The following is a 72,089-nucleotide window of genomic DNA, read 5'->3' on the forward strand; positions in this document are numbered from 1 at the left end:
AATTCAGTATTGCGATTATCCACCTTAATATTTCAATATTGATTTCAGTACTGAAATACAGCACCAAGATGGCCCGAATATGTTCTATATCACTCATTTCGGTACTAAAATTTAGTATTGCGACAATCCACTTTAATAGTTCAATACTGATTTCAGTACTGAAAAACAAAACGACGATCACCCGACTCACTTCTATATCACTAATTTTGGTATAAATTTTACTATTGCGATTATCCATGTTAGTATTTCAGTATAATTTGAGTACTCAAAAATAGCATGACTAACACCTGAGATTAACCACGTTAATATTTCAATACTGAAAAACAGCACCACGATGACCCGACTAAGTTGTATATTACAAATTTCGGTACTAAAATTCAATATTGTGATTATCCACCTTAATATTTCAATATTGATTTCAGAACTGAAATACAACACCAAGATGACCCGACTCTGTTCTATATCACTCATTTCGGCACTAAAATTCAGTATTGCGATTATCCACTTTAATACTTCAATACTGATTTCAGTACTAAAAAACAAAACGACGATCACCCGACTCACTTCTATATCAAAAATTTCGGTATAAATTTTACTATTTCGATTATCCATGTTTGTATTTCAGTATTAATTTGAGTAGTCAAAAGTAGCATGACTAACACCTGACTCGGTTCTATATCACTAATTTCAGTACTAAAACTTAGTATTGTGATTATCCAAGTTAATATTTAATATTGAAAAACCGCACCACGATGACCCGACTCGGTTGTATATCACTATTTTCGTTACTAAAATTAAGTGTTTATATTATCCACGTTAATATTTCAGTACTGATTTCAATACTGACTAGAGCATCAAGATGACCTGACTATGTTCCATATCACTCATTTCGGTACTGAAATTCAGTATTGCGATTATCCACCTTAATATTTCAATACTGATTTTACTACTGAAATACAAAACGAGATCACACGACTCACTTCTATATCACTAATTTTGGTAGTAAAATTCAGTATTTTGATTCTGCATGTTAATTTTTCAATACTGATTTCAATACTAAAAACAACACTAGGATTACCTGCCTCAGTTTTATATCACTAATTTCGGTATAAAATTCAGTTTTGCGATTATCTATGCTAATATTTCATTATTGATTTGAGTACTAAAAAATAGCACGACTAACACGTGACTCAGTTCTATATCACTAATTTTGGTATTAAAACTGAGTATTATGATTATACATGTTAACATTTCCGTACTGATTTCAATACTGAAGTACAACAACACGATGACCCGACTCGGTCGTGTATCAATAATTTCAGTACTAAAATTCAATATTGTGATTATCCAGATTAATATATCAATATTGATTTCAGTACTGAAATACAAAATGACGATCATCACACTCGGTTGTATATCACTAATTTTGGTATTAAAATTCAGTATTGCGATTATCCGCTTAATATTTCAATACCGATTTCAACACTTAAAAAACAAAACGATGATCACGAGACTTAGCTCTATATCACAAATTTGTTACTAATATTCGGTACTGCGATTATCCATGTAAATATTGCAGTATTGATTTCTGTCGTGAAAAACAGCTGGATGAACACATGACTCAATTCTATATCACTAATTTCGTTTTGGATTATGCATGTTAATATTACAGTACTGATTTCAATACTGAACTAGAGGACCAAGATGACCCGACTATGTTCTATATGACTCATTTCGGTACTGAAATTCAGTATTGCGATTATCCGCTTAATATTTCAATACCGATTTCAAGACTTAAAAAACAAAACGATGATCACGAGACTTAGCTCTATATCACAAATTTGTTACTAATATTCGCTACTGCGAATATCCATGAAACTATTACATTATTGATTTCAGTACTGAAAAACAGCTGGATGAACGCATGACTCAATTCTATATCACTAATTTCAGAACTAAAATATAGCATTGAGATTAACCACGTTAATATTTCAATACGGAAAAACAACACCACGATGACCAGACTGAGTTGTATATTACTAATATCGGTACTAAAATTCAGTATTGTGATTATCCACCTTAATATTTTAATATTGATTTCAGTACTGAAATACAGCACCAAGATCACCCGACTCTGTTCTATATCACTCATTTTGGTACTAAAATTCAGTATTGCGATTATCCACTTTTACGCCAATACTGATTCCAGTACTAAAAAACAAAACGACGATCACCCGACTCACTTCTATATCACTAATTTTGGTATATATTTTACTATTGCGATTATCCATGTTAGTATTTCAGTATAATTTGAGTATTCAAAAATAGCATGACTAACACCTAAGATTAACCACGTTAATATTTCAATACTGAAAAACAGCACCACGATGACCCGACTGAGTTGTATATTACAAATTTCGGTACTAAAATTCAGTATTGTGATTATCCACCTTAATATTTCAATATTGATTTCAGTACTGAAATACAGCACCAAGATGACCCGACTGTGTTCTATATCACTCATTTCGGTACTAAAATTCAGTATTGCGATTATCCACTTTAATACTTCGATACTGATTTCAGTACTAAAAAACAAAACGACGATCACCCGACTCACTTCTATATCACTAATTTCGGTATATATTTTACTATTGCGATTATCCATGTTTGTGTTTCAGTATTAATTTGAGTACTCAAAAGTAGCCTGACTAACACCTGACTCGGTTCTATATCACTAATTTCAGTACTAAAAATTAGTATTGTGATTATCCAAATTAATATTTAATATTGAAAAACCGCACCACGATGACCGACTCGGTTGTATATCACTTTTTTCGGTACTAAAATTCAGTGTTTTGATTATCCACGTTAATATTTCAGTACTGATTTCAATACTGAACTAGAGCATCAAGATGACCTGACTATGTTCCATATCACTCGTTTCGGTACTGAAATTCAGTATTGCGATTGTCCACCTTAATATTTCAATACTGATTTTACTACTGAAATACAAAACGAGATCACACGACTCACTTCTATATCACTAATTTTGGTAGTAAAATTCAGTATTTTGATTCTGCATGTTAATTTTTCAATACTGATTTCAATACTAAAAACAACACTAGGATTACCTGCCTCAGTTTTATATCACTAATTTCGGTATAAAATTCAGTTTTGCGATTATCTATGCTAATATTTCATTATTGATTTGAGTACTAAAAAATAGCACGACTAACACGTGACTCAGTTCTATATCACTAATTTTGGTATTAAAACTGAGTATTATGATTATACATGTCAACATTTCCGTACTGATTTCAATACTGAAATACAACAACACGATGACCCGACTCGGTCATGTATCAATAATTTCAGTACTAAAATTCAGTATTGTGATTGTCATGATTAATATATCAATATTGATTTTAGTACAGAAATACAAAATGATGATCATCACACTCGGTTGTATATTACTAATTTTGGTATTAAAATTGAGTATTGCGATTATCCACTTAATATTTCAATACCGATTTCAAGACTTAAAAAACAAAACGATGATTACGAGACTTAGCTCTATATCACAAATTTGTTACTAATATTCGGAACTGCAATTATCCATGTAAATATTGCAGTATTGATTTCTGTAGTGAAAAACAGCTGGATGAACACATGACTCAATTCTATATCACTAATTTCGGTTTTGATTATCCACGTTAATATTACAGTACTGATTTCAATACTGAACTAGAGGACCAAGATGACCCGACTATGTTCTATATCACTCATTTCGGTACTGAAATTCAGTATTGCGATTATCCACCTTAATATTTCAATACTGATTTTTGTACTGAAATACAAAACGAGATCACTCGACTCACTTGTATATCACTAATTTTGCTACTAAAATTCAGTATTGTGGTTCTTCACATTAATTTTTCAATACTAAAAACAACACTAGAATGACCTGACTCTATTTTATATCACTAATTTCGGTATAAAATTCTGTATTGGGATTATCTATGTTAATACTTCAGTATTGATTTGAGTACTAAAAAATAGCACGACTAACACCAGACGCAGTTCTATATCACTAATTTCGGTATTAAAACTCAGTATTATGATTATACATGTTAACATTTCCGTACTGATTTCAATACTGAAATACAGCACCACGATGACCCGACTCGGTAGTGTATCACTAATTTCAGTACTAAAATTTAGTATTGTGATTATCCACGTTAATATATCAATATTGATTTCAGTACTGAAATACAAAATGACGATCATCACACTCATATGTATATCACTAATTTTCGTATTAAAATTCGGTATTGCTATTATCCACTTAATATTTCAATACTGATTTCAAGACTTAAAAACAAAACGATGATCACGAGACTTAGCTGTAGATCACAAATTTGTTACTAATATTTGGTACTGCGATTATCCATGTAAATATTACAGTATTGATTTCATTACTGCAAAATAGATGGATGAACGCATGAGTCAATTCTATATCACTAATTTCGGTACTGAAATATGGCATTGAGATTAATCGCGTTGATATTTCAATACTAAAAAACAGCAGCACGATGACCCGACTGGGTTGTATATTACTAATTTCGGTACTAAAATTCAGTATTGTGATTATCCACCTTAATATATCAATATTGATTTCAGTACTGAAATACAGCACCAAGATGACCCGACTCTGTTCTATATCACTGATTTCGGTACTAAAATTCAGTATTGTGATTATCCACTTTAATACTTCAATACTCATTGCAGTACTGAAAAACAAAACGACGATCACCCGACTCACTTCTATATCACTAATTTCGGTATAAAGTTTTCTATTGCGATTATCCATGTTACTATTTCAGTATTAATTTGAGTACTCAAAAATAGCATGACTAACACCGGACTCGGTTCTATATCACTAATTTCAGTACTAAAACTTAGTATTGTGATTATCCACGTTAATATTTAATATTGAAAAATCGCACCACGATGACCCGACTCGGTTGTATATCACTAATTTCGGTACTAAAATTCAGTGTTTTGATTATCAATGTTAACTTCAGTATTGATTTCAATACTTAACTAGAGCACCAAGATGACCCGACTATGTTCTATATCACTCATTTCGGTACTGAAATTCAGTATTGCGATTATCCACCTCATTATTTCAATATTGATTTCAGTACTGAAATACAAAACGAGATCTCCCAACTCACTTGTATATCACTAATTTTGGTACTAAAATTCAGTATTGTGATTCTTCACGTTAATTTTTCAATACTAATTTCAATACTAAAAATAGCACTAGGATGACCTGACTCAGTTTTATATCACTAATTTCGGTATAAAAGTCAGTATTGCGATTATCTATCTTAATATTTCAGTATTAATTTGAGTACTCAAAAATAGCACGACTAACACCTCACTCAGTTCTATATCACTAATTTTGGAATCAAAACTCAGTATTATGATTATACATGTTAACATTTCCGTACTGATTTCAATACCGAAATACAACACCACGATGAGCCGACTCGGTCGTGTATCACTAATTTCAGTACTAAAATTCAGTATTGTGATTATCCACCTTAATATATCAATATTGATTTCAGTATTGAAATACAAAATGAAGATCATCACACTCAGTTCTATATCACTAAGTTTGGTATTAAAATTTAGTATTGCGATTATCCACTTAATATTTCAATACGGATTTGAAGACATAAAAACAAAACGATGATCACGAGACTTAGCTATATATCACAAATTTGTTACAAATATTCGGTATTGCGATTATCCATGTAAATATTGCAGTATTGATTTCAGTTGTGAAAAACAGCTGGATGAACGCATGACTCTATTCTATATCACTAATTTCGGTACTGAAATATAGCATTGAGATTAACCACGTTTATATTTCAATACTGAAAAACAGCACCACGATGACCCGACTGAGTTAGATATTACTAATTTCGGTACTAAAATTCAGTATTGTGATTATCCACCTTAATATTTCAATATTGATTTCAGTACTGAAATACAGCACCAAGATGACCCGGCTATGTTCTATATCGCTCATTTTGGTACTAAAATTCAGTATTGCGATAATCTACATTAATATTTCAATATTGATTTCACTACTGAAATACAAAACGAGATCACCCGACTCACTTGTATATCACTAATTTTGGTAGTAAAATTCAGTATTTTGATTCTCCACGTTAATTTTGCAACACTGATTTCAATACTAAAAACAACACTCGGATGACCTGACTCATTTTATATCACTAATTTCGGTATAAAATTCAGTATTGCGATTATCTATGTTAATATTTCAGTATTGATTTGAGTACTAAAAAATAGCACGACTAACACGTGACTCAGTTCTATATCACTAATTTTGGTATTAAAACTGAGTATTATGATTATACATGTTAACATTTCCGTACTGGTTTCAATACTGAAATATAGCAACACGATGACCCGACTCGGTCGTGTATCACTAATTTCAGTACTAAAATTCAGTATTGTGATTATCCACATTAATATATCAATATTGAGTTCAGTACTGTAAGACAAAATGACGATCATCACACTCAGTTGTAAATCACTAATTTTGGTATTAAAATTCAGTATTGCGACTATCCACTTAATATTTCAATACTGATTTCAAGACCTAAAACAAAACGATGATCACGAGACTTAGCTTTATATCACAAATTTGTTACTAATATTCGGTACTGCGATTATCCTTGAAAATATTACAGTATTGATTTCAGTACTGACAAACAGCTGGATGAACGCATGACTCAATTCTATATCACTAATTTCGGTACTAAAATATAGCATTGAGATTAACCATGTTAATATTTCAATACGGAAATACAGCACCACGATGACCCGACTGAGTTGTATAGTACTAATAGCGGTACTAAAATTCAGTATTGTGATTATCCACCTTAATATTTCAATATTGATTTCAGTACTGAAATACAACACCAAGATGACCCGAATATGTTCTATACCACTCATTTCGGTACTAAAATTTAGTATTGCGATAATCCACTTTAATAGTTCAATACTGATTTTAGTACTGAAAAGCAAAACGACGATCACCCGACTCACTTCTATATCACTAATTTTGGTATAAATTTTACTATTGCGATTATCCATGTTAGTATTTCAGTATAATTTGAGTAGTCAAAAATAGCATGACTAACACCTGAGATTAACCACGTTAATATTTCAATACTGAAAAACAGCACCACGATGACACGACTTAGTTGTATATTACTAATTTCGGTACTAAAATTCAGTATTGTGATTATCCACCTTAATATTTCAATATTGATTTCAGTACTGAAATACAGCACCAAGATGACCCGAATCTGTTCTATATCACTCATTTCGGTACTAAAATTCAGTATTGCGATTATCCACTTTAATACTTCAATACTGATTTCAGTACTGAAAAACAAAACGACGATCACCCGACTCACTTCTATATCACTAATTCCGGTATAAATTTTACTATTGTGATTATCCATGTTAGTATTTCAGTATTAATTTGAGTACTCAAAAGTAGCATGACTAACACCTGACTCGGTTCTATATCACTAATTTCAGTACTAAAACTTAGTATTGTGATTATCCAAGTTAATATTTAATATTAAAAAACCGCACCACGTTGATTCGACTCGGTTGTATATCACTCTTTTTGGTACTAAAATTCAATGTTTTGATTATCCACGCTAATATTTCAGTACTGATTTCAATACAGAACTAGAGCACCAACATGACCTGAGTATGTTCCATATCACTCATTTCGGTACTGAAATTCAGTATTGCGATTATCCACCTTAATATTTTAATAATTATTTCACTAATGAAATACAAAACGAGATCACCCGACTCACTTGGATATCACTAATTTTGGTAGTAAAATTCAGTATTTTGATTCTCCACGTTAATTTTGCAACATTGATTTCAATACTAAAAACAACACTAGGATGACCTGACTCATTTTATATCACTAATTTCGGTATAAAATTCAGTATTGCGATTATCTATGTTATTTCAGTATTGATTTGAGTACTAAAAAATAGCACGACTAACACGTGACTCAGTTCTATATCACTAAGTTTGGTATTAAAACTGAGTATTATGATTATACATGTTAACATTTCCGTACTGGTTTCAATACTGAAATACAGCAACACGATGACCCGACTCGGTCGGGTATCACTAATTTCAGTACTAAAATTCAGTATTGTGATTATCCAGATTAATACATCAATATTGATTTCAGTACTAAAATACAAAATGACGACCATCACACTCGGTTGTATATCACTAATTTTGGTATTAAAATTCAGTATTGCGATTATCCACTTAATATTTCAATACCGATTTCAAGACTTAAAAACAAAACGATGATCACGAGACTTAGCTCTATATCACAAATTTGTTACTAATATTCGGTACTGCGATTATCCATGTAAATATTGTAGTATTGATTTCAGTAGTGAAAAACAGCTGGATGAACACATGACTCAATTCTATATCACTAATTTCAGTACTGAAATATAGCATTGAGATTAACCACGTTTATATTTCAATACTGAAAAACAGCACCACCACGATGACTCGACTGAGTTGTATATTACTAATTTTTGTAGTAAAATTCAGTATTGTGATTATGCACCTTAATATTCCAATATTGATTTCAGTACAGAAATACAGCACCAAGATGACCCGACTCTGTTCTAATTCACTCATTTCGGTACTAAAATTCAGTATTGCGATTATCCACTTTAATACTTCAATACTGATTGCAGTACTGAAAAACAAAACTACGATCACCCGACTCACTTCTATATCACTAAGTTCGGTATAAAGTTTACGATTGCGATTATCCATGTTACTATTTCAGTATTAATTTGAGTACTCAAAAATAGCATGACTAACACCTGACTCGGTTCTATATCACTAATTTCAGTACTATAACTTAGTATTGTGATTATCCACGTTAATATTTAATATTGAAAAATCGCACCACGATGACCCGACTCGGTTGTATATCACTAATTTCGGTACTAAAATTCAGTGTTTTGATTATCAATGTTAATTTCAGTATTGATTTCAATACTGAACTAGAGCACCAAGATGACCCGACTATGTTCTATATCACTCATTTCGGTACTGAAATTCAGTAATGCGATTATCCACCTCATTATTTCAATACTGATTTCATTATTGAAATACAAAACGAGCTCACCCGACTCACTTGTATATCACTAATTTTGGTACTAAAATTCAGTATTGTGATTCTTCACGTTAATTTTTCAATACTAATTTCAATACTAAAAACAGCACTAGGATGACCTGACTCAGTTTTATATCACTAATTTCGGTATAAAAGTCAGTATTGCGATTATCTATCTTAATATTTCAGTATAAATTTGAGAACTCAAAAATAGCACGACTAACACCTCACTCAGTTCTATATCACTAATTTTGGAATCAAAACTCAGTATTATGATCAGGATACTTAGCTATATATCACAAATTTGTTACTAATATTCGGTACTGCGATTATCCATGTAAATATTGCAGTATTCATTTCAGTAGTGAAAAACAGCTGGATGAACGCATGACTCTACTCTATATCACTAATTTCGGTAATGAAATATAGCATTGAGATTAACCACGTTTATATTTCAATACTGAAAAACAGCACCACGATGAAACGACTGAGTTAGATATTACTAATTTTGGTACTAAAATTCAGTATTGTGATTATCCACCTTAATATTTCAATATTGATTTCATTACTGAAATACAGCACCCAGATGACCCGGCTATGTTCTATATCGCTCATTTTGGTACTAAAATTCAGTATTGCAATTATCTATGTTAATATTTCAGTATTGATTTGAGTACTCAAAAATAGCACGACTAACACCTGACTCAGTTCTATATCACTAATTTTGGTATTAAAACTGAGTATTATGATTATACATGTTAACATTTCCCTACTGGTTGCAATACTGAAATACAGCACCACGATGACCCGACTCGGTCGTGTATCACAAATTTTTGTACTAAAATTCCGTATTGTGATTATCCACCTTAATATTTCAATATTAATTTCAGTACTGAAATACAACACCAAGATGACCCGAATATGTTCTATCTCACTCATTTCGGTACTAAAATTTAGTATTGCGATAATCCACTTTAATAGTTCAATACTGATTTCAGTACTGAAAAATAAAATGATGATCACCCGACTCACTTCTATATCACTAATTTTGGTATAAATTTTACTATTGCGATTATCCATGTTAGTATTTCAGTATAATTTGAGTACTCAAAAATAGCATGACTAACACCTGAGATTAACCACGTTAATATTTAAATACTGAAAAACAGCACCACGATGACCCGACTTAGTTGTATATTACTAATTTCGGTACTAAAATTCAGTATCGTGATTATCCACCTTAATATTTCAATATTGATTTCAGTACTGAAATACAGCACCAAGATGACCCGACTCTGTTCTATATCACTGATTTCGGTACTAAAATTCAGTATTGCGATTATCCACTTTAATACTTCAATACTGATTGCAGTACTGAAAAGCAAAACGACGATCACCCGACTCACTTCTATATCACTAATTTTGGTATAAAGTTTACTATTGCGATTATCCATGTTACTATTTCAGTATTAATTTGAGTACTCAAAAATAGCATGACTAACACCTAACTCGGTTCTATATCACTAATTTCAGTACTAAAACTTAGTATTGTGATTATCCACGTTAATATTTAATATTGAAAAATCGCACCACGATGACCCGACTCGGTTGTATATCACTAATTTCGGTACTAAAATTCAGTGTTTTGATTATCAATGTTAATTTCAGTATTGATTTCAATACTGAACTAGAGCACCAAGATGACCCGACTATGTTCTATATCACTCATTTCGGTACTGAAATTCAGTATTGCGATTATCCACCTCATTATTTCAATACTGATTTCAGTACTGAAATACAAAACGAGATCACCCGACTCACTTGTATATCACTAATTTTGGTACTAAAATTCCGTATTGTGATTCTTCACGTTAATTTTTCAATACTAATTTCAATACTAAAAACAACACTAGGATGACCTAACTCAGTTTTATATCAGTAATTTCGGTATAAAAGTCAGTATTGCGATTATCTATCTTAATATTTCAGTATTAATTTGAATACTCAAAAATAGCACGACTAACACCTCACTCAGTTCCATATCACTAATTTTGGAATCAAAACTCAGTATTATGATTATACATGTTAACATTTCCGTACTGATTTCAATACTGAAATACAACACCACGATGAGCCGACTCGGTCGTGTATCACTAATTTCAGTACTAAAATTCAGTATTGTGATTATCCACATTAATATATCAATATTTATTTCAGCACTGAAATACAAAATGACGATCATCATACTCAGTTGTATATCACTAAGTTTGGCATTAAAATTTAGTATTGCGATTATCCACTTAATATTTCAATACCGATTTCAAGACTTAAAAACAAAACGATGATCACGAGACTTAGCTATATATCACAAATTTGTTACTAACATTCGGTACTGCGATTATCCATGTAAATATTGCAGTATTGATTTCAGTAGTGAAAAACAGCTGGATGAACGCATGACTCTATTCTATATCACTAATTTCGGTACTGAAATATAGCATTGAGATTAACCACGTTTATATTTCAATACTGAAAAACAGCACCACGATGACCCGACTGAGTTAGATATTACTAATTTCGGTACTAAAATTCAGTATTGTGATTAGCCACCTTAATATTTCAATATTGATTTCAGTACTGAAATACAACACCAAGATGACCCGAATATGTTCTATATCACTCATTTCGGTACTAAAATTTAGTATTGCGATAATCCACTTTAATAGTTCAATACTGATTTCAGTACTGAAAAACAAAACGACGATCACCCGACTCAGTTCTATATCACTAATTTTGGTATAAATTTTAGTGTTGCGACTATCCATGTTAGTATTTCAGTATAATTTGAGTACTCAAAAATAGCATGACTAACACCTGAGATTAATCACGTTAATATTTCAATACTGAAAAACAGCACCACGATGACCCGACTTAGTTGTAGATTACTAATTTTGGTACTAAAATTCAGTATTGTGATTATCCACCTTAATATTTCAATATTGATTTTAGTACTGAAATACAGCACCAAGATGACCCGACTATGTTCTATATCACTCATTTCAGTACTAAAATTTAGTATTGCAATTATCCACTTTAATACTTCAATACTGATTGCAGTACTGAAAAACAAAACGACGATCACCCGACTCACTTCTATATCACTAATTTCGGTATAAATTTTACTATTGTGATTATCCATGTTAGTATTTCAGTATTCATTTGAGTACTCAAAAGTAGCATGACTAACACCTGACTCGGTTCTATATCACTAATTTTAGTACTAAAACTTAGTATTGTGATTATCCAACTCAATATTTAATATTAAAAAACCGCACCACGATGATCCGACTCGGTTGTATATCACTATTTTCGGTACTAAAATTCAGTGTTTTGATTATCCACGCTAATATTTCAGTACTGATTTCAATACAGAACTAGAGCACCAACATGACCTGAGTATGTTCCACATCACTCATTTCGGTACTGAAATTCAGTATTGCGATTATCCACCTTAATATTTCAATACTGATTTCACTACTGAAATACAAAACGAGATCACCCGACTCACTTGTATATCACTAATTTTGGTAGTAAAATTCAGTATTTTGATTCTCCACGTTAATTTTTCAACACTGATTTCAATACTAAAAACAGCACTAGGATGAGCTGACTCAGTTTTATATCACTAGTTTCGGTATAAAATTCGGTATTGCGATTATCTATGTTAATATTTTAGTATTGATTTAAGTACTAAAATATAGCACGACTAACACGTGACTCAGTTCTATATCACTAATTTTGGTATTAAAACTGAGTATTATGATTATACATGTTAACATTTCCGTACTGGTTTCAATACTGAAATACAGCAACACGATGACCCGACTCGGTCGTGTATCACTAATTTCAGTACTAAAATTCAGTATTGTGATTATCCAGATTAATATATCAATATTGATTTCAGTACTGAAATACAAAATGACGACCATCACACTCGGTTGTATATCACTAATTTTGGTATTAAAATTCAGTATTGCGATTATCCACTTAATATTTCAATACCGATTTCAAGACTTAAAAACAAAACGATGATCACGAGACTTAGCTCTATATCACAAATTTGTTACTAATATTCGGTAGTGCGATTATCCATGTAAATATTGTACTATTGATTTCAGTAGTGAAACACAGATGGATGAACGCATGACTCAATTCTATATCACTAATTTCAGTATTGAAATATAGCATTGAGATTAGCCACGTTAATATTTCAATACTGAAAAACAGCACCACGATGACTCGACTGAGTTGTATATTACTAATTTCGGTACTAAAAATCAGTATTGTGATTATCCACCTTAATATTTCAATATTGATTTCAGTACTGAAATACAGCACCAAGATCACCCGACTCTGTTCTATATCACTCATTTTGGTACTAAAATTCAGTATTGCGATTATCCACTTTTACGCCAATACTGATTCCAGTACTAAAAAACAAAACGACGATCACCCGACTCACTTCTATATCACTAATTTTGGTATATATTTTACTATTGCGATTATCCATGTTAGTATTTCAGTATTAATTTGAGTACTCAAAAGTAGCATGACTAACACCTGACTCGGTTCTATATCACTAATTTCAGTACTAAAACTTACTATTGTGATTATCCAAGTTAATATTTAATATTGAAAAACCGCACCACGATGACCCGACTCGGTTGTATATCACTATTTTCGGTACTAAAATTTAGTGTTTTGATTATCCACGTTAATATTTCGGTACTGATTTCAATACTGAACTAGAGCACCAAGATGACCTGAGTATGTTCCATATCACTCATTTCGGAACTGAAATTCAGTATTGCGATTATCCACCTTAATATTTCAATACTAATTTCACTACTGAAATACAAAACGAGATCACCCGACTCACTTGTATATCACTAATTTGGGTACTAAAATTCAGTATTTTGATTCTCCATGTCAATTTTTCAATACGAAAAACAACAATAGGATTACCTGACTCAGTTTTATATCACTAATTTCGGTATAAAATTTAGTATTGCGATTATCTATGTTAATATTTCAGTATTGATTTGAGCACTAAAAAATAGCACGACTAACACATGACTCTGTTCTATATAACTAATTTTGCTATTAAAATTGAGTATTATGGTTATACATGTTAACATTTCCGTACTGTTTTGAATACTGAAATACAACAACACGATGACCCGACTCGGTCCTGTATCAATTGTTTCTGTACTAAAATTCAGTATCGTGATTATCCAGATTAATATATCAATATTGATTTCAGTACTGAAATACAAAATGACGATCATCACACTCGGTTGTATATCACTAATTTTGGTATTAAAATTCGGTATTGCGATTATCCACTTAATATTTCAATACGGATTTCAAGACTTAAAAACAAAACGATGATCGCGAGACTTAGCTCTATATCACAAATTTGTTACTAATATTCGGTATTGCGATTATCCATGTAAATATTGCAGTATATATTTCAGTAGTGAAAAACAGCTGGATGAACGCATGACTCAATTTTATATCACTAATTTCGGTACGAAAATATAGCATTGAGATTAACCACGTTTATATTTCAATACTGAAAAACAGCACCACGATGACCCGACTGAGTTGTATATTACTAATTTTAGTACTAAAATTCAGTATTGTGATTATCCACCTTAATATTTCAATATTGATTTCAGTACTGAAATACAGCACCAAGATGACCCGACTCTGTTCTATATCACTCATTTCGGTAGTAAAATTAAGTATTGCGATTATCCACTTTAATACTTCAATACTGATTTCAGTACTGAAAAACAAAACGACGATCACCCGACTCACTTCTATATCACTAATTCCGTTATAAATTTTACTATTGCGATTATCCATGTTAGTATTTCAGTATTAATTTGAGTACTCAAAAGTAGCATGACTAACACCTGACTCGGTTCTATATCACTAATTCCAGTACTAAAACTTAGTATTGTGATTATCCAAGTTAATATTTAATATTGAAAAACCGCACCACGATGACCCGACTCGGTTGTATATCACTATTTTCGGTACTAAAATTCAGTGTTTTGATTATCCACGCTAATATTTCAGTACTGATTTAATACTGAACTAGAGCTACTAGATGACCTGAGTATGTTCCATATCACTCATTTCAATACTGAAATTCAGTATTGCGATTATCCACCTTAATATTTCAATACTGATTTCACTACTGAAATACAAAACGAGACCACCACACTCACTTGTATATCACTAATTTTGGTAGTAAAATTCAGTATTTTGATTCTCCACGTTAATTTTTCAACACTGATTTCAATACTAAAAACAACACTAGGATGACCTGACTCAATTTTATATCACTAATTTCGGTATAAAATTCAGTACTGCGATTATCTATGTTAATATTTCAGTATTGATTTGAGTACTAAAAAATTGCACGACTAACACGTGACTCAGTTCTATATCACTAATTTTGGTATTAAAACTGAGTATTATGATTATACATGTTAACATTTCCGTACTGGTTTCAATACTGAAATACAGCAACACGATGACCCGACTCGGTCGTGTATCACTAATTTCAGTACTAAAATTGAGTATTGTGATTATCCAGATTAATATATCAATATTGATTTCAGTACTGAAATACAAAATGGCGATCATCACACTCGGTTGTATATCACTAATTTTGGTATTAAAATTCAGTATTGCGATTATCCACTTAATATTTCAATACGGATTTCAAGACTTAAAAACAAAACGATGATCGCGAGACTTAGCTCTATATCACAAATTTGTTACTAATATTCGGTATTGCGATTATCCATGTAAATATTGCAGTATTGATTTCAGTAGTGAAAAACAGCTGGATGAACGCATGACCCAATTTTATATCACTAATTTCGGTACTGAAATATAGCATTGAGATTAACCACGTTTATATTTCAATACTGAAAGACAGCACCACGATGACCCGACTGAGTAGTATATTACTAATTTTAGTACAAAAATTCAGTATTGTGATTATCCACCTTAATATTTCAATATTGATTTCAGTACTGAAATACAGCACCGAGATGACCCGACTCTGTTCTATATCACTCATTTCGGTACTAAAATTCAGTATTGCGATTATCCACTTTAATACTTCAATACTGATTTCAGTACTGAAAAACAAAACGACGATCACCCGACTCACTTCTATATCACTAATTCCGGTATAAATTTTACTATTGCGATTATCCATGTTTGTATTTCAGTATTAATTTGAGTACTCAAAAGTAGCATGACTAACACCTGACTCGGTTCTATATCACTAATTTCAGTACTAAAACTTAGTATTGTGATTATCCAAGTTAATATTTAATATTGAAAAACCGCACCACGATGACCCGACTCGGTTGTATATCACTATTTTCGGTACTAAAATTCAGTGTTTTGATTATCCACGCTAATATTTCAGTACTGATTTAATACTGAACTAGAGCTCCTAGATGACCTGAGTATGTTCCATATCACTCATTTCGATACTAAAATTTAGTATTGCTATTATCCACCTTAATATTTCAATACTGATTTCACTACTGAAATACAAAACGAGATCACCCGACTCACTTGTATATCACTAATTTGGGTACCAAAATTCAGTATTTTGATTCTCCACGTTAATTTTTCGACACTGATTTCAATACTAAAAACAACAATAGGATTACCTGACTCAGTTTTATATCACTAATTTCGGTATAAAATTTAGTATTGCGATTATCTATGTTAATATTTCTGTATTGATTTGAGCACTAAAAAATAGCACGACTAACACGTGACTCTGTTCTATATCACTAATTTTGCTATTAAAATTGAGTATTATGATTATACATGTTAACATTTCCGTACTGTTTTGAATACTGAAATACAGCAACACGATGACCCGACTCGGTCGTGTATCAATAGTTTCTGTACTAAAATTCAGTATCGTGATTATCCAGATTAATATATCAATATTGATTTCAGTACTGAAATACAAAATGACGATCATCACACTCGGTTGTATATCACTAATTTTGGTATTAAAATTCAGTATTGCGATTATCCGCTTAATATTTCAATACCGATTTCAACACTTAAAAAACAAAACGATGATCACGAGACTTAGCTCTATATCACAAATTTGTTACTAATATTCGGTACTGCGATTATCCATGTAAATATTGCAGTATTGATTTCTGTCGTGAAAAACAGCTGGATGAACACATGACTCAATTCTATATCACTAATTTCGGTACTGAAATATAGCATTGAGATTAACCACGTTTATATTTCAATACTGAAAAACAGCACCACGATGACCCGACTGAGTTGTGTATTACTAATTTTAGTACTAAAATTCAGTATTGTGATTATCCACCGTAATATTTCAATATTGATTTCAGTACTGAAATACAGCACCAAGATTACCCGACTCTGTTCTATATCACTCATTTCGGTACTAAAATTCAGTATTGCGATTATCCACTTTAATACTTCAATACTGATTTCAGTACTGAAAAACAAAACGACGATCACCCGACTCACTTCTATATCACTAATTCCGGTATAAATTTTACTATTGCAATTATCCATGTTAGTATTTTAGTATTAATTTGAGTACTCAAAAGTAGCATGACTAACACCTGACTCGGTTCTATATCACTAATTTCAGTACTAAAACTTAGTATTGTGATTATCCAAGTTAATATTTAATATTGAAAAACCGCACCACGATGACCCGACTCGGTTGTATATCACTATTTTCGGTACTAAAATTCAGTGTTTTGATTATCCACGCTAATATTTCAGTACTGATTTAATACTGAACTAGAGCTACTAGATGACCTGAGTATGTTCCATATCACTCATTTCGATACTGAAATTCAGTATTGCGATTATCCACCTTAATATTTCAATATTGATTTCAGTACTGAAATACAAAATGACGATCATCACACTCGGTTGTATATCACTAATTTTGGTATTAAAATTCAGTATTGCGATTATCCGCTTAATATTTCAATACCGATTTCAACACTTAAAAAACAAAACGATGATCACGAGACTTAGCTCTATATCACAAATTTGTTACTAATATTCGGTACTGCGATTATCCATGTAAATATTGCAGTATTGATTTCTGTCGTGAAAAACAGCTGGATGAACACATGACTCAATTCTATATCACTAATTTCGGTACTGAAATATAGCATTGAGATTAACCACGTTTATATTTCAATACTGAAAAACAGCACCACGATGACCCGACTGAGTTGTATATTACTAATTTTAGTACTAAAATTCAGTATTGTGATTATCCACCGTAATATTTCAATATTGATTTCAGTACTGAAATACAGCACCAAGATTACCCGACTCTGTTCTATATCACTCATTTCGGTACTAAAATTGAGTATTGCGATTATCCACTTTAATACTTCAATACTGATTTCAGTACTGAAAAACAAAACGACGATCACCCGACTCACTTCTATATCACTAATTCCGGTATAAATTTTACTATTGCGATTATCCATGTTAGTATTTTAGTATTAATTTGAGTACTCAAAAGTAGCATGACTAACACCTGACTCGGTTCTATATCACTAATTTCAGTACTAAAACTTAGTATTGTGATTATCCAAGTTAATATTTAATATTGAAAAACCGCACCACGATGACCCGACTCGGTTGTATATCACTATTTTCGGTACTAAAATTCAGTGTTTTGATTATCCACGCTAATATTTCAGTACTGATTTAATACTGAACTAGAGCTACTAGATGACCTGAGTATGTTCCATATCACTCATTTCGATACTGAAATTCAGTATTGCGATTATCCACCTTAATATTTCAATATTGATTTCAATACTGAAATACAAAACGAGATCACCGGACTCACTTGTATATCAATAATTTTGGTAGTAAAATTCAGTATTTTGATTCTCCACGTTAATTTTTCAACACTGATTTCAATACTAAAAACAACACTAGGATGACGTGACTCAGTTTTATATCACTAATTTCAGTATAAAATTCAGTACTGCGATTATCTATGTTAATATTTCAGTATTGATTTGAGTACTAAAAAATTGCACGACTAACATGTGACTCAGTTCTATATCACTAATTTTTGTATTAAAACTGAGTATTATGATTATACATGTTAACATTTCCGTACTGGTTTCAATACTGAAATACAGCAACACGATGACCCGACTCGGTCGTGTATCACTAATTTCAGTACTAAAATTGAGTATTGTGATTATCCAGATTAATATATCAATATTGATTTCAGTACTGAAATACAAAATGGCGATCATCACACTCGGTTGTATATCACTAATTTTGGTATTAAAATTCAGTATTGCGATTATCCACTTAATATTTCAATACGGATTTCAAGACTTAAAAACAAAACGATGATCGCGAGACTTAGCTCTATATCACAAATTTGTTACTAATATTCGGTATTGCGATTATCCATGTAAATATTGCAGTATTGATTTCAGTAGTGAAAAACAGCTGGATGAACGCATGACCCAATTTTATATCACTAATTTCGGTACTGAAATATAGCATTGAGATTAACCACGTTTATATTTCAATACTGAAAGACAGCACCACGATGACCCGACTGAGTAGTATATTACTAATTTTAGTACAAAAATTCAGTATTGTGATTATCCACCTTAATATTTCAATATTGATTTCAGTACTGAAATACAGCACCGAGATGACCCGACTCTGTTCTATATCACTCATTTCGGTACTAAAATTCAGTATTGCGATTATCCACTTTAATACTTCAATACTGATTTCAGTACTGAAAAACAAAACGACGATCACCCGACTCACTTCTATATCACTAATTCCGGTATAAATTTTACTATTGCGATTATCCATGTTTGTATTTCAGTATTAATTTGAGTACTCAAAAGTAGCATGACTAACACCTGACTCGGTTCTATATCACTAATTTCAGTACTAAAACTTAGTATTGTGATTATCCAAGTTAATATTTAATATTGAAAAACCGCACCACGATGACCCGACTCGGTTGTATATCACTATTTTCGGTACTAAAATTCAGTGTTTTGATTATCCACGCTAATATTTCAGTACTGATTTAATACTGAACTAGAGCTCCTAGATGACCTGAGTATGTTCCATATCACTCATTTCGATACTAAAATTCAGTATTGCTATTATCCACCTTAATATTTCAATACTGATTTCACTACTGAAATACAAAACGAGATCACCCGACTCACTTGTATATCACTAATTTGGGTACCAAAATTCAGTATTTTGATTCTCCACGTTAATTTTTCGACACTGATTTCAATACTAAAAACAACAATAGGATTACCTGACTCAGTTTTATATCACTAATTTCGGTATAAAATTTAGTATTGCGATTATCTATGTTAATATTTCTGTATTGATTTGAGCACTAAAAAATAGCACGACTAACACGTGACTCTGTTCTATATCACTAATTTTGCTATTAAAATTGAGTATTATGATTATACATGTTAACATTTCCGTACTGTTTTGAATACTGAAATACAGCAACACGATGACCCGACTCGGTCGTGTATCAATAGTTTCTGTACTAAAATTCAGTATCGTGATTATCCAGATTAATATATCAATATTGATTTCAGTACTGAAATACAAAATGACGATCATCACACTCGGTTGTATATCACTAATTTTGGTATTAAAATTCAGTATTGCGATTATCCGCTTAATATTTCAATACCGATTTCAACACTTAAAAAACAAAACGATGATCACGAGACTTAGCTCTATATCACAAATTTGTTACTAATATTCGGTACTGCGATTATCCATGTAAATATTGCAGTATTGATTTCTGTCGTGAAAAACAGCTGGATGAACACATGACTCAATTCTATATCACTAATTTCGGTACTGAAATATAGCATTGAGATTAACCACGTTTATATTTCAATACTGAAAAACAGCACCACGATGACCCGACTGAGTTGTGTATTACTAATTTTAGTACTAAAATTCAGTATTGTGATTATCCACCGTAATATTTCAATATTGATTTCAGTACTGAAATACAGCACCAAGATTACCCGACTCTGTTCTATATCACTCATTTCGGTACTAAAATTCAGTATTGCGATTATCCACTTTAATACTTCAATACTGATTTCAGTACTGAAAAACAAAACGACGATCACCCGACTCACTTCTATATCACTAATTCCGGTATAAATTTTACTATTGCAATTATCCATGTTAGTATTTTAGTATTAATTTGAGTACTCAAAAGTAGCATGACTAACACCTGACTCGGTTCTATATCACTAATTTCAGTACTAAAACTTAGTATTGTGATTATCCAAGTTAATATTTAATATTGAAAAACCGCACCACGATGACCCGACTCGGTTGTATATCACTATTTTCGGTACTAAAATTCAGTGTTTTGATTATCCACGCTAATATTTCAGTACTGATTTAATACTGAACTAGAGCTACTAGATGACCTGAGTATGTTCCATATCAATCATTTCGATACTGAAATTCAGTATTGCGATTATCCACCTTAATATTTCAATATTGATTTCAGTACTGAAATACAAAATGACGATCATCACACTCGGTTGTATATCACTAATTTTGGTATTAAAATTCAGTATTGCGATTATCCGCTTAATATTTCAATACCGATTTCAACACTTAAAAAACAAAACGATGATCACGAGACTTAGCTCTATATCACAAATTTGTTACTAATATTCGGTACTGCGATTATCCATGTAAATATTGCAGTATTGATTTTTGTCGTGAAAAACAGCTGGATGAACACATGACTCAATTCTATATCACTAATTTCGGTACTGAAATATAGCATTGAGATTAACCACGTTTATATTTCAATACTGAAAAACAGCACCACGATGACCCGACTGAGTTGTATATTACTAATTTTAGTACTAAAATTCAGTATTGTGATTATCCACCGTAATATTTCAATATTGATTTCAGTACTGAAATACAGCACCAAGATTACCCGACTCTGTTCTATATCACTCATTTCGGTACTAAAATTGAGTATTGCGATTATCCACTTTAATACTTCAATACTGATTTCAGTACTGAAAAACAAAACGACGATCACCCGACTCACTTCTATATCACTAATTCCGGTATAAATTTTACTATTGCGATTATCCATGTTAGTATTTTAGTATTAATTTGAGTACTCAAAAGTAGCATGACTAACACCTGACTCGGTTCTATATCACTAATTTCAGTACTAAAACTTAGTATTGTGATTATCCAAGTTAATATTTAATATTGAAAAACCGCACCACGATGACCCGACTCGGTTGTATATCACTATTTTCGGTACTAAAATTCAGTGTTTTGATTATCCACGCTAATATTTCAGTACTGATTTAATACTGAACTAGAGCTACTAGATGACCTGAGTATGTTCCATATCACTCATTTCGATACTGAAATTCAGTATTGCGATTATCCACCTTAATATTTCAATATTGATTTCAATACTGAAATACAAAACGAGATCACCGGACTCACTTGTATATCAATAATTTTGGTAGTAAAATTCAGTATTTTGATTCTCCACGTTAATTTTTCAACACTGATTTCAATACTAAAAACAACACTAGGATGACGTGACTCAGTTTTATATCACTAATTTCAGTATAAAATTCAGTACTGCGATTATCTATGTTAATATTTCAGTATTGATTTGAGTACTAAAAAATTGCACGACTAACATGTGACTCAGTTCTATATCACTAATTTTTGTATTAAAACTGAGTATTATGATTATACATGTTAACATTTCCGTACTGGTTTCAATACTGAAATACAGCAACACGATGACCCGACTCGGTCGTGTATCACTAATTTCAGTACTAAAATTGAGTATTGTGATTATCCAGATTAATATATCAATATTGATTTCAGTACTGAAATACAAAATGGCGATCATCACACTCGGTTGTATATCACTAATTTTGGTATTAAAATTCAGTATTGCGATTATCCACTTAATATTTCAATACGGATTTCAAGACTTAAAAACAAAACGATGATCGCGAGACTTAGCTCTATATCACAAATTTGTTACTAATATTCGGTATTGCGATTATCCATGTAAATATTGCAGTATTGATTTCAGTAGTGAAAAACAGCTGGATGAACGCATGACCCAATTTTATATCACTAATTTCGGTACTGAAATATAGCATTGAGATTAACCACGTTTATATTTCAATACTGAAAGACAGCACCACGATGACCCGACTGAGTAGTATATTACTAATTTTAGTACAAAAATTCAGTATTGTGATTATCCACCTTAATATTTCAATATTGATTTCAGTACTGAAATACAGCACCGAGATGACCCGACTCTGTTCTATATCACTCATTTCGGTACTAAAATTCAGTATTGCGATTATCCACTTTAATACTTCAATACTGATTTCAGTACTGAAAAACAAAACGACGATCACCCGACTCACTTCTATATCACTAATTCCGGTATAAATTTTACTATTGCGATTATCCATGTTTGTATTTCAGTATTAATTTGAGTACTCAAAAGTAGCATGACTAACACCTGACTCGGTTCTATATCACTAATTTCAGTACTAAAACTTAGTATTGTGATTATCCAAGTTAATATTTAATATTGAAAAACCGCACCACGATGACCCGACTCGGTTGTATATCACTATTTTCGGTACTAAAATTCAGTATTGCGATTATCTATCTTAATATTTCAGTATTAATTTGAGTACTCAAAAATAGCACGACTAACACCTCACTCAGTTCCATATCACTAATTTTGGAATCAAAACTCAGTATTATGATTATACATGTTAACATTTCCGTACTTATTTCAATACTGAAATACAACACCACGATGAGCCGACTCGGTCGTGTATCACTAATTTCAGTACTAAAATTCAGTATTGTGATTATCCACATTAATATATCAATATTTATTTCAGCACTGAAATACAAAATGACGATCATCATACTCAGTTGTATATCACTAAGTTTGGTATTAAAATTTAGTATTGCGATTATCCACTTAACATTTCAATACGGATTTCAAGACTTAAAAACAAAACAATGATCACGAGACTTAGCTATATATCACAAATTTGTTACTAACATTCGGTACTGCGATTATCCATGTAAATATTGCAGTATTGATTACAGTAGTGAAAAACAGCTGGATGAACGCATGACTCTATTCTATATCACTAATTTCGGTACTGAAATATAGCATTGAGATTAACCACGTTTATATTTCAATACTGAAAAACAGCACCACGATGACCCGACTGAGTTAGATATTACTAATTTCGGTACTAAAATTCAGTATTGTGATTATCCACCTTAATATTTCAATATTGATTTCAGTACTGAAATACAACACCAAGATGACCCGAATATGTTCTATATCACTCATTTCGGTACTAAAATTTAGTATTGCGATAATCCACTTTAATAGTTCAATACTGATTTCAGTACTGAAAAACAAAACGATGATCACCCGACTCAGTTCTATATTACTAATTTTGGTATAAATTTTACTTTTGCGATTATCCATGTTAGTATTTCAGTATAATTTGAGTACTCAAAAATAGCATGACTAACACCTGAGATTAATCACGTTAATATTTCTATACTGAAAAACAGCACCACGATGACCCGACTTAGTTGTATATTACTAATTTTGGTACTAAAATTCAGTATTGTGATTATCCACCTTAATATTTCAATATTGATTTCAGTACTGAAATACAGCACCAAGATGACCCGACTATGTTCTATATCACTCATTTCAGTACTAAAATTCAGTATTGCGATTATCCACTTTAATACTTCAATACTGATTGCAGTACTGAAAAACAAAACGACGATCACCCGACTCACTTCTATATCACTAATTTCGGTATAAATTTTACTATTGTGATTATCCATGTTAGCATTTCAGTATTAATTTGAGTACTCAAAAGTAGCATGGCTAACACCTGACTCGGTTCTATATCACTAATTTTAGTACTAAAACTTAGTATTGTGATTATCCAACTCAATATTTAATATTAAAAAACGGCACCACGATGATCCGACGCGGTTGTATATCACTATTTTCGGTACTAAAATTCAGTGTTTTAATTATCCACGCTAATATTTCAGTACTGATTTCAATACAGAACTAGAGCACCAACATGACCTGAGTATGCTCCACATCACTCATTTCCGTACTGAAATTCAGTATTGCGATTATCCACCTTAATATTTCAATACTGATTTCACTACTGAAATACAAAACGATATCACCCGACTCACTTGTATATCACTAATTTTGGTAGTAAAATTCAGTATTTTGATTCTCCACGTTAATTTTTCAACACTGATTTCAATACTAAAAACAGCACTAGGATGACCTGACTCAGTTTTATATCACTAATTTCGGTACAAAATTCAGTATTGCTATTATCTATGTTAATATTTCAGTATTGATTTAAGTACTAAAAAATAGCACGACTAACACGTGACTCAGTTCTATATCACTAATTTTGGTATTAAAACTGAGTATTATGATTATACATGTTAACATTTCCGTACTGGTTTCAATACTGAAATACAGCAACACGATGACCCGACTCGGTCGTGTATCACTAATTTAAGTACTAAAATTCAGTATTGTGATTATCCAGATTAATATATCAATATTGATTTCAGTACTGAAATACAAAATGACGAACATCACACTCGGTTGTATATCACTAATTTTGGTATTAAAATTCAGTATTGCGATTATCCACTTAATATTTCAATACCGATTTCAAGACTTAAAAACAAAACGATGATCACGAGACTTAGCTCTATATCACAAATTTGTTACTAATATTCGGTACTGCGATTATCCATGTAAATATTGTACTATTGATTTCAGTAGTGAAACACAGCTGGATGAACGCATGACTCAATTCTATATCACTAATTTCAGTACTGAAATATAGCATTGAGATTAACCACGTTAATATTTCAATACTGAAAAACAGCACCACGATGACCCGACTGAGTTGTATATTACTAATTTCGGTACTAAAAATCAGTATTGTGATTATCCACCTTAATATTTCAATATTGATTTCAGTACTGAAATACAGCACCAAGGTGACCCGACTCTGTTCTATATCACTCATTTCGGTACTAAAATTCAGTATTGCGATTATCCACTTTTACGCCAATACTGATTTCAGTACTAAAAAACAAAACGACGACCACCCGACTCACTTCTATATCACTAATTTCGGTATATATTTTACTATTGCGATTATCCATGTTAGTATTTCAGTATTAATTTGAGTACTCAAAAGTAGCATGACTAACACCTGACTAGGTTCTATATCACTAATTTCAGTACTAAAACTTACTATTGTGATTATCCAAGTTAATATTTAATATTGAAAAACCGCACCACGATGACCCGACTCGGTTGTATATCACTATTTTCGGTACTAAAATTCAGTGTTTTGATTATCCACGTTAATATTTCGGTACTGATTTCAATACTGAACTAGAGCACCAAGATGACCTGAGTATGTTCCATATCACTCATTTCGGTACTGAAATTCAGTATCGCGATTATCCACCTTAATATTTGAATACTAATTTCACTACTGAAATACAAAACGAGATCACCCGACTCACTTGTATATCACTAATTTGGGTACTAAAATTCAGTATTTTGATTCTCCATGTTAATTTTTCAATACTTATTTCAATACCAAAAACAACAATAGGATTACCTGACTCAGTTTTAAATCACTAATTTCGGTATAAAATTTAGTATTGCGATTATCTATGTTAATATTTCAGTATTGATTTGAGCACTAAAAAATAGCACGACTAACACGTGACTCTGTTTTATATCACTAATTTTGCTATTAAAATTGAGTATTATGATTATACATGTTAACATTTCCGTACTGTTTTGAATACTGAAATACAACAACACGACGACCCGACTCGGTCGTGTATCAATAGTTTCTGTACTAAAATTCAGTATCGTGATTATCCAGATTAATATATCAATATTGATTTCAGCACTGAAATACAAAATGACGATCATCACTCTCGGTTGTATATCACTAATTTTGGTATTAAAATTCAGTATTGCGATTATCCACTTAATATTTCAATACGGATTTCAAGACTTAAAAACAAAACGATGATCGCGAGACTTAGCTCTATATCACAAATTTGTTACTAATATTCGGTATTGCGATTATCCATGTAAATATTGCAGTATATATTTCAGTAGTGAAAAACAGCTGGATGAACGCATGACTCAATTTTATATCACTAATTTCGGTACTGAAATATAGCATTGAGATTAACCACGTTTATATTTCAATACTGAAAAACAGCACCACGATGACCCGACTGAGTTGTATATTACTAATTTTAGTACTAAAATTCAGTATTGTGATTATCCACCTTAATATTGCAATATTGATTTCAGTACTGAAATACAGCACCAAGATGACCCGACTCTGTTCTATATCACTCATTTCGGTACTAAAATTCAGTATTGTGATTATCCACTTTAATACTTCAATACTGATTTCAGTACTGAAAAACAAAACGACGATCACCCGACTCACTTCTATATCACTAATTCCGGTATAAATTTTACTATTGCGATTATCCATGTTAGTATTTCAGTATTAATTTGAGTACTCAAAAGTAGCATGACTAACACCTGACTCGGTTCTATATCACTAATTTCAGTACTAAAACTTAGTATTGTGATTATCCAAGTTAATATTTAATATTGAAAAACCGCACCACGATGACCCGACTCGGTTGTATATCACTATTTTCGGTACTAAAATTCAGTGTTTTGATTATCCACGCTAATATTTCAGTACTGATTTAATACTGAACTTGAGCTACTAGATGACCTGAGTATGTTCCATATCACTCATTTCGATACTGAAATTCAGTATTGCGATTATCCACCTTAATATTTCAATACTGATTTCACTACTGAAATACAAAACGAGATCACCGGACTCACTTGTATATCACTAATTTTGGTAGTAAAATTCAGTATTTTGATTCTCCACGTTAATTTTTCAACACTGATTTCAATACTAAAAACAACACTAGGATGATCTGACTCAGTTTTATATCACTAATTTCGGTATAAAATTCAGTACTGTGATTATCTATGTTAATATTTGAGTACTAAAAAATTGCACGACTAACACGTGACTCAGTTCTATATCACTAATTTTGGTATTAAAACTGAGTATTATGATTATACATGTTAACATTTCCGTACTGGTTTCAATACTGAAATACAGCAACACGATGACCCGACTCGGTCGTGTATCACTAATTTCAGTACTAAAATTGAGTATTGTGATTATCCAGATTAATATATCAATATTGAATTCAGTACTGAAATACAAAATGGCGATCATCACACTCGGTTGTATATCACTAATTTTGGTATTAAAATTCAGTATTGCGATTATCCACTTAATATTTCAATACGGATTTCAAGACTTAAAAACAAAACGATGATCGCGAGACTTAGCTCTATATCACAAATTTGTTACTAATATTCGGTATTACGATTATCCATGTAAATATTGCAGTATTGATTTCAGTAGTGAAAAACAGCTGGATGAACGCATGACTCAATTTTATATCACTAATTTCGGTACTGAAATATAGCATTGAGATTAACCACGTTTATATTTCAATACTGAAAGACAGCACCACGATGACCCGACTGAGTTGTATATTACTAATTTTAGTACTAAAATTCAGTATTGTGATTATCCAGCTTAATATTTCAATATTGATTTCAGTACTGAAATACAGCAGCAAGATGACCCGACTCTGTTCTATATCACTCATTTCGGTACTAAAATTCAGTATTGCGATTATCCACTTTAATACTTCAATACTGATTTCAGTACTGAAAAACAAAACGACGATCACCCGACTCACTTCTATATCACTAATTCCGGTATAAATTTTACTATTGCGATTATCCATGTTAGTATTTTAGTATTAATTTGAGTACTCAAAAGTAGCATGACTAACACCTGACTCGGTTCTATATCACTAATTTCAGTACTAAAACTTAGTATTGTGATTATCCAAGTTAATATTTAATATTGAAAAACCGCACCACGATGACCCGACTCGGTTGTATATCACTATTTTCGGTACTAAAATTCAGTGTTTTGATTATCCACGCTAATATTTCAGTACTGATTTAATACTGAACTAGAGCTCCTAGATGACCTGACTATGTTCCATATCGCTCATTTCGATACTGAAATTCAGTATTGCGATTATCCACCTTAATATTTCAATACTGATTTCACTACTAAAATACAAAACGAGATCACCGGACTCACTTGTATATCACTAATTTTGGTAGTAAAATTCAGTATTTTGATTCTCCACGTTAATTTTTCAACACTGATTTCAATACTAAAAACAACACTAGGATGACCTGACTCAGTTTTATATCAGTAATTTCGGTATAAAATTCAGTACTGCGATTATCTATGTTAATATTTCAGTATTGATTTGAGTACTAAAAAATTGCACGACTAACACGTGACTCGGTTCTATATCACTAATTTTGGTATTAAAACTGAGTATTATGATTATACATGTTAACATTGCCGTACTGGTTTCAATACTGAAATACAGCAACACGATGACCCGACTCGGTCGTGTATCACTAATTTCAGTACTAAAATTGAGTATTGTGATTATCCAGATTAATATATCAATATTGATTTCAGTACTGAAATACAAAATGGCGATCATCACACTCAGTTGTATATCACTAATTTTGGTATTAAAATTCAGTATTGCGATTATCCACTTAATATTTCAATACGGATTTCAAGACTTAAAAACAAAACGATGATCGCGAGACTTAGCTTTATATCACAAATTTGTTACTAATATTCGGTATTGCGATTATCCACGTAAATAGTGCAGTATTGATTTCAGTAGTGAAAAACAGATGGATGAACGCATGACTCAATTTTATATCACTAATTTCGGTACTGAAATATAGCATTGAGATTAACCACGTTTATATTTAAATACTGAAAAACAGCACCACGATGACCCGACTGAGTTGTATATTACTAATTTTAGTATTAAAATTCAGTATTGTGATTATCCACCTTAATATTTCAATATTGATTTCAGTACTGAAATACAGCACCAAGATGACCCGACTCTGTTCTATATCACTCATTTCGGTACTAAAATTCAGTATTGCGATTATCCACTTTAATACTTCAATACTGATTTCAGTACTGAAAAACAAAACGACGATCACCCGACTCACTTCTATATCACTAATTCCGGTATAAATTTTACTATTGCGATTATCCATGTTAGTATTTCAGTATTTATTTGAGTACTCAAAAGTAGCATGACTAACACCTGACTCGGTTCTATATCACTAATTTCAGTACTAAAACTTAGTATTGTGATTATCCAAGTTAATATTTAATATTGAAAAACCGCACCACGATGAGCCGACTCGGTTGTATATCACTATTTTCGGTACTAAAATTCAGTGTTTTTATTATCCACGCTAATATTTCAGTACTGATTAAATACTGAACTAGAGCTCCTAGATGACCTGACTATGTTCCATATCACTCATTTCGATACTGAAATTCAGTATTGCGATTATCCACCTTAATATTTCAATACTGATTTCACTACTGAAATACAAAACGAGATCACCGGACTCACTTGTATATCACTAATTTTGGTAGTAAAATTCAGTATTTTGATTCTCCACGTTAATTTTTCAACACTGATTTCAATACTAAAAACAACACTAGGATGACCTGACTCAGTTTTATATCAGTAATTTCGGTATAAAATTCAGTACTGCGATTATCTATGTAAATATTTCAGTATTGATTTGAGTACTAAAAACTTGCACGACTAACATGTGACTCAGTTCTATATCACTAATTTTGGTATTAAAACTGAGTATTATGATTATACATGTTAACATTTCCGTACTAGTTTCAATACAGAAATACAGCAACACAATGACCCGACTCGGTCGTGTATCACTAATATCAGTACTAAAATTGAGTATTGTGATTATCTAGATTAATATATCAATATTGATTTCAGTACTGAAATACAAAATGACGACCATCACACACGGTTGTATATCACTAATTTTGGTATTAAAATTCAGTATTGCGATTATCCACTTAATATTTCAATACCGATTTCAAGACTTAAAAACAAAACGATGATCACGAGACTTCGCTCTATATCACAAATTTTTAATAATATTCGGTACTGCGATTATCCATGAAAATATTACAGTATTGATTTCAGTACTGAAAAACAGCTGGATGAACGCATGACTCAATTCTATATCACTAATTTCGGTACTAAAATATAGCATTGAGATTAAACACGTTAATATTTCAATACTGAAAAACAGCACCACGATGACCCGACTGATTTGTATATTACTAATATTGGTACTAAAATTCAGTATTGTGATTATCCACCTTAATATTTCAATATTGATTTCAGTACTGAAATACAGCACCAAGATGATCAGAATATGTTCTATATCACTCATTTCGGTACTAAAATTTAGTATTGCGATAATCCACTTTAATAGTTCAGTACTGATTGCAGTACTGAAAAACAAAACGACGATCATCCGACTAACTTCTATACCACCAATTTTGGTATAAATTTTACTATTGCGATTATCCATGTTAGTATTTCAGTATAATTTGAGTACTCAAAAATAGCATGACTAACACCTAAGATTAACCATGTTCATATTTCAGTACTGAAAATCAGCACCACGATGACCCGACTGAGTTCTATATTACTAATTTTGGTACTACAATTCAGTATTGTGATTATCCACCTTAATATTTCAATATTGATTTTAGTACTGAAATACAACACCAAGATGACCCGACTCTGTTCTATGTCACTCATTTCGGTACTAAAATTCAGTATTGCGATTATCCACTTTAAAACTTCAATACTGATTGCAGTACTGAAAAACAAAACGACGATCACCCGACTCACTTCTATATCACTAATTCCGGTATAAATTTTACTATTGCGATTATCCATGTTAGTATTTCAGTATTAATTTGAGTACTCAAAAGTAGCATGACTAACACCTGACTCGGTTCTATATCACTAATTTCAGTACTAAAACTTAGTATTGTGATTATCCAAGTAAATATTTAATATTGAAAAACCGCACCACGATGACCCGACTCGGTTGTATATCACTATTTTCGGTACTAAAATTCAGTGTTATTATTATCCACGCTAATATTTCAGTACTCATTTCAATACTGAACTAGAGCACCAAGATGACCTGAGTATGTTCCATATCACTCATTTCGATACTGAAATTCAGTATTGCGATTATCCACCTTAATATTTCAATACTGATTTCACTACTGAAATAGAAAACGAGATCACCGGACTCACTTGTATATCACTAATTTTGGTAGTAAAATTCAGTATTTTGATTCTCCACGTTAATTTTTCAACACTGATTTCAATACTAAAAACAACACTAGGATGACCTGACTCAGTTTTTTATCAGTAATTTCGGTATAAAATTCAGTACTGCGATTATCTATGTTAATATTTCAGTATTGATTTGAGTACTAAAAAATTGCACGACTAACATGTGACTCAGTTCTATATCACTAATTTTGGTATTAAAACTGAGTATTATGATTATACATGTTAACATTTCCGTACTGGTTTCAATACTGAAATACAGCAACACAATGACCCGACTCGGTCGTGTATCACTAATATCAGTACTAAAATTGAGTATTGTGATTATCTAGATTAATATATCAATATTGATTTTAGTACTGAAATACAAAATGACGACCATCACACACGGTTGTATATCACTAATTTTGGTATTAAAATTCAGTATTGCGATTATCCACTTAATATTTCAATACCGATTTCAAGACTTAAAAACAAAACGATGATCACGAGACTTCGCTCTATATCACAAATTTGGTAATAATATTCGGTACTGCGATTATCCATGAAAATATTACAGTATTGATTTCAGTACTGAAAAACAGCTGGATGAACGCATGACTCAATTCTATATCACTAATTTCGGTACTAAAATATAGCATTGAGATTAAACACGTTAATATTTCAATACTGAAAAACAGCACCACGATGACCCGACTGATTTGTATATTACTAATATCGGTACTAAAAATCAGTATTGTGATTATCCACCTTAATATTTCAATATTGATTTCAGTACTGAAATACAGCACCAAGATGACCAGAATATGTTCTATATCACTCATTTCGGTACTAAAATTTAGTATTGCGATAATCCACTTTAATAGTTCAGTACTGATTGCAGTACTGAAAAACAAAACGACGATCACCCGACTCACTTCTATACCACCAATTTTGGTATAAATTTTACTATTGCAATTATCCATGTTAGTATTTCAGTATAATTTGAGTACTCAAAAATAGCATGACTAACACCTAAGATTAACCATGTTCATATTTCAGTACTGAAAATCAGCACCACGATGACCCGACTGAGTTCTATATTACTAATTTTGGTACTACAATTCAGTATTGTGATTATCCACCTTAATATTTCAATATTGATTTTAGTACTGAAATACAACACCAAGATGACCCGACTCTGTTCTATGTCACTCATTTCGGTACTAAAATTCAGTATTGCGATTATCCACTTTAAAACTTCAATACTGATTGCAGTTCTGAAAAACAAAACGACGATCACCCGACTCACTTCTATATCACTAATTCCGGTATAAATGTTACTATTGCGATTATCCATGTTAGTATTTCAGTATTAATTTGAGTACTCAAAAGTAGCATGACTAACACCTGACTCGGTTCTATATCACTAATTTCAGTACTAAAACTTAGTATTGTGATTATCCAAGTAAATATTTAATATTGAAAAACCGCACCACGATGACCCGACTCGGTTGTATATCACTATTTTCGGTACTAAAATTCAGTGTTTTGATTATCCACGCTAATATTTCAGTACTCATTTCAATACTGAACTAGAGCACCAAGATGACCTGAGTATGTTCCATATCACTCATTTCGATACTGAAATTCAGTATTGCGATTATCCACCTTAATATTTCAATACTGATTTCACTACTGAAATACAAAACGAGATCACCCGACTCACTTGCATATCACTAATTTTGGTAGTAAAATTCAGTATTTTGATTCTCCACGTTAATTTTTCAACACTGATTTCAATACTAAAAACAACACTAGGATGACCTGACTCAGTTTTATATCACTAATTTCGGTATAAAATTCAGTACTGCGATTATCTATGTTACTATTTCAGTATTGATTTGAGTACTAAAAAATAGCACGACTAACACGTGACTCAGTTCCATATCACTAATTTTGGTATTAAAACTGAGTATTATGATTGTATATGTTAACATTTCCGTACTGGTTTCATTACTGAAATACAGCAACACGATGACCCGACTCGGTCGTGTATCACTAATTTCAGTACTAAAATTGAGTATTGTGATTATCCAGATTAATATATCAATATTGATTTCAGTACTCAAATACAAAATGACGACCATCACACTCTGTTGTATATCACTAATTTTGGTACTAAAATTCAGTATTGCGATTATCGACGTAATATTTCAATACCGATTTCAAGACTTAACAACAAAACGATGATCACGAGACTTAGCTCTATATCACAAATTTGTTAGTAATATTCGGTACTGCGATTATCCATGTAAATATTGCAGTATTGATTTCAGTAGTGAAAAGCAGCTGGATGAACGCATGACTCAATTCTATATCACTAATTTCAGTACTGAAAAATAGCATTGAGATTAACCACGTTTATATTTCAATACTGGAAAAAAAGACCACCATGACCCGACTGAGTTGTATATTACTAATTTTAGTACTAAAATTCAGTATTGTGATTATCCACCTTAATATTTCAATATTGATTTCAGTACTGAAATACAGCACCAAGATGACCCGACTATGTTCTATATCACTAATTTCGGTACTAAAATTCAGTATTGCGATTATCCACTTTAATACTTCAATACTGATTTCAGTACTGAAAAATAAAACGACGATCACCCGACTCACTTCTATATCACTAATTCCGGTATAAATTTTACTATTGCGTTTATCCATGTTAGTATTTCAGTATTAATTTGAGTACTCAAAAGTAGCATGACTAACACCTGACTCGGTTCTATATCACTAATTTCAGTACTAAAACTTAGTATTGTGATTATCCAAGTTAATATTTAATATTGAAAAACCGCACCACGATGACCCGACTCGGTTGTATATCACTATTTTCGGTACTAAAATTCAGTGTTTTGATTATCCACGCAAATATTTCAGTACTGATTTCAATACTGAACTAGAGCACCAAGATGACCTGAGTATGTTCCATATCACTCATTTGAGTACTGAAATTCAGTATTGCGATTATCCACCTTAATATTTCAATACTGATTTCACTACTGAAATACAAAACGAGATCACCCGACTCACTTGTATATCACTAATTTTGGTACTAAATTTCAGTATTTTGATTCTCCACGTTAATTTTTCAACACTGATTTCAATACTAAAAACAGCACAAGGATGACCTGACTCAGTTTTATATCACTAATTTTGGTATAAAATTCAGTATTGCGATTATCTATGTTAATATTTCAGTATTGATTTGAGTACTAAAAAATAGCATGACTAACACGTGACTCATTTCTATATCACTAATTTTGGTATTAAAATTGAGTATTATGATTATATATGTTAACATTTCCGTACTGGTTTCAATACTGAAATACAGCAACACGATGACCCGACTCAGTCGTGTATCACTAATTTCAGTACTAAAATTCAGTATTGTGATTATCCAGATTAATATATCAATATTGATTTCAGTACTGAAATACAAAATGACGACCATCACACTCGGTTGTATATCACTAATTTTGGTATTAAAATTTAGTATTGCGATTATCCACTTAATATTTCAATACCGATTTCAAGACTTAAAAACAAAACGATGATCACGAGACATAGCTCTATATCACAAATTTGTTACTAATATTCGGTACTGCGATTATCCATGTAAATATTGCAGTATTGATTTCCGTACTGAAAAACAGGTGGATGAACGCATGACTCAATTCTATATCACTAATTTCAGTACTGAAAAATAGCATTGAGATTAACCACGTTTATATTTCAATACTGGAAAAAAAGACCACCATGACCCGACTGAGTTGTATATTACTAATTTTAGTACTAAAATTCAGTATTATGATTATCCACCTTAATATTTCAATATTGATTTCAGTACTGAAATACAGCACCAAGATGACCCGAATCTATTCTATATCACTCATTTCGGTACTAAAATTCAGTATTGCGATTATCCACTTTAATACTTCAATACTGATTTCAGTACTGAAAAATAAAACGACGATCACCCGACTCACTTCTATATCACTAATTCCTGTATAAATTTTACTATTGCGATTATCCTTGTTAGTATTTCAGTATTAATTTGAGTACTCAAAACTAGCATGACTAACACCTGACTCGGTTCTATATCACTAATTCAGTACTAAAACTTAGTATTGTGATTATCCAAGTTAATATTTAATATTGAAAAACCGCACCACGATGACCCGACTAGGTTGTATATCACTATTTTCGGTACTAAAATTAAGTGTTTTGATTATCCACGCTAATATTTCAGTACTGATTTCAATACTGAACTAGAGCACCAAGATGACCTGAGTATGTTCCATATCACTCATTTGAGTACTGAAATTCAGTATTGCGATTATCCACCTTAATATTTCAATACTGATTTCACTACTGAAATACAAAACGAGATCACCCGACTCACTTGTATATCACTAATTTTGGTAGTAAAATTCAGTATTTTGATTCTCCACGTTAATGTTTCAACACTGATTTCAATACTAAAAACAGCACAAGGATGACCTGACTCAGTTTTATATCACTAATTTTGGTATAAAATTCAGTATTGCGATTATCTATGTTAATATTTCAGTATTGATTTGAGTACTAAAAAATAGCATGACTAACACGTGACTCATTTCTATATCACTAATTTTGGTATTAAAATTGAGTATTATGATTATATATGTTAACATTTCCGTACTGGTTTCAATACTGAAATACAGCAACACGATGACCCGACTCAGTCGTGTATCACTAATTTCAGTACTAAAATTCAGTATTGTGATTATCCAGATTAATATATCAATATTGATTTCAGTACTGAAATACAAAATGACGACCATCACACTCGGTTGTATATCACTAATTTTGGTATTAAAATTTAGTATTGCGATTATCCACTTAATATTTCAATACCGATTTCAAGACTTAAAAACAAAACGATGATCACGAGACATAGCTCTATATCACAAATTTGTTACTAATATTCGGTACTGCGATTATCCATGTAAATATTGCAGTATTGATTTCCGTACTGAAAAACAGGTGGATGAACGCATGACTCAATTCTATATCACTAATTTCAGTACTGAAAAATAGCATTGAGATTAACCACGTTTATATTTCAATACTGGAAAAAAAGACCACCATGACCCGACTGAGTTGTATATTACTAATTTTAGTACTAAAATTCAGTATTATGATTATCCACCTTAATATTTCAATATTGATTTCAGTACTGAAATACAGCACCAAGATGACCCGAATCTATTCTATATCACTCATTTCGGTACTAAAATTCAGTATTGCGATTATCCACTTTAATACTTCAATACTGATTTCAGTACTGAAAAATAAAACGACGATCACCCGACTCACTTCTATATCACTAATTCCTGTATAAATTTTACTATTGCGATTATCCTTGTTAGTATTTCAGTATTAATTTGAGTACTCAAAACTAGCATGACTAACACCTGACTCGGTTCTATATCACTAATTCAGTACTAAAACTTAGTATTGTGATTATCCAAGTTAATATTTAATATTGAAAAACCGCACCACGATGACCCGACTCGGTTGTATATCACTATTTTCGGTACTAAAATTCAGTGTTTTGATTATCCACGCTAATATTTCAGTACTGATTTCAATACTGAACTAGAGCACCAAGATGACCTGAGTATGTTCCATATCACTCATTTCGGTACTGAAATTCAGTATTGCGATTATCCACCTTAATATTTCAATACTGATTTCACTACTGAAATACAAAACGATATCACCCGACTCACTTGTATATCACTAATTTTGGTAGTAAAATTCAGCACTGATTTCAATACTAAAAACAGCACAAGGATGACCTGACTCAGTTTTATATAACTAATTTCGGTATAAAATTCAATATTGCGATTATCCATGTTAATATTTCAGTATTGATTTGAGTACTGAAAAATAGCACGACTAACACGTGACTCAGTTCTATATCACTAATTTTGGTATTAAAACTGAGTATTATGATTATACATGTTAACATTTCCGTACTGGTTTCAATACTGAAATACAGCAACACGATGACCCGAGTATGTTCCATATCACTCATTTCGGTACTAAAATTTAGTATTGCGATAATCCACTTTAATAGTTCAATACTGATTGCAGTACAGAAAAACAAAACGACGATCACTCGACTCACTTCTATATCACCAATTTTGGTATAAATTTTACTATTGCGATTATCCATGTTAGTATTGCAGTATAATTTGAGTACTCAAAAATAGCATGACTAACACCTGAGATTAACCACGTTAATATTTCAATACTGAAAAACAGCACCACGATGACCCGACTAAGTTGTATATTACTAATTTCGGTACTAAAATTCAGTATTGTGATTATCCACCTTAATATTTCAATATTGATTTCAGTACTGAAATACAGCACCAAGATGACCCGACTCTGTTCTATATCACTAATTTCGGTATAAAATTAAGTATTGCGATTATCTATGTTAACATTTCCGTACTGATTTCAATACTGAAATACAGCAACACGATGACCCGACTCGGTCGTGTATCAATAATTTCAGTACTAAAATTCAGTGTGATTATCCAGATTAATATATCAATATTGATTGTAGTACTGAAATACAAAATGACGATCATCACACTCGGTTGTATATCACTAATTTTCGTATTAAAATTCAGTATTGCGATTATCAACTTAATATTTCAATACCGATTTCAAGACTTAACAACAAAACGATGATCACGAGACTTAGCTCTATATCACAAATTTGTTACTAATATTCGGTACTGCGATTATCCATGCAAATATTGTAGTATTGATTTCAGTAGTGAAAACAGCGGGATGAACGCATGACTCAATTCTATATCACTAATTTCGGTACTGAAATATAGCATTGAGATTAACCACGTTTATATTTCAATACTGGAAAAAAAGACCACCATGACCCGACTGAGTTGTATCTTACTAATTTTAGTACTAAAATTCAGTATTGTGATTATCCACCTTAATATTTCAATACTGCTTTCAGTACTGAAATACAAAACGAGATCACCCGACTCACTTGTATATCACTAATTTTGGTAGTAAAATTCTGTATTTTGATACTCCATGTTATTTTTTCAATACTGATTTCAATATTAAAAACAACACTAGGATTACCTGACTCAGTTTTATATCACTAATTTCGGTATAAAATTCAGTATTGCGATTATATATTTTAATATTTAAGTATTTATTTGAGTACTGAAAAATAGCACGACTAACACGTGACTCAGTTCTATATCACTAATTTTGGTATTAAAACTGAGTATTATGATTATACATGTTAACATTTCCGTACTGATTTCAATACTGAAATACAACAACATGATGACCCGACTCGGTCGTGTATCAATAATTTCTGTACTAAAATTCAGTATTGTGATTATCCAGATTAATATATCAATATTGATTTCAGTACTGAAATACAAAATGACGATCATCACACTCGGTTGTATATCACTAATTTTGGCATTAAAATTCAGTATTGCGATTTTCCACTTAATATTTCAATACCGATTTTAACACTTAAAAAATAAAACGATGATCACGAGACTTAGCTGTAGATCACAAATTTGTTTCTAATATTTGGTACTGCGATTATCCGTGTAAATATTGCAGTATTGATTTCAGTACTGCAAAACAAGTGGATGAACGCATGAGTCAATTCTATATCACTAATTTCGGTACTGAAATATGGCACTAAAATTCTGTATTTTGATTATCCACTTTAATACTTCAATACTGATTGCAGTACTGAAAAACAAAACGACCATCACCCGACTCACTTCTATATCACTAATATCGGTATAAATTTTACTATTGCGATTATCCATGTTACTATTTTAGTATTAATTTGAGTACTCAAAAATAGCATGACTAACACCTGACTCGGTTCTATATCACTAATTTCAGTACTAAAACTTAGTGTTGTGACTATCCACGTTAATATTTAATATTAAAAATAGCACCACGATGACCCGACTCGGTTGTATATCACTAATTTTGGTACTAAAATTCAGTGTTTTAATTATCAATGTTAATTTCAGTATTGATTTCAATACTGAACTAGGGCACCAAGATGACCCGATTATGTTCTATATCACTCATTTCGGTACTGAAATGCAGTATTGCGATTATCCACCTTAAAATTTGAATACTGATTTCAGTACTGAAATACAAAACGAGATCACCCGACTCACTTGTATATCACTAATTTTGGTACTAAAATTCAGTATTGTTATCATTCACGTTAATTTTTCAATACTAATTTCAATACTAAAAACAGCACTAGGATGACCTGACTTAGTTTTATATCACTAATTTCGGTATAAAATTCAGTATTGCGATTATCTATCTGAATATTTCAGTATTGATTTGAGTACTCAAAAATAGCATGACTAACACCTCACTCAGTTCTATATCACTAATTTTGGATTCAAAACTCACTATTATGATTATACATGTTAACATTTCCGTACTGATTTCAATACTGAAATACAACACACGATGACCCGACTCGGTCGTGTATCACTAATTTCAGTATTAAAATTCAGTATTGTGATCATTCACCTTAATATATCAATATTGAATTCAGTACTGAAATACAAAACGACGATCATCACACTAAGTTGTATATCACTAAGTTTGGTATTAAAATTTAGTATTGTGATTATCCACTTAATATTTCAATACGGATTTCAAGACTTAAAAACAAAACGATGATCACGAGACTTAGCTATATATCACAAATTTGTTAGTAATATTCGGTACTGCGATTATCCATGTAAATATTGCAGTATTGATTTCAGTAGTGAAAAACAGCTGGATGAACGCATGACTCTATTCTATATCACTAATTTTGGTACTGAAATATAGCATTGAGATTAACCACGTTTATATTTCAGTACTGAAAAACAGCACCACGATGACCCGACTGAGTTGTATATTACTAATTTCGGTACTAAAATTCAGTATTGTGATTATCCACCTTAATATTTCAATATTGTTTTCAGTACTGAAATACAGCACCAAGATGACCCGGCTATGTTCTATATCGCGTATTTTGGTACTAAAATTCCGTATTGCGATTATCTGTGTTAATATTTCAGTATTGATTCGAGTACTCAAAAATAGCACGACTAACACCTGACTCAGTTCTATATCACTAATTTTGGTACTAAAACTGAGTATTATGATTATACATGTTAACATTTCCCTACTGATTGCAATACTGAAATACAACACCACGATGACCCGACTCGGTCGTGTATCACTAATTTCAGTACTAAAATTCAGTATTGTGATTATCCACATTAATATATCAATATTGATTTCAGTACTGTAATACTAAATGACGATCATCACACTCAGTTGTATATCACTAATTTTGGTATTAAAATTCAGTATTGCGATTATCCACTTAATATTTCAATACTGATTTCAAGACTTAAAAACAAAACGATGATCACGAGACTTAGCTTTATATCACAAATTTGTTACTAATATTTGGTACTAAGATTATCCATGAAAATATTACAGTATTGATTTCAGTACTGAAAAACAGCTGGATGAACGCATGACTCAATTCTATATCACTAATTTCGGTACTAAAATATAGCATTGAGATTAACCACGTTAATATTTCAATATTGAAAAACAGCACCACGATGACCCAACTGAGTTGTATATTACTAATATCGGTACTAAAATTCAGTATTGTGATTATCCACCTTAATATTTCAATATTGATTTCAGTACTGAAATACAGCACCAAGATGACCCGAATATGTTCTATATCACTCATTTCGGTACTCAAATTTAGTATTGCGATAATCCACTTTAATAGTTCAATACTGATATCAGTACTGAAAAACAAAACGACGATCACCCGACTCACTTCTATATCACTAATTTTGGTATAAATTTTACTATTGCGATTATCCATGTTAGTATTTTAGTATAATTTGAGTACTCAAAAATAACATGACTAACACCTGAGATTAACCACGTTAATATTTCAATACTGAAAAATAGCACCACGATGACCCGACTGAGTTGTATATTACTAATTTCGGTACTAAAATTCAGTATTGTGATTATCCACCTTAATATTTCAATATTGATTTCAGTACTGAAATACAGCACCAAGATGACCCGACTCTGTTCTATGTCACTCATTTCGGTACTAAAATTCAGTATTGCGATTATCCACTTTAATACTTCAGTACTGATTTCAGTACTAAAAAACAAAACGACGATCACCCGACTCACTTCTATATGACTAATTTCGGTATAAATTTTACTATTGCGATTATCCATGTTAGTATTTCAGTATTAATTTGAGTACTCAAAAGTAGCATGACTAACACCTGACTCGGTTCTATATCACTAATTTCGGTACTAAAACTTACTATTGTGATTATCCAAGTTAATATTTAATATTGAAAAACCGCACCACGATGACCTGACTCGGTTGTATATCACTATTTTCGGTACTAAAATTCTGTGTTTTGATTATCCATGTTAATATTTTAGTACTGATTTCAATACTGAACTAGAGCACCAAGATGACCTGACTATGTTCCATATCACTCATTTCGGTACTGAAATTCATTATTGCGATTATCCACCTTAATATTTCAATACTGATTTCACTACTGAAATACAAAACGAGATCACCCGACTCACTGGTATATCACTAATTTGGGTAGTAAAATTCAGTATTTTGATTCTCCATGTTAATTTTTCAATACTGATTTCAATACTAAAAACAACACTAGGATTACCTGACTCAGTTTTATATCACTAATTTCGGTATAAAATTCAGTATTGCGATTATCTATGTTAATATTTCAGTATTGATTTGAGAACTAAAAAATAGCACGACTAACACGTGACTCAGTTCTATATCACTAATTTTGGTATTAAAACTGAGTATTATGATTATACATGTTAACATTTCCGTACTGATTTCAATACTGAAATACAACAACACGATGACCCGACTCGGTCGTGTATCAATAATTTTAGTACTAAAATTCAGTATTGTGATTATCAGATTAATATATCAATATTGATTTCAGTACTGAAATACAAAATGACAATAATCACACTCGGTTGTATATCACTAATTTTGGTATTAAAATTCAGTATTGCGATTATCCGCTTAATATTTCAATACCGATTTCAAGACTTAACAACAAAACGATGATCACGAGACTTAGCTCTATCTCACAAATTTGTTACTAATATTCGGTACTGCGATTATCCATGTAAATATTGCAGTATTGTTTTCAGTAGTGAAAAACAGCTGGATCAACGCATGACTCAATCCTATATCAATAATTTCGGTTTTGATTGTCCACGTTAATATTACAGTACTGATTTCAATACTGAACTAGAGCACCAAGATGACCCGACTATGTTCTATATCACTCATTTCGGTATTGAAATTCAGTATTGCGATTATCCACCTTAATATTTCAATACTGATTTCTGTACTGAAATACAAAACAAGATCACTCGACTCACTTGTATATCACTAATTAATTTTGGTACTAAATTCAGTATTGTGATTCTTCACGTTAATTTTTCAATACTAAACACGGCACTAGGATGACCTGACTCAGTTTTATATCACTAATTTCGGTATAAAAGTCAGTATTGCGATTATCTATCTTACTATTTCAGTATTGATTTGAGTGCTCAAAAATAGCACGACTAACACCTCACTCAGTTCTATATCACAAATTTTGGAATCAAAACTCAGTCTTATGATTATACATGTTAACATTTCCGTACTGATTTCAATACTGAAATACAACACCACGATGACCCGACTCGGTCGTGTATCACTAATTTGAGTACTAAAATTCAGTATTGTGATTATCCACCTTAATATATCAATATTGATTTCAGTACTGAAATACAAAATGATGATCATCACACTCAGTTGTATATCACTAAGTTTGGTATAAAATTTAGTATTGCGATTATCCACTTAATATTTCAATACAAATTTCAAGACTTAAAAACAAAACGATGATCACGAGACTTAGCTATATATCACAAATTTGTTACTAATATTCGGTACTGCGATTATCCATGTAAATATTGCAGTATTGATTTTAGTAGTGAAAAACAGCTGGATGAACACATGACTCTATCTATATCACTAATTTTGGTACTGAAATATAGCATTGAGATTAACCACGTTTATATTTCAATACTGAAAAACAGCACCACGATGACCCGACTGACTTGTATATTACTAATTTCGGTACTAAAATTCAGTATTGTGATTATCCACCTTAATATTTCAATATTGATTTCAGTACTGAAATATAGCACCAAGATGTCCCGGCTATGTTCTATATCGCTCATTTTGGTACTAAAATTCAGGATTGCGATTATCTATGTTAATATTTTAGTATTGATTCGAGTACTCAAAAATAGCATGTCTAACACCTGACTCAGTTCTATATCACTAATTTTGGTACTAAAACTGAGTATTATGATTATACATGTTAAGATTTCCCTACTGATTGCAATACTGAAATACAACACCACGATGACCCGACTCGGTCGTGTATCACTAATTTCAGTACTAAAATTCAGTATTGTGATTATCCACATTAATATATCAATATTGATTTCAGTACTGTAATACTAAATGACGATCATCACACTCAGTTGTATATCACTAATATTTCAATACTGATTTCAAGACTTAAAAACAAAAAGATGATCACAAGACTTAGCTTTATATCACAAATTTGTTACTAATATTCGGTACTGCGATTATCCATGAAAATAATACAGTATTGATTTCAGTACTGAAAAACAGCTGGATGAACGCATGACTCAATTCTATATCACTAATTTCGGTACTAAAATATAGCATTGAGATTAAGCACGTTAATATTTCAATACTGAAAAACAGCACCACGATGACCCGACTGAGTTGTATATTAGTAATATCGGTACTAAAATTCAGTATTGTGATTATCCACCTTAATATCTCAATATTGACTAGCAAGATGCCCGTGGATTGCACGAAACATCAAGATCCATTTCTTTTACAAAACATCTGTTGTGATTAACCCATGCGGGAGTAATTTCATGTGTAAAAACTAATGATATCTAGAGAAAGAGGAGAGATAAGGTGAGGAGGAGTGGGACGGACGCAGCTTCAGTGACTTCATGAAGCTAAGTGCCTGTTCGGCAAGCGTCCGCTCCGCAGCTCAGCTCCTGGAGCGGCTGGAGTAGCTGCGGAGTGCGCCGAACGCGTTGGCTTCGCGCCTCTCCCACAGCGGAGCGGAGTGGCTTGTAGGCCAATTTTTCGGAGTTGCAAAACTGCCGCTCCGTGCGCTCTGCTTCTGGATGGAGCTCAGAGTTGGAAAGCGGGGAGTGGACGCCTACCGAACAGGGCCTAAGTCTCACCGTAACTTAGCCCCCTCTATTAGCCATCCATTAAAGATCTGATGGACCGGATTGATCCATATTTCAAATGATTTTTTAAATTGTTCAGGAAAATTAGAAAAAATTCCAATAAATCGTAAATGTTTTGTTTAGTATTCTGTGAAAATTTCAGTCCATTTGGATGTATAGTTTGCGAATACAATTTTTTTTATTTATTTGAGCTCAAAAAGCTATTTAATCACAAACCATACAAACAGACCGCCTCCCAGCCGCCCGCAGCCCGGCGCACGCGCCAACAGACTCCCGCCTTCCGGCTTTAAAAATTTCGCCAAGACGGCGCGCCCAACCGAAGCCGGCTCCTAGCTGCTGGCTCGTCAAGATAAGAAGCTGACCGAGCTGCTCGACTTCCACTCAGCCTCGAAGCCCAACCAGCTTCGGGGACTACTGTCGGAGTAAATGGCCACGGGTAGCCTAACTGACTCCCCCTGGCTCTTTGAAAAATTACCAGGCCCCTCAAGCCTTCAAGCATGCAAAGCATAGGGCCGCCTTCCCCCAGCCGGCCCCAAGAGGACCGACTCCCAGAAGCCGGCCATGAAGAAAGCCGACTCCCGGAAGCCGGCCATGAAGAAAGTAGGCTTCCAGAAGCCGGCCAAGACTGCACCCATAAAGACTGTACCCACATAACGGTGACAGGATGGGGTGTGGCCGCAGTACAGCTCACTACCCCCGAATCCCGGAACAGGTATGGCCACAGGGCGCCGAAGGGCCAGCCATCCCCCGACCGGCGCGGCACTATAGCCATGTTGGCCTCAATGTCACCCACGACAGGTGCCAGTACGGCCCGTGGGCGGTGGGCCCCTTTTGCCAGAGAGACATCTGAAGACGGCCCGGCCTCCTCTAGTCGGCCAGGGATGTGGCCGGCTCCCAATAGCCGACTACCTCCCTCCCTTGAAGGATGCGCCTCATTAAGGAGACAAGACGAGGTAAGGCTACAGTGAGAACTCGCAAGGCAGCGACACTGTAGCCACGCTTACCTCGACAAAGCCCTCGTCATCAGAGGCGAGGCAACAGTAACCAGCCACCGACAAAGCCCCCAAGCAGTGGGGCCGGCGTGCCGGCCAAGAAGCCGGCAGCCGGCGGGACCCACGAGTCGGCGGGCCCTAATGACCGACGGAGAAGCCGGCGAGCATAGACACTGACGGCTAGGACCCACGCCCAGCCGGGTTACCATTGTACCCCTAGGGGTAGACCTATATAAACCCCCGGGACACCCATGCAAAGGGTTGATCTCATAGAGTTACACACACCACCTAGAGAGAAAGGGAGAGCTAGCCTTGCCCTTCTTCTTCCTCTAGCCAGACAGCTCGAGGAGCACTTGGTGCCACTTGTATTGATCTAGTGATCATGCGGAGACCCCGCAGAGCAGGACTAGGGGTGTTGTCTCCACGGAGAGGCCCGAACCTGGGTAAGATTCGCTGGCGTGCATGTCTTCGCCTCATCCCGTTTCCAGGCACCGGCGACGTCTTACTGCCTCCCACAATGATAAGCCACCCGTTGGCATATGTCGCACCTACCACCCGACAATGTCCCTAGTGAGCCTCTAGTTGACTAGCTCGTTGATCAATAGATGGTTACGGTTTCTTGACCATGGACATTGGATGTCATTGATAATGGGATCACATCATTAGGAGAATGATGTGATGGACAAGACCCAATCCTAAGCATAGCACTAGATCGTGTAGTTCGTTTGCTAAAGCTTTTCTAATGTCAAGTATCATTTCCTTAGACCATGAGATTGTGCAACTCTCGGATACCGTAGGAATGCTTTGGGTGTACCAAACATCACAACATAACTGGGTGGCTATAAAGGTGCACTACAGGTATCTCCGAAAGTGTCTGTTGGGTTGGCTCGGATCGAGACTGGGATTTGTCACTCCGTACGACGGAGAGGTATCTCTGGGCCCACTCAGTATTGCATCATCATAATGAGCTCAATGTGACTAAGTAGTTAGTCACGGGATCATGCATTACGAAACGAGTAAAGTGACTTGCCGGTAACGAGATTGAACGAGGTATTGGGATACCGACGATCGAATCTCGGGCAAGTAACGTACCGATTGACAAAGGGAATTGTATACGGGATTTCTTGAATCCTCGACATCGTGGTTCATCCGATGAGATCATCGTGGAACATGTGAGAGCCAACATGGGTATCCAGATCCCGCTGTTGGTTATTGGCTAGAGAGGTGTCTCGATCATGCCTGCATGATTCCCGAACCCGTAGGGTCTACACACTTAAGGTTCGATGACACTGGGGTTATAAGGAAGGTTTGTATGTGATTACCGAATGTTGTTCGGAGTCCCGGATGAGATCCCGGACGTCATGAGGAGTTCTGGAATGGTCCAGAGGTAAAGATTTATATATGGGAAGTCAACATACGGTCACCGGAAATATTTGGGGGTATACCGGTATTGTACCGGGACCACCGGAGGGGTTCCGGGGGTCCACCGGGAGGGTCCACCTGCCCCGGAGGGTCTTATGGGCTGTAGGTGGAAGGGAACCAGCCCTTAGTGGGCTGGGCGCCAACCCCCCTAGGGCCCATGCGCCTAGGGTTTGGGGGAAACCCTAAAGGGGGGCGCCTTCCCTTGCTTGGGGGCCAAGCCACCTCCCCCTTGGCCGCCGCCCCCCGTCTAGATCCCATCTAGAGGGGCCGGCCCCCTTCCCCCTTCTCCATATAAATAGAGGGAGGAGGGGAGGGCTGCAGCACCACATCCAAGGCGCAGCCCCTCCCCTACCCAACACCTCTCCTCCTCCGCGTGTGCTTGGCGAAGCCCTGCCGGAGAACTGTCACTCCATCACCACCACGCCGTCGTGCTGCTGTTGGAGCCTTCTTCCTCAACCTCTCCCTCCTCCTTGCTGGATCGAGGCGTGGGAGACGTCACCGCTCCGTACGTGTGTTGAACGCGGAGGTGCCGTCCGTTCGGCGCTTGGATCATCGGTGATTTGGATCACGACGAGTACGACTCCATCAACCCCGTTCTCTTGAACGCTTCCGCTCGCGATCTACAAGGGTATGTAGATGCACTCCTCCCCTCTCGTTGCTACTAAACTCCATAGATTGATCTTGGTGATGCGTAGAAAATTTTGAATTATTGCTACGTTCCCCAACAATGGCATCATGAGCCAGGTTTATGCGTAGTTTCTATGCACGAGTAGAACACAAGTTGTTGTGGGCGTTTATTTTGTCAATTTACTTGCCGTTACTAGTCTTATCTTGATTTGGCGGCATCGTGGGATGAAGCGGCCCGGACCGACCTTACACGTACGCTTACGTGAGACAGGTTCCACCGACTGACATGCACTAGTTGCATAAGGTGGCCAGCGGGTGTCTGTCTCTCCCACTTTCGTCGAATCAGATTCGATGAAAAGGGTCCTTATGAAGGGTAAATAGAAATTGGCATATCACGTTGTGGTTTTCGTGTAGGTAAGAATCATTCTTGCTAGAAACCTATAGCAGCCACATAAAAGTTTGCAACAACAATTAGAGGACGTCTAACTTGTTTTTGCAGCAAGTGTCATGTGATGTGATATGGCCAGAAGGATGTGATGAATGATATATGTGATGTATGAGATTGATCATGTTCTTGTAATAGGAATCACGACTTGCATGTCGATGAGTATGACAACCGGCAGGAGCCATAGGAGTTGTCTTAATTTATTTATGACCTGCGTGTCAACTGGAACGTCATGTAATTACTTTACTTTATTGCTAACCATTAGCCATAGTAGTAGAAGTAATAGTTGGCGAGACAACTTCATGAAGACACGATGATGGAGATCATGATGATGGAGATCATGGTGTCATGCCGGTGATGATGATGAACATGGCGCCCTGAAGATGGAGATCAAAAGGAGCAAAATGATATTGGCCATATCATGTCACTATTTGATTGCATGTGATGTATATCATGTTTTACATCTTATTTTCTTAAAACGACGGTAGCATAAATAAGATGATCCCTCGCTAAAATTTCAAGAAAGTGTTCCCCCTAACAGTGCACCGTTGCGAAGGTTCGTTGTTCCGAAGCACCACGTGATGATCGGGTGTGATAGGTTCTAACGTTCGCATACAACGGGTGTAAGCCAGATTTACACACGCAATACACTTAGGTTGACTTGACGAGCCTAGCATGTATAGACATGGCCTCGGAACACAAGATACCGAAAGGTCGAACATGAGTCGTATAGAAGATACGATCAACATGAAGAAGTTAACCGATGATGACTAGTCCGTCTCTCGTGATGATCGGACACGGCCTAGTTGACTCGGATCATGTATCACTTAGATGACAAGAGGGATGTTTGTCTGAGTGGGAGTTTGTTAATAATTTGATTAGATGAACTTCATTATCATGAACTTAGTCTAAAAACCTTTACAATATGTCTTGTAGATCAAATGGCCCACGCTAATGTTGCCCTCAACTTCAACACGTTTCTAGAGAAAACCAAGCTGAAAAACGATGGTAGCAACTACGCGAACTGGGTCCGTAACCTGAGGGTTATCCTCATAGCTGCCAAGAAAGCTTATGTCCTTGAAGCACCGCTAGGTGATGCACCTGTTTTCCAAGCAACTCAAGACGTTCTGAATGCCTGGCAGTCACGTAGTGATGATTACTCCCTGGTTCAGTGCGGCATGCTTTACAGCTTAGAACCGGGGCTCCAAAAGCGTTTTGAACAGCACGGAGCATATGAGATGTTCCAAGAGCTGAAAATGGTTTTCCAAGCTCATGCCCGGGTCGAGAGATATGAAGTCTCCGACAAGTTCTACAGTTGTAAGATGGAGGAGAATAGTTCCGTCAGCGAACACATACTCAAAATGTCTGGGTTGCACAACCGCTTGTCTCAGCTGGGAGTTAATCTCCCGGATGACGCGGTCGTTGACAGAATCCTTCAGTCACTCCCACCTAGCTACAAGAGCTTTGTGATGAACTTCAATATGCAGGGGATGGAAAAGACCATTCCTGAGGTATATTCAATGCTAAAATCAGCAGAGGTGGAGATCAAAAAGGAACATCAAGTGTTGATGGTGAATAAAACCACTAAGTTCAAGAAAGGCAAGGGCAAGAAGAACTTCAAGAAAGACGGCAAGGGAGTTGCCGCGCCCGGTAAGCAAGCTGTCGGGAAGAAGACAAAGAATGGACCCAAGCTTGAGACTGAGTGCTTTTATTGCAAGGGAAACGGTCACTAGAAGCGGAATTGCCCCAAGTACTTAGCGGATAAGAAGGCCGGCAATACCGAAGGTATATGTGATATACATGTTATAGATGTGTACCTAACCAGTGCTCGTAGTAGCTCCTAGGTATTTGATACCGGTGCGGTTGCTCATATTTGTAACTCAAAGCAGGAGCTGCGGAATAAGCGGAGACTGGCGAAGGACGAGGTGACGATGCGCGTCGGGAATGGTTCCAAGGTCGATGTGATCGCCGTCGGAACGCTACCTCTATATTTACCTATGGGACTAGTTTTAAACCTCAATAATTGTTATTTAGTGCCAGCTTTGAGCATGAACATTGTATCTGGATCTCGTTTAATGCGAGATGGCTACTCATTTAAATCCGAGAATAATGGTTGTTCTATTTATATGAGAGATATGTTTTATGGTCATGCCCCGCTGGTCAATGGTTTATTCTTAATGAATCTCGAACGTGATGTTACATATATTCATAGTGTGAATGCCAAGAAATGTAAGGTTGATAATGATAGTCCCACATACTTGTGGCACTGCCGCCTTGGTCACATTGGTGTCAAACGCATGAAGAAACTCCATGCAGATGGACTTTTGGAGTCTCTTGATTATGAATCATTTGAAACGTGCGAACCATGCCTCATGGGCAAAATGACCAAGACTCTGTTCTCCGGAACAGTGGAGCGAGCAACCAACTTATTGGAAATCATACATACTGATGTGTGCGGTCCAATGAGCGTCGAGGCTCGCGGTGGCTATCGTTATGTTCTCACCCTCACTGATGACTTGAGTAGATATGGGTATGTCTACTTAATGAAACACAAGTCTGAGACCTTTGAAAAGTTCAAGGAATTTCAGAGTGAGGTTGAGAATCAATGTGACAGGAAAATAAAGTTCTTACGATCAGATCGTGGAGGGGAATATTTGAGTCACGAATTTGGCACACACTTAAGGAAATGTGGAATTGTTTCACAACTCATGCCGCCTGGAACACCTCAGCGTAATGGTGTGTCCGAACGTCGTAATCGCACTCTATTGGATATGGTGCGATCTATGATGTCTCTTACCGATCTACCGCTATCATTCTGGGGTTATGCTTTAGAGACTGCCGCATTCACTTTAAATAGGGCTCGGTCGAAATCCGTTGAGACGACACCGTATGAATTATGCTCTGGAAAGAAACCTAAGCTGTCGTTTCTTAAAGTTTGGGGATGCGATGCTTATGTCAAGAAACTTCAACCTGAAAAGCTCGAACCCAAGTCGGAAAAATGCGTCTTCATAGGATACCCTAAGGAAATCATTGGGTATACCTTCTACCTCAGATCCGAAGGCAAGATCTTCGTTGCCAAGAACGGGTCCTTTCTGGAGAAAGAGTTTCTCTCGAAAGAAGTAAGTGGGAGGAAAGTAGAACTTGATGAGATGACCCCTCTCGAACCAGAAAGTGGCGCAGCACAAGAAAATGTTTCTGTGGTGCCTGCACCGACTAGAGAGGAAGTTAATGATGATGATCATGATCAAGTTACCACTGAACTTCGTAGGTCCACAAGGACACGTTCCGCACCAGAGTGGTACGGCAACCCTGTCCTGGAAATCATGTTGTTGGACAACGGTGAACCTTCGAACTATGAAGAAGCAATGGCGGGTCCAGGTTCCAACAAATGGCTTGAAGCCATGCAATCTGAGATAGGATCCATGTATGGAAACAAAGTGTGGACTTTGATAGACTTGCCCGATGATCGACGAGTGATAGAAAATAAATGGATCTTTAAGAAGAAGACGGACGCGGATGGAAATGTTACCATCTATAAAGCTCGACTTGTCGCTAAGGGTTATCGACAAGTTCAAGGAGTTGACTACGAGGAGACCTTCTCACCCGTAGCGAAGCTGAAGTCCGTCTGAATCATGTTAGCAATTGCCGCATTCTACGATTATGAAATATGGCAAATGGACGTCAAAACGGCATTCCTTAACGGCTTCCTTAAGGAAGAATTGTACATAATGCAGCCGAAAGGTTTTGTCGATCCTAAGAATGCTGACAAAGTGTGCAAGCTCCAGCGCTCAATTTATGGGCTGGTGCAGGCATCTCGGAGTTGGAACATTCGCTTTGATGAGATGATCAAAGCGTTTGGGTTTACACAGACTTATGGAGAAGCCTGTGTTTACAAGAAAGTGAGTGGGAGCTCTGTAGCATTTCTCATATTATATGTGGATGATATACTATTGATGGGAAATGATATAGAATTCTTGGAAAGTATAAAGGCCTACTTGAATAAGTGTTTTTCAATGAAGGACCTTGGAGAAGCTGCTTACATATTAGACATCAAGATCTATAGAGATAGATCGAGACGCCTCATAGGTCTTTCACAAAGCACATACCTTGACAAGATATTGAAGAAGTTCAATATGGATCAGTCCAAGAAGGGGTTCTTGCCTGTATTGCAAGGTGTGAGATTGAGCACGGCTCAATGCCCGACCACGGCAGAAGTTAGAGAAAAGATGAGTGTCGTCCCCTATGCCTCGGCCATAGGGTCTATTATGTATGCCATGCTGTGTACCAGACCTGATGTAAACCTTGCCCTAAGTTTGGTAGGAAGGTACCAAAGTAATCCCGGCATGGAACACTGGACAGCGGTCAAGAACATCCTGAAGTACCTGAAAAGGACTAAGGATATGTTTCTCGTTTATGGAGGTGACGAAGAGCTCGTCGTAAAGGGTTACGTCGATGCTAGCTTCGACACAGATCTGGATGACACTAAGTCACAAACCGGATACGTGTATATTTTGAATGGTGGGGCAGTCAGCTGGTGCAGTTGCAAGCAAAGCGTCGTGGCGGGATCTACATGTGAAGCGGAGTACATGGCAGCCTCGGAGGCAGCACATGAAGCAATCTGGATGAAGGAGTTCATTGCCAACCTAGGAGTTATTCCCAATGCATCGGGGCCGATGACTCTCTTCTGTGACAACACTGGAGCTATTGCCCTTGCCAAGGAGCCCAGGTTTCACAAGAAGACCAGGCACATCAAGCGTCGGTTCAACTCCATTTGTGAAAATGTTCAAAATAGATACATAGATATTTGTAAAGTACATACGGATTTGAATGTCGCAGATCCGTTGACTAAACCTCTTCCACGGGAAAAACATGATCAACACCAGAACTCTATGGGTGTACGATTCATCACAATGTAACTAGATTATTGACTCTAGTGCAAGTGGGAGACTGTTGGAAATATGCCCTAGAGGCAATAATAAAATGGTTATTATTATATTTCCTTGTTCATGATAATTGTCTATTGTTCATGCTTTAATTGTGTTATCCGGAAATCATAATACATATGTGAATACATAGACCATAACATGTCCCTAGTGAGCCTCTAGTTGACTAGCTCGTTGATCAATAGATGGTTACGGTTTCCTGACCATAGACATTGGATGTCATTGATAACGGGATCACATCATTAGGAGAATGATGTGATGGACAAGACCCAATCCTAAGCATAGCACTAGATCGTGTAGTTCGTTTGCTAAATATTTTCTAATGTCAAGTATCATTTCCTTAGACCATGAGATCGTGCAACTCCCGGATACCGTAGGAATGCTTTGGGTGTACCAGACGTCACAACGTAACTGGGTGGCTATAAAGGTGCACTACAGGTATCTCCGAAAGTGTCTGTTGGGTTGGCTCGGATCGAGACTGGGATTTGTCACTCCGTATGACGGAGAGGTATCTCTGGGCCCACTCGGTATTGCATCATCATAATGAGCTCAATGTGACTAAGTAGTTAGTCACGTGATCATGCATTACGGAACGATTAAAGTGACTTGCCGGTAATGAGATTGAACGAGGTATTCGGATACCGACGATCGAATCTCGGGCAAGTAACGTACCGATTGCCAAAGGGAATTGTATACGGGATTTCTTGAATCCTCGACATCGTGGTTCATCCGATGAGATCATCATGGAACATGTGGGAGCCAACATGGGTATCCAGATCCCGCTGTTGGTTATTGGCTAGAGAGGTGTCTCGGTCATGTCTGCATGATTCCCGAACCCGTAGGGTCTACACACTTAAGGTTTGATGACGCTGGGGTTATAAGGAAGGTTTGTATGTGATTACCGAATGTTGTTCGGAGTCCCGGATGAGATCCCGGACGTCACGAGGAGTTCCGAAATGGTCCGGAGGTAAAGATTTATATATGGGAAGTCACCATACGGTCACTGGAAATATTTGGGGGTATACCGGTATTGTACCGGGACCACCGGAGGGGTTCCGGGGGTCCACCGGGAGGGTCCACCTGCCCCAGAGGGCCTTATGGGCTGTAGGTGGAAGGGAACCAGCCGTTAGTGGGCTAGGCGCCAACCCCCCTAGGGCCCATGCGCCTAGGGTTTGGGGGAAACCCTAAAGAGGGGGCGCCCCCCTTGCTTGGGGGGGCAAGCCACCTCCCCCTTGGCCGCCGCCCCCCCTCTAGATCCCATCTAGAGGAGCCGGCCCCCTTCCCCCTTCTCCCTATAAATAGAGGAATGAGGGGAGGGCTGCAGCACCACATCCAAGGCGCAGCCCCTCCCCTCCCCAACACCTCTCCTCCTCCGCGTGTGCTTGGCGAAGCCCTGCCGGAGAACTGTCACTCCATCACAACCACGCCGTCGTGCTACTGTTGGAGCCTTCTTCCTCAACCTCTCCCTCCTCCTTGCTGGATCAAGGCGTGGGAGACGTCACCGCTCCGTACGTGTGTTGAACATGGAGGTGCCGTCCGTTCGGCGCTTGGATCATCGGTGATTTGGTTCACGACGAGTACGACTCCATCAACCCCGTTCTCTTGAACGCTTCCGCTCGCGATCTACAAGGGTATGTAGATGCACTCCTCCCCTCTCGTTGCTAGTAAACTCCATAGATTGATCTTGGTGATGCGTAGAAAATTTTGAATTATTGCTACGTTCCCCAATACGGAAATACAGCACCACGATGACCCGACTGAGTTGTATATTACTAATATCGGTACTAAAATTCAGTATTGTGATTATCCACCTTAATATTTCAATATTAATTTCATTACTGAAATACAACACCAAGATGACCCGAATATGTTCTATATCACTCATTTCGGTACTAAAATTTAGTATTGCGATAATCCACTTTAATAGTTCAATACTGATTTCAGTACTGAAAAACAAAATGATGATCACCCGACTCACTTCTATATCACTAATTTTGGTATAAATTTTACTATTGCGATTATCCATGTTAGTATTTCAGTATAATTAGAGTACTCAAAAATAAGATGACTAACACCTGAGATTAACCACGTTAATATTTCAATACTAAAAAACAGCACCACGATGACCCGACTGGGTTGTATATTACTAATTTCGGTACTAAAATTCAGTATCGTGATTATCCACCTTAATATTTCAATATTGATTTCAGTACTGAAATACAGCACCAAGATGACCCGACTCTGTTCTATATCACTGATTTCGGTACTAAAATTCAGTATTGCGATTATCCACTTTAATACTTCAATACTGATTGCAGTACTGAAAAACAAAACGACGATCACCCGACTCACTTCTATATCACTAATTTTGGTATAAAGTTTACTATTGCGATTATCCATGTTACTATTTCAGTATTAATTTGAGTACTCAAAAATAGCATGACTAACACGTGACTCGGTTCTATATCACTAATTTCAGTACTAAAACTAAGTATTGTGATTATCCACGTTAATATTTAATATTGAAAAATCGCACCACGATGACCCGACTCGGTTGTATATCACTAATTTCGGTACTAAAATTCAGTGTTTTGATTATCAATGTTAATTTCAGTATTGATTTCAATACTGAACTAGAGCACCAAGATGACCCGACTATGTTCTATATCACTCATTTCGGTACTGAAATTCAGTATTGCGATTATCCACCTCATTATTTCAATACTGATTTCAGTACTGAAATACAAAACGAGATCACCCGACTCACTTGTATATCACTAATTTTGGTACTAAAATTCCGTATTGTGATTCTTCACGTTAATTTTTCAATACTAATTTCAATACTAAAAACAGCACTAGGATGACCTAACTCAGTTTTATATCAGTAATTTCGGTATAAAAGTCAGTATTGCGATTATCTATCTTAATATTTCAGTATTAATTTGAATACTAAAAAATAGCACGACTAACACCTCACTCAGTTCCATATCACTAATTTTGGAATCAAAACTCAATATTATGATTATACATGTTAACATTTCCGTACTGATTTCAATACTGAAATACAACACCACGATGAGCCGACTCGGTCGTGTATCACTAATTTCAGTACTAAAATTCAGTATTGTGATTATCCACATTAATATATCAATATTTATTTCAGCACTGAAATACAAAATGACGATCATCATACTCAGTTGTATATCACTAAGTTTGGTATTAAAATTTAGTATCGCGATTATCCACTTAACATTTCAATACGGATTTCAAGACTTAAAAACAAAACCATGATCACGAGACTTAGCTATATATCACAAATTTGTTACTAACATTCGGTACTGCGATTATCCATGTAAATATTGCAGTATTGATTTCAGTAGTGAAAAACAGCTGGATGAACGCATGACTCTATTCTATATCACTAATTTCGGTACTGAAATATAGCATTGAGATTAACCACATTTATATTTCAATACTGAAAAACAGCACCACGATGACCCGACTGAGTTAGATATTACTAATTTCGGTACTAAAATTCAGTATTGTGATTATCCACCTTAATATTTCAATATTGATTTCAGTACTGAAATACAACACCAAGATGACCCGAATATGTTCTATATCACTCATTTCGGTACTAAAATTTAGTATTGCGATAATCCACTTTAATAGTTCAATACTGATTTCAGTACTGAAAAACAAAACGACGATCACCCGACTCAGTTCTATATCACTAATTTTGGTATAAATTTTACTTTTGCGATTATCCATGTTAGTATTTCAGTATAATTTGAGTACTCAAAAATAGCATGACTAACACCTGAGATTAATCACATTAGTATTTCAGTACTAAAATTCAGTATTGCGATTATCCACTTTAATACTTCAATACTGATTGCAGTACTTAAAAACAAAACGACGATCACCCGACTCACTTCTATATCACTAATTTCGGTATAAATTTTACTATTGTGATTATCCATGTTAGTATTTCAGTATTAATTTGAGTACTCAAAAGTAGCATGACTAACACCTGACTCGGTTCTATATCACTAATTTTAGTAGTAAAACTTAGTATTGTGATTATCCAACTCAATATTTAATATTAAAAAACCGCACCACGATGATCCGACTCGGTTGTATATCACTATTTTCGGTACTAAAATTTAGTGTTTTGATTATCCACGCTAATATTTCAGTACTGATTTCAATACAGAACTAGAGCACCAACATGACCTGAGTATGTTCCACATCACTCATTTCGGTACTGAAATTCAGTATTGCGATTATCCACCTTAATATTTCAATACTGATTTCACTACTGAAATACAAAACGAGATCACCCGACTCACTTGTATATCACTAATTTTGGTAGTAAAACTCAGTATTTTGATTCTCCACGTTAATTTTTCAACACTGATTTCAATACTAAAAACAGCACTAGGATGACCTGACTCAGTTTTATATCACTAATTTCGGTATAAAATTCAGTATTGCGATTATCTATGTTAATATTTCAGTATTGATTTAAGTACTAAAAAATAGCACGACTAACACATGACTCAGTTCTATATCACTAATTTTGGTATTAAAACTGAGTATTATGATTATACATGTTAACATTTCCGTACTGGTTTCAATACTGAAATACAGCAACACGATGACCCGACTCGGTCGTGTATCACTTATTTCAGTACTAAAATTCAGTATTGTGATTATCCAGATTAATATATCAATATTGATTTCAGTACTGAAATACAAAATGACGACCATCACACTCGGTTGTATATCACTAATTTTGGTATTAAAATTCAGTATTGCGATTATCCACTTAATATTTCAATACCGATTTCAAGACTTAAAAACAAAACGATGATCACGAGACTTAGCTCTATATCACAAATTTGTTACTAATATTCGGTACTGCGATTATCCATGTAAATATGTACTATTGATTTCAGTAGTGAAACACAGCTGGATGAACGCATGACTCAATTCTATATCACTAATTTCAGTACTGAAATATAGCATTGAGATTAACCACGTTAATATTTCAATACTGAAAAACAGCACCACGATGACCCGACTGAGTTGTATATTACTAATTTCGGTACTAAAAATCAGTATTGTGATTATCCACCTTAATATTTCAATATTGATTTCAGTACTGAAATACAGCACCAAGATGACCCGACTCTGTTCTATATCACTCATTTCGGTACTAAAATTCAGTATTGCGATTATCCACTTTTACGCCAATACGGATTTCCGTACTAAAAAACAAAACGACGATCACCCGACTCACTACTATATCACTAATTTCGGTATATATTTTACTATTGCGATTATCCATGTTAGTATTTCAGTATTAATTTGAGTACTCAAAAGTAGCATGACTAACACCTAACTCGGTTCTATATCACTAATTTCAGTACTAAAACTTACTATTGTGATTATCCAAGTTAATATTTAATATTGAAAAACCGCACCACGATGACCCGACTCGGTTGTATATCACTATTTTCGGTACTAAAATTCAGTGTTTTGATTATCCATGTTAATATTTCGGTACTGATTTCAATACTGAACTAGGGCACCAAGATGACCTGAGTATGTTCCACATCACTCATTTCGGTACTGAAATTGAGTATTGCGATTATCCACCTTAATATTTCAATACTAATTTCACTACTGAAATACAAAACGAGATCACCCGACTCACTTGTATATCACTAATTTGGGTACTAAAATTCAGTATTTTGATTCTCCATGTTAATTTTTCAATACTTATTTCAATACTAAAAACAACTATAGGATTACCTGACTCAGTTTTATATCACTAATTTCGGTATAAAATTTAGTATTGCGATTATCTATGTTAATATTTCAGTATTGATTTGAGCACTAAAAAATAGCACGACTAACACGTGACTCTATTCTATATCACTAATTTTGCTATTAAAATTGAGTATTATGATTATACATGTTAACATTTCCGTACTGTTTTGAATACTGAAATACAGCAACACGATGACCCGACTCGGTCGTGTATCAATAGTTTCTGTACTAAAATTCAGTATCGTGATTATCCAGATTAATATATCAATATTGATTTCAGTACTGAAATACAAAATGACGATCATGACACTCGGTTGTATATCACTAATTTTGGTATTAAAATTCAGTATTGCGATTATCCACTTAATATTTCAATACGGATTTCAAGACTTAAAAACAAAACTATGATCGCGAGACTTAGCTCTATATCACAAATTTGTTACTAATATTCGGTATTGCGATTATCCATGTAAATATTGCAGTATATATTTCAGTAGTGAAAAACAGCTGGATGAACGCATGACTCAATTTTATATCACTAATTTCGATACTGAAATATAGCATTGAGATTAACCACGTTTATATTTCAATACTGAAAAACAGCACCACGATGACACGACTGAGTTGTATATTACTAATTTTGGTACTAAAAATCAGTATTGTGATTATCCACCTTAATATTTCAATATTGATTTCAGTACTGAAATACAGCACCAAGATGACCCGACTCTGTTCTATATCACTCATTTCGGTACTAAAATTCAGTATTGCGATTATCCACTTTAATACTTCAATACTGATTTCCGTACTGAAAAACAAGACGACGATCACCCGACTCACTTCTATATCACTAATTCCGGTATAAATTTTACTATTGCGATTATCCATGTTAGTATTTCAGTATTAATTTGAGTACTCAAAAGTAGCATGACTAACACCTGACTCAGTTCTATATCACTAATTTCAGTACTAAAACTTCGTATTGTGATTATCCAAGTTAATATTTAATACTGAAAAACCGCACCACGATGACCCGACTCGGTTGTATATCACTATTTTCGGTACTAAAATTCAGTGTTTTGATTATCCACGCTAATATTTCGGTACTGATTTAATACTGAACTAGAGCTACTAGATGACCTGAGTATGTTCCATATCACTCATTTCGATACTGAAATTCAGTATTGCGATTATCCACCTTAATATTTCAATACTGATTTCACTACTGAAATACAAAACGAGATCACCGGACTCACTTGTATATCACTAATTTTGGTAGTAAAATTCAGTATTTTGATTCTCCACGTTAATTTTTCGACACTGATTTCAATACTAAAAACAACACTAGGATAACCTGACTCAGTTTTATATCACTAATTTCGGTATAAAATTTAGTATTGCGATTATCTATGTTAATATTTCAGTATTGATTTGAGCACTAAAAAATAGCACGACTAACACGTGACTCAGTTCTATATCACTAATTTTGCTATTAAAATTGAGTATTATGATTATACATGTTAACATTTCCGTACTGTTTTGAATACTGAAATACAACAACACGATGACCCGACTCGGTCGTGTATAATAGTTTCTGTACTAAAATTCAGTATCGTGATTATCCAGATTAATATATCAATATTGATTTCAGTACTGAAATACAAAATGACGATCATCACACTCGGTTGTATATCACTAATTTTGGTATTAAAATTCAGTATTGCGATTATCCACTTAATATTTCAATACGGATTTCAAGAATTAAAAACAAAACGATGATCGCGAGACTTAGCTCTATATCACAAATTTGTTACTAATATTCGGTATTGCGATTATCCATGTAAATATTGCAGTATTGATTTCAGTAGTGAAAAAACAGCTGGATGAACGCATGACTCAATTTTATATCACTAATTTCGGTACTGAAATATAGCATTGAGATTAACCACGTTTATATTTCAATACAGAAAGACAGCACCACGATGACCCGACTGAGTTGTATATTACTAATTTTAGTACTAAAATTCAGTATTGTGATTATCCACCTTAATATTTCAATATTGATTTCAGTACTGAAATACAGCACCAAGATGACCCGACTCTGTTCTATATCACTCATTTCGGTACTAAAATTCAGTATTGCGATTATCCACTTTAATACTTCAATACTGATTTCAGTACTGAAAAACAAAACAACGATCACCCGGCTCACTTCTATATCACTAATTCCGGTATAAATTTTACTATTGCGATTATCCATGTTAGTATTTCAGTATTAATTTGAGTACTCAAAAGTAGCATGACTAACACCTGACTCGGTTCTATATCACTAATTTCAGTACTAAAACTTAGTATTGTGATTATCCAAGTTAATATTTAATATTGAAAAACCGCACCACGATGACCCGACTCGGTTGTATATCACTATTTTCGGTACGAAAATTCAGTGTTTTGATTATTCACGCTAATATTTCAGTACTGATTTAATACTGAACTAGAGCTCCTAGATGACCTGAGTATGTTCCATATCACTCATTTCGATACTGAAATTCAGTATTGCAATTATCCACCTTAATATTTCAATACTGATTTCACTACTGAAATACAAAACGAGATCACCGGACTCACTTGTATATCACTAATTTTGGTAGTAAAATTCAGTATTTTGATTCTCCACGTTAATTTTTTGACACTGATTTCAATACTAAAAACAACACTAGGATGACCTGACTCAGTTTTATATCACTAATTTCGGTATAAAATTCAGTACTGCGATTATCTATGTTAATATTTCAGTATTGGTTTGAGTACTAAAAAATTGCACGACTAACACGTGACTCAGTTCTATATCACTAATTTTGGTATTAAAACTGAGTATTATGATTATACATGTTAACATTTCCGTACTGGTTTCAATACTGAAATACAGCAACATGATGACCCGACTCGGTCGTGTATCACTAATTTCAGTACTAAAATTGAGTATGGTGATTATCCAGATTAATATATCAATATTGATTTCAGTACTGAAATACAAAATGGCGATCATCACAAGCGGTTGTATATCACTAATTTTGGTATTAAAATTCAGTATTGCGATTATCCACTTAATATTTCAATACGGATTTCAAGACTTAAAAACAAAACGATGATCGCGAGACTTAGCTCTATATCACAAATTTGATACTAATATTCGGTATTGCGATTATCCATGTAAATATTGCAGTATTGATTTCAGTAGTGAAAAACAGCTGGATGAACGCATGACTCAATTTTATATTACTAATTTCGGTACTGAAATATAGCATTGAGATTAACCACGTTTATATTTCAATACTGAAAGACAGCACCACGATGACCCGACTGAGTTGTATATTACTAATTTTAGTACTAAAATTCAGTATTGTGATTATCCACCTTAATATTTCAATATTGATTTCAGTACTGAAATACAGCACCAAGATGACCCGACTCTGTTCTATATCACTCATTTCGGTACTAAAATTCAGTATTGCGATTATCCACTTTAATACTTCAATACTGATTTCAGTACTGAAAAACAAAACCACGATCACCCGACTCACTTCTATATCACTAATTCCGGTATAAATTTTACTATTGCGATTATCCATGTTAGTATTTCAGTATTAATATGAGTACTCAAAAGTAGCATGACTAACACCTGACTCGGTTCTATATCACTAATTTCAGTACTAAAACTTAGTATTGTGATTATCCAAGTTAATATTTAATATTGAAAAACCGCACCACGATGACCCGACTCGGTTGTATATCACTATTTTCAGTACTAAAATTCAGTGTTTTGATTATCCACGCTAATATTTTAGTACTGATTTAATACTGAACTAGAGCTCCTAGATGACCTGAGTATGTTCCATATCACTCATTTCGATACTGAAATTCAGTATTGCGATTATCCACCTTAATATTTCAATACTGATTTCACTACTGAAATACAAAACGAGATCACCGGACTCACTTGTATATCACTAATTTTGGTAGTAAAATTCAGTATTTTGATTCTCCACGTTAATTTTTCGACACTGATTTCAATACTAAAAACAACACTAGGATGACCTGACTCAGTTTTATATCACTAATTTCGGTATAAAATTCAGTACTGCGATTATCTATGTTAATATTTCAGTATTGGTTTGAGTACTAAAAAATTGCACGACTAACACGTGACTCAGTTCTATATCACTAATTTTGGTATTAAAACTGAGTATTATGATTATACATGTTAACATTTCCGTACTGGTTTCAATACTGAAATACAGCAACATGATGACCCGACTCGGTCGTGTATCACTAATTTCAGTACTAAAATTGAGTATGGTGATTATCCAGATTAATATATCAATATTGATTTCAGTACTGAAATACAAAATGGCGATCATCACACGCGGTTGTATATCACTAATTTTGGTATTAAAATTCAGTATTGCGATTATCCACTTAATATTTCAATACGGATTTCAAGACTTAAAAACAAAACGATGATCGCGAGACTTAGCTCTATATCACAAATTTGATACTAATATTCGGTATTGCGATTATCCATGTAAATATTGCAGTATTGATTTCAGTAGTGAAAAACAGCTGGATGAACGCATGACTCAATTTTATATCACTAATTTCGGTACTGAAATATAGCATTGAGATTAACCACGTTTATATTTCAATACTGAAAGACAGCACCACGATGACCCGACTGAGTTGTATATTACTAATTTTAGTACTAAAATTCAGTATTGTGATTATCCACCTTAATATTTCAATATTGATTTCAGTACTGAAATACAGCACCAAGATGACCCGACTCTGTTCTATATCACTCATTTCGGTACTAAAATTCAGTATTGCGATTATCCACTTTAATACTTCAATACTGATTTCAGTACTGAAAAACAAAACGACGATCACCCGACTCACTTCTATATCACTAATTCCGGTATAAATTTTACTATTGCGATTATCCATGTTAGTATTTCAGTATTAATATGAGTACTCAAAAGTAGCATGACTAACACCTGACTCGGTTCTATATCACTAATTTCAGTACTAAAACTTAGTATTGTGATTATCCAAGTTAATATTTAATATTGAAAAACCGCACCACGATGACCCGACTCGGTTGTATATCACTATTTTCGGTACTAAAATTCAGTGTTTTGATTATCCACGCTAATATTTCAGTACTGATTTAATACTGAACTAGAGCTCCTAGATGACCTGAGTATGTTCCATATCACTCATTTCGATACTGAAATTCAGTATTGCGATTATCCACCTTAATATTTCAATACTGATTTCACTACTGAAATACAAAACGAGATCACCGGACTCACTTGTATATCACTAATTTTGGTAGTAAAATTCAGTATTTTGATTCTCCACGTTAATTTTTCGACACTGATTTCAATACTAAAAACAACACTAGGATGACCTGACTCAGTTTTATATCACTAATTTCGGTATAAAATTCAGTACTGCGATTATCTATGTTAAAATTTCAGTATTGATTTGAGTACTAAAAAATTGCACGACTAACACGTGACTCAGTTCTATATCACTAATTTTGGTATTAAAACTGAGTATTATGATTATACATGTTAACATTTCCGTACTGGTTTCAATACTGAAATACAGCAACACGATGACCCGACTCGGTCGTGTATCACTAATTTCAGTACTAAAATTGAGAATTGTGATTATCTAGATTAATATATCAATATTGATTTCAGTACTGAAATACTAAATGGCGATCATCACACTCGGTTGTATATCACTAATTTTGGTATTAAAATTCAGTATTGCGATTATCCACTTAATATTTCAATACGGATTTCAAGACTTAAAAACAAAACGATGATCTCCAGACTTAGCTCTATATCACAACTTTGTTACTAATATTCGATATTGCGATTATCCATGTAAATATTGCAGTATTGATTTCAGTAGTGCAAAACAGCTGGATGAACGCATGACTCAATTTTATATCACTAATTTCGGTACTGAAATATAGCATTGAGATTAACCACGTTTATATTTCAATACTGAAAGATAGCACCACGATGACCCGACTGAGTTGTATATTACTAATTTTAGTACTAAAATTCAGTATTGTGATTATCCACCTTAATATTTCAATATTGATTTCAGTACTGAAATACAGCACCAAGATGACCCGACTCTGTTCTATATCACTCATTTCGGTACTAAAATTCAGTATTGCGATTATCCACTTTAATACTTCAATACTGATTTCAGTACTGAAAAACAAAACGACGATCACCCAACTCACTTCTATATCACTAATTCCGGTATAAATTTTACTATTGCGATTATCCATGTTAGTATTTCAGTATTAATTTGAGTACTCAAAAGTAGCATGACTAACACCTGACTCGGTTCTATATCACTAATTTCAGTACTAAAACTTAGTGTTGTGATTATCCAAGTTAATATTTAATATTGAAAAACCGCACCACGATGACCCGACTCGGTTGTATATCACTATTTTCGGTACTAAAATTCAGTGTTTTGATTATCCACGCTAATATTTCCGTACTGATTTAATACTGAACTAGAGCTCCTAGATGACCTTAGTATGTTCCATATCACCCATTTCGATACTGAAATTCAGTATTGCGATTATCCACCTTAATATTTCAATACTGATTTCACTACTGAAATACAAAACGAGATCACCGGACTCACTTGTATATCACTAATTTTGGTAGTAAAATTCAGTATTTTGATTCTCCACGTTAATTTTTCGACACTGATTTCAATACTAAAAACAACACTAGGATGACCTGACTCAGTTTTATATCACTAATTTCGGTATAAAATTCAGTACTGCGATTATCTATGTTAATATTTCAGTATTGGTTTGAGTACTAAAAAATTGCACGACTAACACGTGACTCAGTTCTATATCACTAATTTTGGTATTAAAACTGAGTATTATGATTATACATGTTAACATTTCCGTACTGGTTTCAATACTGAAATACAGCAACACGATGACCCGACTCGGTCGTGTATCACTAATTTCAGTACTAAAATTGAGTATGGTGATTATCCAGATTAATATATCAATATTGATTTCAGTACTGAAATACAAAATGGCGATCATCACACTCGGTTGTATATCACTAATTTTGGTATTAAAATTCAGTATTGCGATTATCCACTTAATATTTCAATACGGATTTCAAGACTTAAAAACAAAACAATGATCGCGAGACTTAGCTCTATATCACAAATTTGTTACTAATATTCGGTATTGCGATTATCCATGTAAATATTGCAGTATTGATTTCAGTAGTGAAAAACAGCTGGATGAACGCATGACTCAATTTTATATCACTAATTTCGGTACTGAAATATAGCATTGAGATTAACCACGTTAATATTTCAATACTGAAAAACAGCACCACGATGACCCTACTTAGTTGTATATTACTAATTTCGGTACTAAAATTCAGTATCGTGATTATCCACCTTAATATTTCAATATTTATTTCAATACTGAAATACAGCACCAAGATGACCCGACTCTGTTCTATATCACTGATTTTGGTACTAAAATTCAGTATTGCGATTATCCACTTTAATACTTCAATACTGATTGCAGTACTGAAAAACAAAACGACGATCACCCGACTCACTTCTATATCACTAATTTTGGTATCGAGTTTATTATTGCGATTATCCATGTTACTATTTCAGTATTAATTTGAGTACTCAAAAATAGCATGACTAACACCTGACTCGGTTCTATATCACTAATTTCAGTACTAAAACTTAGTATTGTGATTATCCACGTTAATATTTAATATTGAAAAATCGCACCACGATGACCCGACTCGGTTGTATATCACTAATTTCGGTACGAAAATTCAGTGTTTTGATTATCAATGTTAATTTCAGTATTGATTTCAATACTGAACTAGAGCACCAAGATGACCCGACTATGTTCTATATCACTCATTTCGGTACTGAAATTCAGTATTGCGATTATCCACCTCATTATTTCAATACTGATTTCAGTACTGAAATACAAAATGAGATCACCCGACTCACTTGTATATCACTAATTTTGGTACTAAAATTCAGTATTGTGATTCTTCACGTTAATTTTTCAATACTAATTTCAATACTAAAAACAGCACTAGGATGACCTAACTCAGTTTTATATCAGTAATTTCGGTATAAAAGTCAGTATTGCGATTATCTATCTTAATATTTCAGTATTAATTTGAAAACTCAAAAATAGCACGACTAACACCTCACTCAGTTCCATATCACTAATTTTGGAATCAAAACTCAGTATTATGATTATACATGTTAACATTTCCGTACTGATTTCAATACTGAAATACAACACCACGATGAGCCGACTCGGTTGTGTATCACTAATTTCAGTACTAAAATTCAGTATTGTGATTATCCACATTAATATATCAATATTTATTTCAGCACTGAAATACAAAATGACGATCATCATACTCAGTTGTATATCACTAAGTTTGGTATTAAAATTTAGTATTGCGATTATCCACTTAACATTTCAATACGGATTTCAAGACTTAGCTATATATCACAAATTTGTAACTAACATTCGGTACTGCGATTATCCATGTAAATATTGCAGTATTGATTACAGTAGTGAAAAACAGCTGGATGAACGCATGACTCTATTCTATATCACTAATTTCGGTACTGAAATATAGCATTGAGATTAACCACGTTTATATTTCAATACTGAAAAACAGCACCACGATGACCCGACTGAGTTAGATATTACTAATTTCGGTACTAAAATTCAGTATTGTGATTATCCACCTTAATATTTCAATATTGATTTCAGTACTGAAATACAACACCAAGATGACCCGAATATGTTCTATATCACTCATTTCGGTACTAAAATTTAGTATTGCGATAATCCACTTTAATAGTTCAATACTGATTTCAGTACTGAAAAACAAAACGACGATCACCCGACTCAGTTCTATATCACTAATTTTGGTATAAATTTTACTTTTGCGATTATCCATGTTAGTATTTCAGTATAATTTGAGTACTCAAAAATAGCATGACTAACACCTGAGATTAATCACGTTAATATTTCAATACTGAAAAACAGCTCCACGATGACCCGACTTAGTTGTATATTACTAATTTTGGTACTAAAATTCAGTATTGTGATTATCCACCTTAATATTTCAATATTGATTTCAGTACCGAAATACAGCACCAAGATGACCCGACTATGTTCTATATCACTCATTTCAGTACTAAAATTCAGTATTGCGATTATCCACTTTAATACTTCAATACTGATTGCAGTACTGAAAAACAAAACGACGATCACCCGACTCACTTCTATATCACTAATTTCGGTATAAATTTTACTATTGTGATTATCCATGTTAGTATTTCAGTATTAATTTGAGTACTCAAAAGTAGCATGACTAACACCTGACTCGGTTCTATATCACTAATTTTAGTACTAAAACTTAGTATTGTGATTATCCAACTCAATATTTAATATTAAAAAAACCCACCACGATGATCCGACTCGGTTGTATATCACTATTTTCGGTACTAAAATTCAGTGTTTTGATTATCCACGCTAATATTCCAGTACTGATTTCAATACAGAACTAGAGCACCAACATGACCTGAGTATGTTCCACATCACTCATTTCGGTACTGAAATTCAGTATTGCGATTATCCACCTTAATATTTCAATACTGATTTCACTACTGAAATACAAAACGAGATCACCCGACTCACTTGTCTATCACTAATTTAGGTAGTAAAATTCAGTATTTTGATTATCCATGTTAATTTTTCAACACTGATTTCAATACTAAAAAGAGCACTAGGATGACCTGACTCAGTTTTATATCACTAATTTCGGTATAAAATTCAGTATTGCGATTATCTATGTTAATATATCAGTATTGATTTAAGTACTAGAAAATAGCACGACTAACACGTGACTCAGTTCTATATCACTAATTTTGGTATTAAAACTGAGTATTATGATTATACATGTTAACATTTCCGTACTGGTTTCAATACTGAAATACAGCAACACGATGACCCGACTCGGTCGTGTATCACTAATTTCGGTACTAAAATTCAGTATTGTGATTATCCAGATTAATATATCAATATTGATTTCAGTACTGAAATACAAAATGACGACCATCACACTCGGTTGTATATCACTAATTTTGGTATTAAAGTTCAGTATTGCGATTATCCACTTAATATTTCAATACCGATTTCAAGACTTAAAAACAAAACGATGATCACGAGACTTAGCTCTATATCAAAAATTTGTTACTAATATTCGGTACTGCGATTATCCATGTAAATATTGTACTATTGATTTCAGTAGTGAAACACAGCTGGATGAACGCATGACTCAATTCTATATCACTAATTTCGGTATTGAAATATAGCATTGAGATTAACCACGTTAATATTTCAATACTGAAAAACAGCACCACGATGACCCGACTGAGTTGTATATTACTAATTTCGGTACTAAAAATTAGTATTGTGATTATCCACCTTAATATTTCAATATTGATTTCAGTACTGAAATACAGCACCAAGATGACCCGACTCTGTTCTATATCGCTCATTTTGGTACTAAAACTCAGTATTGCGATTATCCACTTTTACGCCAATACTGATTTCAGTACTAAAAAACAAAACGACGATCACCCGACTCACTTCTATATCACTAATTTTGGTATATATTTTACTATTGCGATTATCCATGTTAGTATTTCAGTATTAATTTGAGTACTCAAAAGTAGCATGACTAACACCTGACTCGGTTCTATATCACTAATTTGAGTACTAAAACTTAGTATTGTGATTATCCAAGTTAATATTTAATATTGAAAAACCGCACCACGATTACCCGACTCGGTTGTATATCACTATTTTCGGTACTAAAATTCAGTGTTTTGATTATCCACGCTAATATTTCAGTACTGATTTAATACTGAACTAGAGCTCCTAGATGACCTGAGTATGTTCCATATCACTCATTTCGATACTGAAATTCAGTATTGCGATTATCCACCTTAATATTACAATACTGATTTCACTACTGAAATACAAAATGAGATCACCGGGCTCACTTGTATATCACTAATTTTGGTAGTAAAATTCAGTATTTTGATTC

Source organism: Triticum aestivum, chromosome 4D (genome assembly GCF_018294505.1).
Source record: "Triticum aestivum cultivar Chinese Spring chromosome 4D, IWGSC CS RefSeq v2.1, whole genome shotgun sequence".
Classification (NCBI taxonomy): domain Eukaryota; kingdom Viridiplantae; phylum Streptophyta; class Magnoliopsida; order Poales; family Poaceae; genus Triticum; species Triticum aestivum.